Below are 70083 nucleotides of genomic sequence, written 5' to 3' on the forward strand. Positions count from 1 at the left end.
TGGCCAAGCACAAGCACATAAACTAGGAAACTAGGTGGAATACAAGAGAGAACAGTCAGGACAAAATGAACCTGAGACATAAGCAAAAAGGGGGAGGGATCAAGGAGCCCTGAAAGGGAAAGGGGAATAAGGAACGAAACATAGGTGAATATTAGCCAAACACAGGCACATAAACTAGCAAAGGATAGGTATTGGGTATTGGCCAAAGACAGGCACATAAACTAGGAAAGAAAAGGTGGAATAGAAGACAGCTCAGTGAGGACAAAAATAGCCTGAGGTACAGGCAAAAAAGGGAGGGATCAAGGACCTCTGAGAGGGAAAGGGGATCAAGGAATGAAAAGGTGGAATTGAAGAGAGCTCAGTGAGGACAAAATGAGCCTGAGGCACAGGCAAAAAGGGGGAGGGATCAAGAAGCTCTGAGAGGGAAATGGGAACAAGGAATGAGAAATAGGTGAGTATTGGCCAAATACAGGCACATAAACTGCAAAAGATGTCAGTGAGGAAAATTGAGCCTGAGGCACAGGAGAAAAGGAGAGAAGGATCAAGGAGCCCTGAAAGGGAAAGGGGAATAAACTGCAAAAGATCTCAGTGAGGAAAATTGAGCCTGAGGCACAGGAAAAAAGGGGAGAAGGATCAGGGTGCCCTGAAAGGGAATAAGGGAGCCCTGAAGGGGAATAAGGAATGAGACACAGGTGAGTATTGGCCAAACACAGGCACATAAACTAGGAAAGAAAAGGAGGACTGCAAAAGAGCTCATTGAAGACAAAATGAGCCTGTGGCATAGGCAAAAAGGGGGGAAGGATCAAGCAGCCCTTTAAGGGAAAGGGGAACAAGGAATGAGACACAGGTGTTTATTGGCCAAACACAGGCACATAATGTAGGGGAAAAAAGGTGGAATATCAGAGAGCTCAGTGAGGACAAAATGAGCCGGAGGCACAGACAAAAAGGGGGAGCAAACAAGGAGCACTGAGAGGGAAAGGGGAAAATGGAATGAGACACAGGTGAGTATTGCACACACACAGGCACATAATGTAGGAAAGAAAAGGTGGACTACAAGAGAGCTCAGTGAGGACAAAATGAGCCTGAGGAATATGCAAAAAGGGGGGAGGGATAAAGGATCCCTGAAAGGGAAAGGGGAATAAGGAATGAGACATAGGTGGGTATTGGCCAAACACAGGCACATAAACCAGGAAAGAAAAGGTGGAATACAAGACAGCTCAGTGAGGATAAAATGAGCCTGAGGCACAGGCAAAAATGGGGAGAAAGATCAAGGAGCTCTGAGAGGGAAAGGGGAACAAGGAATGAGACATAGGTGGGTATAAGCCAAGCACAGGCACATAAACTAGGAAAGAAAATGTGGAATACAAGAGAGCTCAGTGAAAACAAAATGAGCCTGAGGCACAGGCAGAAGGGGAGGGATCAAGGAGCCCTGAAAGGGAAAGGGGTATAAGGAATGAGAGATAGGTGGGTATTGGCCAAACAATGGCACATAAACTAGAAATGAAAAGTTGGACTGCAAAAGAACTCAGTGAGGACAAAATTAGCCTGAGGCATAGGCAAAAAGGGGGGAGGGATCAAGGAGTCCTTTAAGGGAAAAGGGAATGAGACACAGGTGAGTATTGGCCAAACACAGGCACATAAACTAGTAAAGAAAAGGTGGAATACAAGAGAGCTCAGTGAGGAAAAAATGAGACTGAGGCACAGGCTAAAAGGGGGAGGGATCAAGGAGCACTGAAAGGGAAAGGGGAACAAGGAAGGAGACGCAGGTGAGTATAGGCCAAGCACAGGCACATAAACTAGTAAAGAAAAGGTGGAATACAAGAGAGCTCAGTGAGGAAAAAATGAGATTGAGGCACAGGCTAAAAGGGGGAGGGATCAAGGAGCACTGAAAGGGAAAGGGGAACAAGGAATGAGACATAGGTGGGTATTGGCCAAACACAGGCACATAAACTAGGAAAGAAAAGGTGGAATACAAGAGAGCTCAGTGAGGATATAATGATCCTGAGACACAGGCAAATAGGTGGGAGGGATCAAGGAGCCCAGAAAGGGAAAGGGAAACAATGAATGACACACAGGTGAGTATTGCCCAAACACAGGAACATAAATTAGAAAAGAAAAGGTGGACTACAAGAGAGCTCAGTGAGGACAAAATGAGCCTGAGGAACAGGCAAAAAGGGGGAGGGATCAAGGAGCTCTGAAAGGGAAAGGGGAACAAGGAATGAGACGCAGGTGAGTATTGGAAAAACACAGGCATATAATGTATGAAAGAAAAGGAGGATTACAAGAGAGCTCAGTGAGGATATAATGATCCTGAGACACAGGCAAAAAGGTGGGAGGGATCAAGGAGCCCAGAAAGGACAACAATGAATGAGACTAAGGTGAGTATGGGCCAAACACATGCAGATAAATTAGGAAAGAATAGGTGGAATAAAAGAGAGCTCAGTGAGGACAAAATGAGCCTGAGGCATAGGCAAAGTGGGGGAGGGATCAAAGAACCCTGAAAGGGAAAGGGGAATAAGGAATGAGACATAGTTGGGTATTGGCCAAACACAGGCACAAAAACTAGGAACGTAAAGGTGGAATGCAAGAGAGCTCAGTGAGGTCAAAATGAGCCTGAGGCACAGGCAAAAAGGGGGAGGGATCAAGGAGCCCTGAAAGGTAAAGGGGAACAAGGAAGGAGACGCAGGTGAGTATTGGCCAAGCACAAGCACATAAACTAGGAAACTAGGTGGAATACAAGAGAGAACAGTCAGGACAAAATGAACCTGAGACATAAGCAAAAAGGGGGAGGGATCAAGGAGCCCTGAAAGGGAAAGGGGAATAAGGAACGAAACATAGGTGGATATTAGCCAAACACAGGCACATAAACTAGCAAAGGATAGGTATTGGGTATTGGCCAAAGACAGGCACATAAACTAGGAAAGAAAAGGTGGAATAGAAGACAGCTCAGTGAGGACAAAAATAGCCTGAGGTACAGGCAAAAAAGGGAGGGATCAAGGACCTCTGAGAGGGAAAGGGGATCAAGGAATGAAAAGGTGGAATTGAAGAGAGCTCAGTGAGGACAAAATGAGCCTGAGGCACAGGCAAAAAGGGGGAGGGATCCAGGAGCCCTGAAAGTGAAAGAGGAATAAGGAATGAGACACAGGTGAGTATTGCCCAAACACAGTTACATAATGTAGGAAAGAAAAGGTGGAATACAAGACAGTTCAGTGAGGAAAAAATGAGCCTGAGGCACAGGAAAAAAGGGGGGAAAGATCAAGGAGCCCGGAAAGGGAAAGGGAAATAAGGAATGAGACATATGTGTGTATTTCCCAAACACAGGCACATAAACTAGAAAAGGAAATTTGGACTGCAAAAGATCTCAGTGAGGAAAATTGAGCCTGAGGCACAGGAAAAAGGGGGGGAGGGATCAAGGAGCCCTTTAAGGGAAAGGGGAACAAGGAATGACACATAGGTGAGTATTGCCCAAACAAAGGCACATAATGTAGGAAAGAAAAAGTGGACTACAGGAGACCTCAGTGAGGAAAAAAATGAGCCTGAGGCAGACGCAAAAAGGGGGAGGAATCAAGGAGCTTTGAGAGGGAAAGAGGAACAAGAAATGAGAAATAGGTGAGTATTGGCCAAACACAGGCACATAAACTGGGAAAGAAAAGGTGGAATACAAGAGAGCTCAGTGAGGACAAAATGAGCCTGAGGCACAGGAATAAAGGGGGGAGGGATCAAGGAGCCCTGAAATGGAAAGGGGAATAAGGAATGAGACATAGGTGGGTATTGGCCAAACACAGGCACATAAACTAGGAATAAAAAGGTGGACTGCAAAACAGCTCAATGAGGACAAAATGAGCCTGTGGCATACGGAAAAAGGGGGAAGGGATCAAGGAGCCCTTTAAGGGAAAGGGGAACAAGGAATGACACATAGGTGAGTATTGCCCAAACACAGGCACATAATGTAGGAAAGAAAAAGTGGACTACAAGAGACCTCAGTGAGGGCAAAATAAGCCTGAGGCATAGGCAAAAAGGGGGGAGGGATCAAGGAGCCCTGAGAGGGAAAAGGGAATAAGGAATGAGACACAGGTTTGTATTGGCCAAACACAGGCAGATAATGTAGGAAAGCAAAGGTGTTTTACAAGACAGCTCAGTGAGGACAAAATGAGGCTGAGGCACTGGCAGAAAGAAGGGGGAGGGATCATGGAGCTCTGAGAGGGAAAGGGGAATAAAAAATGGGACACAGGTGAGTATTGGCCAAACTCAGGCACATAATGTAGGAAAGAAAAAGTGGACTGCAAAAGAACTCAGTGAGGACAAAATTAGCCTGAGGCATAGGCAAAAAGGGGGGAGGGATCAAGGAGCCCTTTAAGGGAAAAGGGAACGAGACACAGGTGAGTATTGGCCAAACACAGGCACATAAACTAGGAAAGAAAAGGTGGAATACAAGAGAGCTCAGTGAGGACAAAATGAGCCTGAGGCACAGGCAAAAAGGGGGAGGAATCAAGGAGCCCTTTTAGGGAAAGGGGAACAAGGAATGAGACACAAGTGAATATTGCCCAAACACAGTTACATAATGTAGGAAAGAAAAGGTGGAATACAAGAGAGCTCAGTGAGGACAAAATGTGCCTGAAGCACAGGTAGAAAGGGGAGAAGGATCAAGGAGCCCTTTTAGGGAAAGGGGAACAAGGAATGAGACACAAGTGAATATTGCCCAAACACAGTTACATAATGTAGGAAAGAAAAGGTGGAATACAAGAGAGCTCAGTGAGGACAAAATGTGCCTGAAGCACAGGTACAAAGGGGAGAAGGATCAAGGAGCCCTGAAAGGGAAAGGGGAACAAGGAATGAGACATAGCTGAGTATTGGCCAAACACAGGCACATACTGCAGGAAAGAAAAGGTGGAATACAAGAGAGCTCAGTGAGGACAAAATGAGCCTGAGGCACAGGCAAAAAGGGGGAGGGATCAAGAAGCTCTGAGAGGGAAATGGGAACAAGGAATGAGAAATAGGTGAGTATTGGCCAAATACAGGCACATAAACTGCAAAAGATGTCAGTGAGGAAAATTGAGCCTGAGGCACAGGAGAAAAGGAGAGAAGGATCAAGGAGCCCTGAAAGGGAAAGGGGAATAAACTGCAAAAGATCTCAGTGAGGAAAATTGAGCCTGAGGCACAGGAAAAAAGGGGAGAAGGATCAGGGAGCCCTGAAAGGGAATAAGGGAGCCCTGAAGGGGAATAAGGAATGAGACACAGGTGAGTATTGGCCAAACACAGGCACATAAACTAGGAAAGAAAAGGAGGACTGCAAAAGAGCTCATTGAAGACAAAATGAGCCTGTGGCATAGGCAAAAAGGGGGGAAGGATCAAGCAGCCCTTTAAGGGAAAGGGGAACAAGGAATGAGACACAGGTGTTTATTGGCCAAACACAGGCACATAATGTAGGGGAAAAAAGGTGGAATATCAGAGAGCTCAGTGAGGACAAAATGAGCCGGAGGCACAGACAAAAAGGGGGAGCAAACAAGGAGCACTGAGAGGGAAAGGGGAAAATGGAATGAGACACAGGTGAGTATTGCACACACACAGGCACATAATGTAGGAAAGAAAAGGTGGACTACAAGAGAGCTCAGTGAGGACAAAATGAGCCTGAGGAATATGCAAAAAGGGGGGAGGGATAAAGGATCCCTGAAAGGGAAAGGGGAATAAGGAATGAGACATAGGTGGGTATTGGCCAAACACAGGCACATAAACCAGGAAAGAAAAGGTGGAATACAAGACAGCTCAGTGAGGATAAAATGAGCCTGAGGCACAGGCAAAAATGGGGAGAAAGATCAAGGAGCTCTGAGAGGGAAAGGGGAACAAGGAATGAGACATAGGTGGGTATAAGCCAAGCACAGGCACATAAACTAGGAAAGAAAATGTGGAATACAAGAGAGCTCAGTGAAAACAAAATGAGCCTGAGGCACAGGCAGAAGGGGAGGGATCAAGGAGCCCTGAAAGGGAAAGGGGTATAAGGAATGAGACATAGGTGGGTATTGGCCAAACAATGGCACATAAACTAGAAATGAAAAGTTGGACTGCAAAAGAACTCAGTGAGGACAAAATTAGCCTGAGGCATAGGCAAAAAGGGGGGAGGGATCAAGGAGTCCTTTAAGGGAAAAGGGAATGAGACACAGGTGAGTATTGGCCAAACACAGGCACATAAACTAGTAAAGAAAAGGTGGAATACAAGAGAGCTCAGTGAGGAAAAAATGAGACTGAGGCACAGGCTAAAAGGGGGAGGGATCAAGGAGCACTGAAAGGGAAAGGGGAACAAGGAAGGAGACGCAGGTGAGTATAGGCCAAGCACAGGCACATAAACTAGTAAAGAAAAGGTGGAATACAAGAGAGCTCAGTGAGGAAAAAATGAGATTGAGGCACAGGCTAAAAGGGGGAGGGATCAAGGAGCACTGAAAGGGAAAGGGGAACAAGGAATGAGACATAGGTGGGTATTGGCCAAACACAGGCACATAAACTAGGAAAGAAAAGGTGGAATACAAGAGAGCTCAGTGAGGATATAATGATCCTGAGACACAGGCAAATAGGTGGGAGGGATCAAGGAGCCCAGAAAGGGAAAGGGAAACAATGAATGACACACAGGTGAGTATTGCCCAAACACAGGAACATAAATTAGAAAAGAAAAGGTGGACTACAAGAGAGCTCAGTGAGGACAAAATGAGCCTGAGGAACAGGCAAAAAGGGGGAGGGATCAAGGAGCTCTGAAAGGGAAAGGGGAACAAGGAATGAGACGCAGGTGAGTATTGGAAAAACACAGGCATATAATGTATGAAAGAAAAGGAGGATTACAAGAGAGCTCAGTGAGAATATAATGATCCTGAGACACAGGCAAAAAGGTGGGAGGGATCAAGGAGCCCAGAAAGGACAACAATGAATGAGACTAAGGTGAGTATGGGCCAAACACATGCAGATAAATTAGGAAAGAATAGGTGGAATAAAAGAGAGCTCAGTGAGGACAAAATGAGCCTGAGGCATAGGCAAAGTGGGGGAGGGATCAAAGAACCCTGAAAGGGAAAGGGGAATAAGGAATGAGACATAGTTGGGTATTGGCCAAACACAGGCACAAAAACTAGGAACGTAAAGGTGGAATGCAAGAGAGCTCAGTGAGGTCAAAATGAGCCTGAGGCACAGGCAAAAAGGGGGAGGGATCAAGGAGCCCTGAAAGGTAAAGGGGAACAAGGAAGGAGACGCAGGTGAGTATTGGCCAAGCACAAGCACATAAACTAGGAAACTAGGTGGAATACAAGAGAGAACAGTCAGGACAAAATGAACCTGAGACATAAGCAAAAAGGGGGAGGGATCAAGGAGCCCTGAAAGGGAAAGGGGAATAAGGAACGAAACATAGGTGGATATTAGCCAAACACAGGCACATAAACTAGCAAAGGATAGGTATTGGGTATTGGCCAAAGACAGGCACATAAACTAGGAAAGAAAAGGTGGAATAGAAGACAGCTCAGTGAGGACAAAAATAGCCTGAGGTACAGGCAAAAAAGGGAGGGATCAAGGACCTCTGAGAGGGAAAGGGGATCAAGGAATGAAAAGGTGGAATTGAAGAGAGCTCAGTGAGGACAAAATGAGCCTGAGGCACAGGCAAAAAGGGGGAGGGATCCAGGAGCCCTGAAAGTGAAAGAGGAATAAGGAATGAGACACAGGTGAGTATTGCCCAAACACAGTTACATAATGTAGGAAAGAAAAGGTGGAATACAAGACAGTTCAGTGAGGAAAAAATGAGCCTGAGGCACAGGAAAAAAGGGGGGAAAGATCAAGGAGCCCGGAAAGGGAAAGGGAAATAAGGAATGAGACATATGTGTGTATTTCCCAAACACAGGCACATAAACTAGAAAAGGAAATTTGGACTGCAAAAGATCTCAGTGAGGAAAATTGAGCCTGAGGCACAGGAAAAAGGGGGGGAGGGATCAAGGAGCCCTTTAAGGGAAAGGGGAACAAGGAATGACACATAGGTGAGTATTGCCCAAACAAAGGCACATAATGTAGGAAAGAAAAAGTGGACTACAAGAGACCTCAGTGAGGAAAAAAATGAGCCTGAGGCAGACGCAAAAAGGGGGAGGAATCAAGGAGCTTTGAGAGGGAAAGAGGAACAAGAAATGAGAAATAGGTGAGTATTGGCCAAACACAGGCACATAAACTGGGAAAGAAAAGGTGGAATACAAGAGAGCTCAGTGAGGACAAAATGAGCCTGAGGCACAGGAATAAAGGGGGGAGGGATCAAGGAGCCCTGAAATGGAAAGGGGAATAAGGAATGAGACATAGGTGGGTATTGGCCAAACACAGGCACATAAACTAGGAATAAAAAGGTGGACTGCAAAACAGCTCAATGAGGACAAAATGAGCCTGTGGCATACGGAAAAAGGGGGGAGGGATCAAGGAGCCCTTTAAGGGAAAGGGGAACAAGGAATGAGACACAGGTGAGTATTGCCCAAACACAGTTACATAATGTAGGAAAGAAAAGGTGGAATACAAGACAGCTCAGTGAGGAAAAAATGAGCCTGAGGCACAGGAAAAAAGGGGGGAAAGATCAAGGAGCCCTGAAAGGGAAAGGGAAATAAGGAATGAGACATATGTGTGTATTTCCCAAACACAGGCACATAAACTAGAAAAGGAAATTTGGACTGCAAAAGATCTCAGTGAGGAAAATCGAGCCTGAGGCACAGGAAAAAGGGGGGGAGGGATCAAGGAGCCCTTTAAGGGAAAGGGGAACAAGGAATGACACATAGGTGAGTATTGCCCAAACAAAGGCACATAATGTAGGAAAGAAAAAGTGGACTACAAGAGACCTCAGTGAGGAAAAAAATGAGCCTGAGGCAGACGCAAAAAGGGGGAGGAATCAAGGAGCTTTGAGAGGGAAAGAGGAACAAGAAATGAGAAATAGGTGAGTATTGGCCAAACACAGGCACATAAACTGGGAAAGAAAAGGTGGAATACAAGAGAGCTCAGTGAGGACAAAATGAGCCTGAGGCACAGGAATAAAGGGGGGAGGGAACAAGGAGCCCTGAAATGGAAAGGGGAATAAGGAATGAGACATAGGTGGGTATTGGCCAAACACAGGCACATAAACTAGGAATAAAAAGGTGGACTGCAAAACAGCTCAATGAGGACAAAATGAGCCTGTGGCATACGGAAAAAGGGGGAAGGGATCAAGGAGCCCTTTAAGGGAAAGGGGAACAAGGAATGACACATAGGTGAGTATTGCCCAAACACAGGCACATAATGTAGGAAAGAAAAAGTGGACTACAAGAGACCTCAGTGAGGGCAAAATAAGCCTGAGGCATAGGCAAAAAGGGGGGAGGGATCAAGGAGCCCTGAGAGGGAAAAGGGAATAAGGAATGAGACACAGGTTTGTATTGGCCAAACACAGGCAGATAATGTAGGAAAGCAAAGGTGTTTTACAAGACAGCTCAGTGAGGACAAAATGAGGCTGAGGCACTGGCAGAAAGAAGGGGGAGGGATCATGGAGCTCTGAGAGGGAAAGGGGAATAAAAAATGGGACACAGGTGAGTATTGGCCAAACTCAGGCACATAATGTAGGAAAGAAAAAGTGGACTGCAAAAGAACTCAGTGAGGACAAAATTAGCCTGAGGCATAGGCAAAAAGGGGGGAGGGATCAAGGAGCCCTTTAAGGGAAAAGGGAACGAGACACAGGTGAGTATTGGCCAAACACAGGCACATAAACTAGGAAAGAAAAGGTGGAATACAAGAGAGCTCAGTGAGGAAAAAATGAGCCTGAGGCACAGGCAAAAAGGGGGAGGAATCAAGGAGCTCTGAGAGGTAAAGGGGAACAAAGAATGAGATACAGGTGAGTATTGGCCAAGCACAGGCACATAAACTAGTAAAGAAAAGGTGGAATACAAGAGAGCTCAGTGAGGACAAAATGAGCCTGAGGCACAGGCAAAAAGGGCGGAGGGATCAAGGAGCCCTTTTAGGGAAAGGGGAACAAGGAATGAGACACAAGTGAATATTGCCCAAACACAGTTACATAATGTAGGAAAGAAAAGGTGGAATACAAGAGAGCTCAGTGAGGACAAAATGTGCCTGAAGCACAGGTACAAACGGGAGAAGGATCAAGGAGCCCTGAAAGGGAAAGGGGAACAAGGAATGAGACATAGCTGAGTATTGGCCAAACACAGGCACATACTGCAGGAAAGAAAAGGTGGAATACAAGAGAGCTCAGTGAGGACAAAATGAGCCTGAGGCACAGGCAAAAAGGGGGAGGGATCAAGAAGCTCTGAGAGGGAAATGGGAACAAGGAATGAGAAATAGGTGATTATTGGCCAAATACAGGCACATAAACTGCAAAAGATGTCAGTGAGGAAAATTGAGCCTGAGGCACAGGAGAAAAGGAGAGAAGGATCAAGGAGCCCTGAAAGGGAAAGGGGAATAAACTGCAAAAGATCTCAGTGAGGAAAATTGAGCCTGAGGCACAGGAAAAAAGGGGAGAAGGATCAGGGAGCCCTGAAAGGGAATAAGGGAGCCCTGAAGGGGAATAAGGAATGAGACACAGGTGAGTATTGGCCAAACACAGGCACATAAACTAGGAAAGAAAAGGAGGACTGCAAAAGAACTCATTGAAGACAAAATGAGCCTGTGGCATAGGCAAAAAGGGGGGAAGGATCAAGCAGCCCTTTAAGGGAAAGGGGAACAAGGAATGAGACACAGGTGTTTATTGGCCAAACACAGGCACATAATGTAGGGGAAAAAAGGTGGAATATCAGAGAGCTCAGTGAGGACAAAATGAGCCGGAGGCACAGACAAAAAGGGGGAGCAAACAAGGAGCACTGAGAGGGAAAGGGGAAAATGGAATGTGACACAGGTGAGTATTGCACACACACAGGCACATAATGTAGGAAAGAAAAGGTGGACTACAAGAGAGCTCAGTGAGGACAAAATGAGCCTGAGGAATATGCAAAAAGGGGGGAGGGATAAAGGATCCCTGAAAGGGAAAGGGGAATAAGGAATGAGACATAGGTGGGTATTGGCCAAACACAGGCACATAAACCAGGAAAGAAAAGGTGGAATACAAGACAGCTCAGTGAGGATAAAATGAGCCTGAGGCACAGGCAAAAATGGGGAGAAAGATCAAGGAGCTCTGAGAGGGAAAGGGGAACAAGGAATGAGACATAGGTGGGTATAAGCCAAGCACAGGCACATAAACTAGGAAAGAAAATGTGGAATACAAGAGAGCTCAGTGAAAACAAAATGAGCCTGAGGCACAGGCAGAAGGGGAGGGATCAAGGAGCCCTGAAAGGGAAAGGGGTATAAGGAATGAGACATAGGTTGGTATTGGCCAAACAATGGCACATAAACTAGAAATGAAAAGTTGGACTGCAAAAGAACTCAGTGAGGACAAAATTAGCCTGCGGCATAGGCAAAAAGGGGGGAGGGATCAAGGAGTCCTTTAAGGGAAAAGGGAATGAGACACAGGTGAGTATTGGCCAAACACAGGCACATAAACTAGTAAAGAAAAGGTGGAATACAAGAGAGCTCAGTGAGGAAAAAATGAGACTGAGGCACAGGCTAAAAGGGGGAGGGATCAAGGAGCACTGAAAGGGGAACAAGGAATGAGACATAGGTGGGTATTGGCCAAACACAGGCACATAAACTAGGAAAGAAAAGGTGGAATACAAGAGAGCTCAGTGAGGACAAAATGAATTTGAGGCACAGGCAAAAGGGGGGGAGGGATCAAGCAGCCCTGAAAGAGAAAGGGGAACAATGAATGAGACAAAGGTGAGTATTGGCCAAACACAGGAACATAATGTAGGAAAGAAAAGGAGGATTACAAGAGAGCTCAGTGAGGATATAATGATCCTGAGACACGGGCAAATAGGTGGGAGGGATCAAGGAGCCCAGAAAGGGAAAGGGAAACAATGAATGACACACAGGTGAGTATTGCCCAAACACAGGAACATAAATTAGAAAAGAAAAGGTGGACTACAAGAGAGCTCAGTGAGGACAAAATGAGCCTGAGGAACAGGCAAAAAGGGGGAGGGATCAAGGAGCTCTGAAAGGGAAAGGGGAACAAGGAATGAGACGCAGGTGAGTATTGGAAAAACACAGGCATATAATGTATGAAAGAAAAGGAGGATTACAAGAGATCTCAGTGAGGATAAAATGATCCTGAGACACAGGCAAAATGGTGGGAGGGATCAAGGAGCCCAGAAAGGACAACAATGAATGAGACTAAGGTGAGTATGGGCCAAACACATGCAGATAAATTAGGAAAGAATAGGTGGAATAAAAGAGAGCTCAGTGAGGACAAAATGAGCCTTAGGCATAGGCAAAGTGGGGGAGGGATCAAAGAACCCTGAAAGGGAAAGGGGAATAAGGAATGAGACATAGTTGGGTATTGGCCAAACACAGGCACAAAAACTAGGAAAGTAAAGGTGGAATACAAGAGAGCTCAGTGAGGTCAAAATGAGCCTGAGGCACAGGCAAAAAGGGGGAGGGATCAAGGAGCCCTGAAAGGTAAAGGGGAACAAGGAAGGAGACGCAGGTGAGTATTGGCCAAGCACAAGCACATAAACTAGGAAACTAGGTGGAATACAAGAGAGAACAGTCAGGACAAAATGAACCTGAGACATAAGCAAAAAGGGGGAGGGATCAAGGAGCCCTGAAAAGGAAAGGGGAATAAGGAACGAAACATAGGTGGATATTAGCCAAACACAGGCACATAAACTAGCAAAGGATAGGTATTGGGTATTGGCCAAAGACAGGCACATAAACTAGGAAAGAAAAGGTGGAATAGAAGACAGCTCAGTGAGGACAAAAATAGCCTGAGGTACAGGCAAAAAAGGGAGGGATCAAGGACCTCTGAGAGGGAAAGGGGATCAAGGAATGAAAAGGTGGAATTGAAGAGAGCTCAGTGAGGACAAAATGAGCCTGAGGCACAGGCAAAAAGTGGGAGGGATCCAGGAGCCCTGAAAGTGAAAGAGGAATAAGAAATGAGACACAGGTGGGTATTGCCCAAACACAGGCACATAATGTAGGAAAGAAAAAGTGGACTACAAGAGACCTCAGTGAGGGCAAAATAAGCCTGAGGCATAGGCAAAAAGGGGTGCAGGGATCAAGGAGCCCTGAGAGGGAAAAGGGAATAAGGAATGAGACACAGTTTTGTATTGGCCAAACACAGGCAGATAATGTAGGAAAGCAAAGGTGGAATACAAGACAGCTCAGTGAGGACAAAATGAGGCTGAGGCACAGGCAAAAAGGGGGAGGGATCAAGGAGCTCTCAGAGGGAAAGGGGAACAAGGAATGAGACATAGGTGAGTATTGGCCAAACACATGCACTTAATGTAGGAAAGCAAAGGTGGAATACAAGACAGCTCAGTGAGGAAAAAAATGAGCCTGAGGCACACGCAAAAAGGGGGAGGAATCAAGGAGCTTTGAGAGGGAAAGAGGAACAAGAAATGAGAAATAGGTGAGTATTGGCCAAACACAGGCACATAAACTGGGAAAGAAAAGGTGGAATACAAGAGAGCTCAGTGAGGACAAAATGAGCCTGAGGCACAGGAATAAAGGGGGGAGGGATCAAGGAGCCCTGAAATGGAAAGGGGAATAAGGAATGAGACATAGGTGGGTATTGGCCAAACACAGGCACATAAACTAGGAATAAAAAGGTGGACTGCAAAACAGCTCAATGAGGACAAAATGAGCCTGTGGCATACGGAAAAAGGGAGGAGGGATCAAGGAGCCCTTTAAGGGAAAGGGGAACAAGGAATGAGACACAGGTGAGTATTGCCCAAACACAGTTACATAATGTAGGAAAGAAAAGGTGAAATACAAGACAGCTCAGTGAGGAAAAAATGAGCCTGAGGCACAGGAAAAAAGGGGGGAAAGATCAAGGAGCCCTGAAAGGGAAAGGGAAATAAGGAATGACACATATGTGTGTATTTCCCAAACACAGGCACATAAACTAGAAAAGGAAATTTGGACTGCAAAAGATCTCAGTGAGGAAAATTGAGCCTGAGGCACAGGAAAAAGGGGGGAGGGATCAAGGAGCCCTTTAAGGGAAAGGGGAACAAGGAATGACACATAGGTGAGTATTGCCCAAACACAGGCACATAATGTAGGAAAGAAAAAGTGGACTACAAGAGACCTCAGTGAGGGCAAAATAAGCCTGAGGCATAGGCAAAAAGGGGGGAGGGATCAAGGAGCCCTGAGAGGGAAAAGGGAATAAGGAATGAGACACAGGTTTGTATTGGCCAAACACAGGCAGATAATGTAGGAAAGCAAAGGTGTTTTACAAGACAGCTCAGTGAGGACAAAATGAGGCTGAGGCACTGGCAGAAAGAAGGGGGAGGGATCATGGAGCTCTGAGAGGGAAAGGGGAATAAAAAATGGGTCACAGGTGAGTATTGGCCAATCTCAGGCACATAATGTAGGAAAGAAAAAGTGGACTGCAAAAGAACTCAGTGAGGACAAAATTAGCCTGAGGCATAGGCAAAAAGGGGGGAGGGATCAAGGAGCCCTTTAAGGGAAAAGGGAACGAGACACAGGTGAGTATTGGCCAAACACAGGCACATAAACTAGGAAAGAAAAGGTGGAATACAAGAGAGCTCAGTGAAGAAAAAATGAGCCTGAGGCACAGGCAAAAAGGGGTAGGAATCAAGGAGCTCTGAGAGGTAAAGGGGAACAAAGAATGAGATACAGGTGAGTATTGGCCAAGCACAGGCACATAAACTAGGAAAGAAAAGGTGGAATACAAGAGAGCTCAGTGAGGACAAAATGAGCCTGAGGCACAGGCAAAAAGGGCGGAGGGATCAAGGAGCCCTTTTAGGGAAAGGGGAACAAGGAATGAGACACAAGTGAATATTGCCCAAACACAGTTACATAATGTAGGAAAGAAAAGGTGGAATACAAGAGAGCTCAGTGAGGACAAAATGTGCCTGAAGCACAGGTACAAAGGGGAGAAGGATCAAGGAGCCCTGAAAGGGAAAGGGGAACAAGGAATGAGACATAGCTGAGTATTGGCCAAACACAGGCACATACTGCAGGAAAGAAAAGGTGGAATACAAGAGAGCTCAGTGAGGACAAAATGAGCCTGAGGAATATGCAAAAAGGGGGGAGGGATAAAGGATCCCTGAAAGGGAAAGGGGAATAAGGAATGAGACATAGGTGGGTATTGGCCAAACACAGGCACATAAACCAGGAAAGAAAAGGTGGAATACAAGACAGCTCAGTGAGGATAAAATGAGCCTGAGGCACAGGCAAAAATGGGGAGAAAGATCAAGGAGCTCTGAGAGGGAAAGGGGAACAAGGAATGAGACATAGGTGGGTATAAGCCAAGCACAGGCACATAAACTAGGAAAGAAAATGTGGAATACAAGAGAGCTCAGTGAAAACAAAATGAGCCTGAGGCACAGGCAAAAGGGGAGGGATCAAGGAGCCCTGAAAGGGAAAGGGGTATAAGGAATGAGAGATAGGTGGGTATTTGCCAAACAATGGCACATAAACTAGAAATGAAAAGTTGGACTGCAAAAGAACTCAGTGAGGACAAAATTAGCCTGAGGCATAGGCAAAAAGGGGGGAGGGATCAAGGAGTCCTTTAAGGGAAAAGGGAATGAGACACAGGTGAGTATTGGCCAAACACAGGCACATAAACTAGTAAAGAAAAGGTGGAATACAAGAGAGCTCAGTGAGGAAAAAATGAGACTGAGGCACAGGCTAAAAGGGGGAGGGATCAAGGAGCACTGAAAGGGAAAGGGGAACAAAGAATGAGATACAGGTGAGTATTGGCCAAGCACAGGCACATAAACTAGAAAAGAAAAGGTGGAATACAAGAGAGCTCAGTGAGGACAAAATGAGCCTGAGGCACAGGAAAAAAGGGGGAGGGATCAAGAAGCTCTGAGAGGGAAAGGGGAACAAGGAATGAGAAATAGGTGAGTATTGGCCAAATACAGGCACATAAACAAGGAAAGAAGAGGTGGAATACAAGAGAGCTCAGTGAGGACAAAATGAGCCTGAGGCACAGGAATAAAGGGGGGAGGGATCAAGGAGCCCTGAAATGGAAAGGGGAATAAGGAATGAGACATAGGTGGGTATTGGCCAAACACAGGCACATAAACTAGGAAAGAAAAGGTGGAATAAAAGAGAGCTTAGTGAGGACAAATTGAACCTGAGGCACAGGAATAAAGGGGGGAGGGATCAAGGAGCCCTGAAATGGAAAGGGGAATAAGGAATGAGACATATGTGTGTATTTCCCAAACACAGGCACATAAACTATGAATAAAAAGGTGGACTGCAAAACAGCTCAATGAGGACAAAATGAGCTTGTGGCATAGGGAAAAAGTGGGGAGGGATCAAGGAGCCCTTTAAGGGAAAGGGGAACAAGGAATGAGACACAGGTGAGTATTGCCCAAACACAGTTACATAATGTAGGAAAGAAAAGGTGGAATACAAGACAGCTGAGTCAGGAAAAAATGAGCCTGAGGCACAGGAAAAAAGGGGGGAAAGATCAAGGAGCCCTGAAAGGGAAAGGGAAATAAGGAATGAGACATATGTGTGTATTTCCCAAACACAGGCACATAAACTAGAAAAGGAAATTTGGACTGCAAAAGATCTCAGTGAGGAAAATCGAGCCTGAGGCACAGGAAAAAGGGGGGAGGGATCAAGGAGCCCTTTAAGGGAAAGGGGAACAAGGAATGACACATAGGTGAGTATTGCCCAAACACAGGCACATAATGTAGGAAAGAAAAAGTGGACTACAAGAGACCTCAGTGAGGGGAAAATAAGCCTGAGGCTTAGGCAAAAAGGGGGGAGGGATCAAGGAGCCCTGAGAGGGAAAAGCGAATAAGGAATGAGACACAGGTTTGTATTGGCCAAACACAGGCAGATAATGTAGGAAAGCAAAGGTGGAATACAAGACAGCTCAGTGAGGACAAAATGAAGCTGAGGTACAGGCAAAAAGGGGGAGGGATTAAGGAGCTCTGAGAGGGATAGTAGAACAAGGAATGGGACACAGGTGGGTATTGGCCAAACACAGGCACATGAACTAGGAAAGAAAAGGTGGAATACAAGTGAGCACAGTGAGGACAAAATGAGCCTGAGACATAAGCAAAATGGGGGAGGGATCAAGGAGCCCTTTTAGGGAAAGGGGAACAAGGAATGAGACACAAGTGAATATTGCCCAAACACAGTTACATAATGTAGGAAAGAAAAGGTGGAATACAAGAGAGCTCAGTGAGGACAAAATGTGCCTGAAGCACAGGTACAAAGGGGAGAAGGATCAAGGAGCCCTGAAAGGGAAAGGGGAACAAGGAATGAGACATAGGTGGGTTTTGGCCAAGCACAGGCACATGAACTAGTAAAGAAAAGGTGGAATACAAGAGAGCTCAGTGAGGACAAGATGATCCTGAGGCATAGGCAAAAAGGAGGGAGGGAACAAGGAGCCCGTTAAGGGCAATAAGGAATGAGACACAGGTGTGTATTGGAAAAACACAGGCACATAATTTATGAAAGAAAAGGAGGATTACAAGAGAGCTCAGTGAGGATATAATGAGCCTGAGGCACAGGCAAAAAGGCTGGAGGGATGAAGGATCCCAGAAAGGGAAAGGGGAATAAGGAATGAGACACAGGTGAGTATGGGCCAAACACAGGCCGATAAACTAGGAAAGAAAAGGTGGAATAGAAGAGAGCTCAGTGAGGACAAAATGAGCCTGAGGAACAGGCAAAAAGGGGGAGGGATCAAGGAGCCCTTTAAGGGAAAGGGGAACAAGGAAGGAGACACAGGTGAGTATTGGACAAGCACAGGCACATAAACTAGGAAAGAAAAGGTGGAATACAAGAGAGCTCAGTGAGGACAAAATGAGCCTGAGGCACAGGCAAAAATGGGGGAGGGATCAAGGAGCCCTTTAAGGGGAAGGGGAATAAGGAATGAGATATAGGTGGGTATTGGTCAAACACAGGCACATAAACTAGGAAAGAAAAGGTGGAATACAAGAGATCTCAGTGAGGACAAAATGAGGTTGAGGCACAGGCAAAAAGGGGGAGGGATCAAGGAGCTCTGAGAGGGAAAGGGGAACATGGATTGGGACACAGGTGGGTATTGGCCAAACACAGGTACATAATGTAGGAAAGAAAAGGTGGACTACAAGAGAGCTCATTGAGGACAAAATGAGCCTGATGAAAAGGCACAAAGGGGAGAAGGATCAAGGAGCCCATTATGGGAAAGTGGAATAAGGAATGAGACACAGGTGGGTATTGGCCAAACACAGGCACATAATGTAGGAAATAAAAGGTGGACTGCAGGAGAGCTCAGTGAGGACTATATCAGCCTGAGGCATAAGCAAAGGATCAAGCAGCCCTTTTAGGGAAATGGGAATAAGGAATGAGACACAGGTGAGTATTGGCCAAACACAGGCACATAAACTAGGAAAGAAAAGGTGGCATACAAGAAAGCTCAGTGAGGACAAAATGAGCCTGAGGCATAAGCAAAAAGGGGGAAGGGATCTAGGACCCCTGAAAGGGAAAGGGGAATAAGGAATGAGACACAGGTGAGTATGGGATAAAGGAGTCCTGAATGGGAAAGAGCAACAAGGTATAACATGCAGGTGAGCCTTGAGCAAGCACAGCCTGATAATTTAAGAAAGAAAAGATGTAATATAAGAGAGCTCAGTGAGGACAAAATAGGCCTGAAACATGGGGGAAATGAATAATGAAGCTCTCAATTTGAGAGAGCAACAATGAATAAGACACAAGTATGTAGTGGACAAATACTGTCTGATAATATATAACAGAAAGAATTGTTCAGCGCTGTGTTTCCAGATTGAGCCTGATCTTATTAAAATGAAATGTCAGAATAAAAAGGCACTTAGCGTGGCCACTTGATTCCAGTAATATAGGAAAAATCATGGAAGGACAGAAAAGGAGAATATGGCACAGGAAACTTGTTACCCTCTTGGGCCTCATAAGGTAAGGATAAAAAGTTAGTTACAAAAGACAGCGAGGTGTGGCCAAATTGACATCGTGACACTTTGACACTTCTAAGAAATTGACACTTCTAAGAAAGTGAAGAAAGAGTTATAGGGGCTTAATGTGGGTTCATGTAAGGCCAACCCGTAGATTTGGGACCCACTGATGTTATGAAATGGAGCCTCGTAACTTACGATAGAAATGAATAAAATTGAGCTGCTTGAGACCAAAATGAGACTGATAAGAAAGAAGATAATATAAAAAATAGAGCTAGGTATAGCCAAACCGATTCTGATAATTTGGATAGGGGAGGATTAGGAATGTAGAGAGTTTAGTGAGAAAGAAAAAGAAGAAATAAGACACAGGTAAGTGGTTGCCAATAGGGTTTAATAAAATGACAGAAAGGAAGGAATAAAAGAGACCTACATGTCACCAAATTGAAACTGATCACAAAGGAATAACAGAGAGCTCAAGAAAAAACAAGGAGGATGGTTGATCTCATAAGGAAGGGAAAAAAAATGAATAAGGCCCAGGTAAGTAGTAGATGCCACATCTGGTCTGATAATATATGAAAGAAAAGTAGATACAAGAGAGAGCTAGGTGTGGCCAAACTGAGTCTGATAAAGGAGGAAAGGGAGAATAAGAGCGAACTAAGGGCCCAATCCTATCCAATTTTCCAGGGCTGGTGCAGCCATGCCAATGGGGTGTGCACTGCATCCTGTGGTAGGGAGGCAGTCTTGGAGGCCTCATCAAGTTATGGGAACATTTGCTCCCTTACCTTGGGGTTGCATTGCAGTTGCACCAGTGCTGGAAAGTTGGTTAGGATTGTGCCCACAAAAAAGTGTCAAGTGACAATATAAGTAAGAAAAGAAGCTATCAAAGAGAGCTGTGTGTGGCCAACTTGAGTTTTATAGAATAAAGGGGAGGAAATGTTATCAAAGAAACTATACATGGACTATGTTAGCCTGATAAAAATAAGGAAAGAACTGATAAAGTCAGTTACTGATAAAGTAAGAAGGAATAAGAGAGAGCTCAGTGGGACAAAAAAGGGAATAAGACACAGGGAAGTAATAGTCAAATAGACCCTGATAATATAAGGAAGAAAACAAGGAATACAAGAGAGCAGGCAGCCCAATCCTATGGTTCCCAGTGCCCACAACGGCGACTGCCTGATCCTGTGGGCACCAGGACACTGCCAAGGGTCTCCTCAGGGGAGTATTTATTCCCATACCCTGGTAGACAGCAGCTGGTAGCAATGGGTCTCCCTACTCTGCACCCACATTAGAGTGGCCACAGAGCTGAGGAACCCCATGACAGGCTGCAGAGGCCAGGAGGGAGGACAGAATATGGCAACAGAGCCTACCGTCATCTCCGCCCCCCTTCCAGGCCAGTTCCTCCCTCCATCCCTTACTTTCATCTGCAGCTCTTGCCTTGCTCCAGGCGCTGTGGGGGGCCAGCACTTCCTACTCAGAGGGTGCCACAAACATGCTTTACAGTGTGTTTACAACACGCAGCGCTGGTGCCAGAGCTCAGTGCTATTAGGATTGGGCCCTAAGTGTGCTCTGATTGAGCCAGGATAACATGGGGTAGAATGGAAAGTGAAAAAGAAATGTAAGACACCGGTATGTAGTGACCAAAAGGAGCCTGTGAATGCAATGAAGAAAAGAAAGTTGTGTAGCCAAATTAAGGCTGATAAATTAGGGAGAGAACGGAAGAATGAGAGTGTAGGAAAGAAGGCAGATGAATAAGTAGTGTTGAAATTATACCTGACAATGTTGAAAGAAAAGGAGAAATAAAAGCTACATGGTGGCCAAATTGAATATAATGTAACAATAAAAAGAATAAAAGAGAGAAGTGTGGCCAAAATGAGCATGAAAACTCAGTGGAAGAAAGAGGAATGAGGGAGAGCTCAGTGTGAAAGAAAGAAATGAAATAAGATGCAGGAAAGTAGTGGCCAAGAAAGAAGGCAAACAAAAGAGCTATGTTTGGCCATACAGAGTCCAATAATGTAAAAAGTAAAATAAGGAATGCTAGGGAGCTCAGTATGTCCAAATTGAGCCTGATGATGTGGGGCAATTGAGGGCAGCAAGGCAAGGAAAGGAAAAATGGAATAGGACACAGGTAAGAAGTGGTTAAATTTAGGATGATAAGTGAGGGGAGAGGTGAAATGAGGGAGAGCTCATTGGGAAGTAGAAAAAAAGGGAATAGGACACCGGTAAGTAGTGGCCAAATAGAGTCTGAAAATGTAAGAAAGAAAATGAAGAATACAGTAGCACTCAGTGTGGTCAACTTGAGCCTGATAACATAAAAAAGAGAAAGAATAAGGGAGAGATTGGTGGGAAAGGAATAAGACACAGGTATACAGTGGCCAAGTTAAGCCTGATAATGAAAGATAGAAAAGAAGGAAGAAAATAGAGCCATGTGGCACCAGATTGAGCCTGATACTGTAAGAAAGAAGAAAATAATAAGAGAGCTATGTGAATAGCATGCACCTGATAATGTGGGGGGGGGGGAGAGAAGGGGAAAGCTTTGTGGTATAGAAAAAAAGGAATAAAACACAGATATGTAGGGCATATTGCACCTATCCTAGTCCTTTCGCACCCAGTCCTACCACCAGCAGCACCTGGGGCTCTAGCATCGCCAAAATGGTGACCAGTGGATCCAGTGGACACCAGGCTAGCGCCAGGAATCTCCTTGGGGTTTGCTTCCTTATCCCAGGTAACACAGCCACAGCGCTTATGGGTCTCCTTGGATCTGCACCCACTTTTGAGCGGGCACAAACATAAGAATGTTTGGGCTACCTGGGCCAGGAGGAAGGTTTAGGATATGGTGACAGTCTGGCACCATCTCCAGCCCTGGGCCTGATCCTCCCCTCTTTCCACCCTCCCTCTGCCCAATTTCACCCCACTCCCCACCTTGCCCCACCCTAAAAATACTCACTGCCAGCCATTGCTGGAGGAGCGCTGGCCAGCTGTCCATGTGGCACAAAGTCCAGCACTGACTGGCGCTGGCACAGCACCAGCGGCCCCACCTCTCTGTGCCATGGACATGCTTAGCAACACATTTGTGATACCTAGCACTGGCACTGGAGCTCAGCACCAGCATTAGGTCCCCCTAGGACTGGGCTCTAAGTTCACCTAAGGGAGAAAGAGGAACAAAAGAGAATGATGGTGGTGAATATAGGGAGGATGTTGGAAAGGAGGGGAGAAAGGGAATAAAAGCCAATTGGTAGAAAAGTATGATCATGGAAGGTGGAAGGAATAAGAAAGAGATGGTGGGACATGGAAAGGAAGGAATAAAAGTAAGGTAGATGGTCAGAATGTGCAAGGGAGTATGAGAGCAGAAGGAAGGAAGGAATGTTGGGGGAAACTGAAGCAGAGGTCAGAAGAATGATTTTAAAAACTCAGATCTGTTTGTAATCTGAGACAGAGACAGGAGAGTTAAATTGGGAGGAAAAGAAAGTCAGAACACTTTCATATGTAGAGAAACTTTAACACAACTTCACATCAACATTTTTACCTCTTTCCAAACAAAAATTAAGGTGGAAAAGAAAAATAATAAACGAATACCATACGAGAACAGAGCACTATCATACTATCTTATGTCTTCAAGGAGTCCTTGATGCAGTTGTGGGGAGGGGTTTGTGTCTACTTAGACTCTGACACTTTTCTTGGACAGAGGCAACAACAGCCAGGCTGGCAAGCCCTCCTAATTCTTGCCTTATGTGCCCCAACTGTCGCTTGCCTGTGGCACAATATTCTAATAGGTTGGCCAGCATGGCTCCAGTTGAATGACATCAAGAATGGCAGTCCAAGCAGTCTCTGGCTGCTTCCACCCTCACCTCTTTCTTGAAAAGGTCCACATGCAGAAGACCAATGAGAGAAAATGTAGAGCATGTCCATCTGACCAACGTCCATACAGTTACATTGACACACCTGGTCCTATTCAAGAAAGGCACTGAGGGATTATAGAAGATCATTCATTCCAATTTGAAAAGACACTTTCAACATTGTATTCCTCCAGAGTCTTTACTCCTGCAAGGACAACAGTTGTGATGACATCACACAATCTAGTTGCTTCTCAAGTTGACCTTCTATCAAAGTTAGCAAATGGACAAATGTGCTTTGGATAAAAATGGAAATTATTTTATTAAATCTTAATAAAAATAGTGATTTTTAAAAAATTGCTTGCTGTTTTATTAGATGGTTCCTACCTTTGCATCACAGAACACTTAATAACTTCTCCAGTACAATAATAATGGATTATTCAAAGGAGGAAAATGTTTTTATCTGGTATATTAAGGTCCATTCAAAATCTCCCTGCCCAGGCAAATGACAAATTGTCATGGGAATTGACTTACTCCAGCTGCAGGGAGGAGAGCTGTGTGGACTTGCTTTGCTTGGATGATGTGATTGACTCTTCCTACCTTTTCCCATGGGGCTATTAATCCCCCCAAAAGTTTGGCAATAGTGATATGGAGTAAGATCCAGAGCAAATGATAGTAAACTCTGCTTTCTGCTTTGATTAAAGAAAGGATTCTTGAAGCATGGAGTACACTGTCAGGGAGGACATTGAGAGGATTTTTATTGGGGGTACAAAGTTTCTTTTGGGTCCCTTCACAAAGGGGAGTGAGGTAAACAGAGTGGGGGAGGGTGATGACAGCTGGAAAACTCTTTAGAGTTCAGGTCTCTGTGCTTCCCAATGTGGATCCCAGGTCTACCTTCCCATGCAGTTGGCAGCTAGGTACAGAAATACAGAAAACCAAGCACACTCTTAAGTCTCTCTAAAATCTTTTAAATATAGACAATAATTGCAGAAATTTGCATCATTGTATTTAGGCTCACACTGGTATGGAAAGTGTCCTATGCATAACAAAACTTAATTCTGCAGCAGCTGTAGTCCTGCAGCTGTGTTCCTGAGCTCCTATGCACTCCTTCATGGCCAGCGGATCCAAAAGCCACTGTAGCAGGCCAGTTTCCTTCCAGATTTGACATTGTGTTAAGGAGTGTCATGTATGCATTCCTCGACCCAGCATATATGGCTTGTGGCAGCAGCCACTGCCACAAACTCATAGTAGCTCCTCCAGCATCCTGAGCAGTCAGCGAATCCAGATGAGATAGGAAAATGTGAAATCATAGGAAATTTCTGAGCCCCCTCCTTTGGCCCCCTTTTTGAATCTGGGCCCAGGTACAAGTTACCCCCTGCAACCCCTCTCATGGGCCCTGCCTGGAACCCTGGCTCCTAGATTTGTTTGAGGTGGGAAGGTTCGAGAATAAATTGCCCACATTCTTACAACCTCGGAGATACCTTCAAAAGTGAGCAGGGGAACTTCCACCACAGGATTCCTGTCAATGGTAGCTGAGTTCAAGGCTGATCTGCAGGTGTTGCCTCCATCACAGTATCCCCAATTTTAGAGTGACTTCCCAATAAGAATGAATGATGGCTATTCTTTGATGTAGCAAAAGGGGTGGCTTTGTGGACACCATTGTGGTGGGAGCTAAAACTATCGCTAACCCTCATCATTAAAAAGCATACCTGCTCCCTATTTGCATAATCCCATTCCAGGCTTGCAGACTCAGGGCCCAATCTGATCCATCTTTTCAGTTCCAGTGCAGCAGTCATGCAAATGGGGCATGCACTGTACCTTGTAGTGGGGCAGACATGGAGGCCTCCTCAAAGTAAGGGAGCATTTGTTTCCTTACCACAGAGCAGTATTGCAACTGCATTGGCACTGGAAAGTTGGATAGGATTGGGCCTTCCGTCTACACAACACAGATCAACTGGGGTGGTGGATTTCTGGACTGTTCCACTTCAGACTGTATTTGTTTAATCCTCCCCTACCCAAAACTAATAATATAATAAATGAGCACATTGAGGTTTAGGGAAGACATCTCTCGGGTGTTTATTTGTTGGGGTCTGGCACATTTAAAAATACAACCAACACATCTGGAGTCTGAAGTAGAGCAGTCCAGAATTTGGTCACCTTTGCTCACCACTCCCTTTGCAGAATGTCTAGACTGGAATGTGGGGAATGTGATGGAGTGTTGAGAACTACACCTTAGAGATATGTCAGTTATTATACACAAAAGTAAATGCTGCTCTATGATTACACCAAAGGTCAGGTGGAGCATTTAGTTAGAACTGGGCCCTGTGTGCCAGTGTCAGTAGAGGAACAACAGTGGAGAAAAGCACAACAAAAAATCCTTCACCTGCTCTTGGGGTTATTTCTAGCTTCACCCTTGTAGGTCTTTATTGACCCTGTGTCTGCAGCTTAACACAGTACAATATATTCAGATAGTGAGTGCTAATGTTGGGGAGGAGTCAAAGCAGTAGGTCTGTGATCAGTTACTGTTCATAGGACAGTAGCCACCATCTTTTCCCCTACAGTTGATGAAATTGTTCGCTGTTGAACAGAACACAGCACGAACAGTTAGTAGATCTGAGCAGAAAGAACTTGGAATGTCAGCAACAGTAACCTCGATGGTGCACAACTTTTTTTGATGCATTTCAGATTTTAGCTACAACCAAAAATGGGCAATTCCTATTTTACCACTTTACCTATTACAGATACATCTCCCAAAAGTTAAGGTGATCTTTTTGAATTTATGTGATACTGGAACCTGGGCCAGGTGGAAAAGAATTGGATGTTTTTTCAGGTGTGCATATGACTACAGTAGTTATAGCACAACTGTGAGGTCCTGCAACTGAATTCATTGCTGTATAATTCATGGATATCTAGGAATGTAGGAGAAACAAAGAGGATTTTGTGGGTTCATCTTTCCAGGGGTCTGTCAGCCACATACCTGAAGAATTCCCTATCCTGTCTTGCCAAATAATTCTGTAGGAAGGGGAGAGCAACAGATTATGCATACCAGACCACACAATGAGGAGTTGCAGCTCACATCAGGTTGATCTCCCTTTTTTCTAGAGACCTCAGGAGGGAAAACTAATGGGGATCTGAGAAGACTGGGCATGCTGGACAGGAGATGTTTGTAGAATCCATGGACATTGTCATTCCAATTATGACCCAAAATGTTCCACAATGGGCACTTGTGGCTCTTAAGGCTGCAATCCTGTGCAAACCTACACTGAAATCTGTGGGGCTTACTTCTGAATGAACTCAGATAGGAACAGACTACATGAGATATCTTAATTTTGTACAGCTAGGTGTATAAGAATTGATGTGCATTTAGGCCTTTGCTAAATTCTCCCAACTAATGAACTGGGTCCATGAACTCCAGGGCTTTAAACAAAGAAACAGACACTGTTAATTATAATGAAAGAACAAGAATAAAATGGCTAGTCAGCAACTGTATGGGAGAAATATGTTATCGGTCACACTTTATTTACAAAACCAAGTGATTCATACACTGCAATCTACGGGGCAGCGTAGGGCTGGTATTAGGAAACACGCGCAGCAGGTAGTAAATGGTGTCAGCAGGGAATCATTTCCATTCCAGGGCAATGGTTCTGAAAGATGTGGGAGCCCTTGAAACAAGCAGTGGGCAATACAGGCTGATGTTGCAACTTTGGTTTTGCTCAGGCGAGGGAACGGAATTCATGTTTGAAGAGGGAAAGGAGACCAGCAATGTTTAGCCATGCCACCGCTGAGGAGTCTGCCTGCAGGCGCCTTCTGGATCTTTACTTCCAGCGTCCTCCAACTTTGCCCTTTGCTCCGGCCTTCTTGCTACTGTAATAGGGAAAGGAGGAACAGACATCAGTGCACTTGCTGCAGCTTTGTCCTTACCAACTATTGTCCATTCCAATTTACTGAGATGCTTTGCACGCTCATGTCATCAGAACAGGCTGACCAGGCATCCCTTCAACTGGGAGGGCGTTAATTTGGGAGGCGATCAAAGAAATTCTCAAGCGATATTCCTGTTTCTGAAGCTTTCACTTAATCCAGAAGTGGCCAACTGGTAGCCTACAGGTTAGATCAGGCCCCTGAAACAATTTTATCTCATTCATGTGGCAGTCAATACGAGATAAAAATTTTGTTCACAGTTTCACAAGTTTATGAGATGCACAGCTGGGAGAAAAGATTCTATATCAAATGTCATTTTTCTCTGAGTTCTGTATTCAGTGCCTTAACTGTGCCCAAACACATGGACTCCATAAATGCAAAGCCCTTATGTCTGAGTAATGCCACTTTTACATCGGATCACCCATAAAGGGATTTTATGCAGCAACATCTATTGCCAGAATCTATACCACAGTGTGGAAACCAGTGGGCCCCAAGAATACAGAAGCTGTGCATTCTTGACTTGGGCTGCAATCCTAACCTCGCTTTCCTGGGAGTAAGTCCCATTGAATACAATAGGACTTTCTTCTCAGTAGACCTGCTTAGGATTGTGCCCTTAGTTACTAAGTCACTAACGGCAATAACTGATCTATGGCTACAATCATATAATACTTCCTTTTGACTAAGCCAAACTGAACACAGTGGGACTTACTTCTGAGTAAACATGCATAGGCTTACACCTTACATTATATAATACTCCGACTGGCACATATCTAATGAACTGGGATTGTTCACAAATTAGTTCTCCGCTTTGCCCAATGACTTTACAGTGTAAAGTTCACATTTTACTGTAATAGGGCCAATAATCTCTTTTCCTAAAGACAACGGAAACAAGGACACAGTCCTCCAACAGTTCTGAAGCTATAGTTCAAATGATTTCCAAACTGCTTCATTTTGCATGCAGAGTAAGCAATGCCCGAAACATGCAGGACACTTACCTTCCTGCTCAGTACTAGATGCATAGGTGAATTCCAGGTGAGTAAGTTAGTCTAGTGTTAGAGTCTCTGCAATATGATGTGTCCCACCGGCAACATTTGTGCATCATTCACTCCCAACCTCCCCATTTCAAGCACCCACTGACAAGGCTTCTTCTTGAAGTTACTGAAGTATATGAACACTGTTTAACCCTTGATGGTAATAAACATTGCCCAGCAAGCCAAACTGGATTAATATCCAGAGGCTTTGTGGTTTAAAGCTTGGAATATATGCTCCCTTTGGACACTTCCATTGAAAGCCAAGAAAGAGGAGAGGTATTCAGATGTAACTGCAATAAGGAAGCACCTTAAGGCTTACTTGGTTGCCAACACCAGTGAAATTGTTCAGCAGTAATTTCATCTATGAAACAATCTGAAACAGTGACACACACAGAGTGCATACTTTACCTGTCAGATAACTTAGGAAAGCCTTCTGAAAACGAACCTTATACATTCAAGACAAGTAGCTGCCAACTCTTTTGTCAGAGAATAGATCGTTGGCACCCTCATTCTATTCTGTGATTCTATTCCCACAGAGCCCATGTAAGAAGCACAGTTCATTGTGACATTGCACTGGTGCACTGGATGGCTTTGGTATGCTCCCTGAAAGTTGCTTAGCTTCTGGCACAGCATAAGTTTAGGATCATGGTAATAAGATGTCATTAAGGCTTCATCTGGGTTCCTGGTTATACTTGAACACAGTATAAAGCCCTTAGCACATCGGAATAGAACATTTTATAAAAAGGGGTTCTGTCTTATGATAAAGGGCTATCTTTCATTCCAGAATGCCACAGCTTTTAAAACCATAACTTTTAAAATTTGCGGTGCCTCTTTATCTTTGTAGTTTGAGCTGTGCAGATCTATTTTGGTTGTGTATTTCACTATAGTATTCCTTATCTTACCTGGGTGAGGAATGGCACGCTCTGGATTTTCTTTTTAAAACCTTATATGAATTCCCCAACTATACACATCATTTTGATAACTCAAAATATTGTGTTTATATGGACTGCCAGAAACTATATATGATAAAATCCTTACTCCCTTGGAAAAGGGTATCCTTATTGGAAAATATGGTGTCAGGCTAAACAGTGTCTTAGGGTGCAATCCTAACCAGCTTTCCAGCATTGACATAGCTGTGCCAATGTGGTGTGCACTGCATCAGGCAGTCAAGTGGGCCTCCTCAAGCTAAGGGCATGTTTGTTGCCTTACCTTGGGGGCTGCATTGTGGCTAAGTCAGTGCTGGAAAGTTGGCTAGGACTGCGCCTTTAATGTTCTAGTGTGCAGGAAAATAAGAGTAGGCAAGATTTGCTGCTGTCTTTCTGTTCATAGTTCCAGCCCAATCCCCTGCATGATTTAGTAGAGACTTATGCATGAAGAATATGTATCTGAAAGTTCCTCCCTACATCTATTCATTCACTATGTTTTCCTTTCATTTGACTACTACTTCTCCTGCTAACTTTTATCTCTGATGTATTAGGTTTCTCAATAAACACATGCAACAACAAAGACACAGAACAGAACAAGCAGGGAAAAACTGGAATTAGGGGAGGGAAATAAAAGGTTATAAAACCAATTCAAAAGAACCCATTGGCCCTGGCCACATGTTGTGCATGTGGTGGGGGCAAACCTGGGTATTAGTGTTATTACATCCTGTTCCTTACAATCTCAGAAACTACCTGGAAGGGACACAAAGGAAATTCTTGTGTCTGAAAACACAAGCCACCCCCAGTAGCAGAGTATCCACTGAGCATCTTTGCAGAGATTGCAGGAAACAGGTGGGTTCTTTTGCATTATGGTTATATAGACTCACTTCAGTTTCACCAACATTTTCTACAGGGAAGGGAGTGGGGTGGAATGTTATCCTGCCTTTCACCTCTCCCTCTTCCAAGAAGAAAACTAGGACAAGAAGACTGAAGCAATGGCTGCAAACACCTGAATGGGTGTTCCAGATCACAGGCTAGGAAAGGGATAGAGGTACTCACTGTTTCTGGGCCTGATCAATCCGGTTCCTGAGGGTGGTGATCTGTAAACAATATACATGACTAGGGTTTTTAAAACAGTCTAACTTCCCGTGGCAGGGGAAGGTTTTTACCTGGTAGAAGGGCTGCTGCATAGGGTCCTAAAGTGTGCCTTCTTGGAGACAAAGACATTGCTAACTGGCAGTAACATTATCCACAAACAGATTCTTTTCAGGACATAAACAGTCAAGAAACCAGGCCAGTGAGTTAGAAATTCTGTCTCTTTTATGCTTTTTTTTTTTTAATCTTGGGATATTTCGTAGTACCTGTGTTTATATTACATATCTGTAATCAAATAGTGACCTAAAACAAGAATGGGAACTCAGAATGGACCTAATTCACTGCTCTGTGATTTTAAACTGGTTCCAATAAAAGCATTGTGTTACTGTTCCTGAAATGAGTTGTCTACCTCTTCATAGTCTAGTTGTTCTCCCATCTATAAACTTTTATGGAGATTTACTGGCCAGTTAGCAAACATTGATTTGAAAGACAGAGATTGACCTGTATTGAGGAAAAACTGGAAATAGAAAGATTCAGAAGCTGAAAGGTTAGACAGTTAAAGTTTAACCTCAGTTAAACTACTGAGGTTTGCTCAGTAGTATTTGCCACTACAGCTGCTTTTGGCAAATGCCATCTTGGAACTATCACGGCTGCATCAGCCTTCACGCAACAGAACTCAGATATTTCCAAAAGGGTGGGGAAGCACTGAATTAGGAGAAACTGGAATTGATGGCTATTAATGAATTACAGTGTTTTAGGAAGGCTGGATTCCAAAGAGCAATGGAAAGGCGTCTACAGGTGGGGCCGTAGTATGCACGGGGCATCTGTTCTTGGACCACCCCCCCCCCCCCCGCGGATACTGAAAATCATGGATAATCAAATCCGTGATTTTTGGCCCCACAAGCCCTCCAGAGGCAACCGGAGCTGTGCTGCAGTCCCCTCCAGAGGACTTTCTGAAGCCCGCAAAGGCAGCATGCATCCTCTGAGAGGTTCTATTTTCAATCATGGTGACAATTGATCAAACCAACACTAAATCTCATGCTCAAGGAACTTAAGAACAGCAGAAATAAAAGAACTGTTGTGGCAATTATGCCATGGCTAATTATATCACACATACGATTCCAGTTTCTGTGGCTGCTCTGAGGTGCATGTTCCCCAGCCCTTAAGAAATATATTGAGAAAGCAGACTTTTGTCCTGACAAATACAGTGTAGTTCAAACTCTTCATTAGTCCTGTTCATGTCCTACTGAACAAACTTGCAGTCCTAGAAGTGAACGACCAACAAGATAGTTCCTCACACTTTGGAACACACAGTATTTAGACCAAAAGGAGTCCTCATTGTGTCCTTGTCCACCATTTTGGATTTTCAGGACCAAGGTTCTTCCATGGCAAGCAAAAACAAAAGAGACTCTGACACTAGAAGCAACAGGACAACATGAAAAGGAAAGCTCGACCACCTGATATACTTACTCATGGATATTTAAAATCTGCCTTGTGGAAGTGAGTTCACTAATGACTCTTGGGTATTTGTTAAGGAACCAGTTGAACTTTGCTCATCAGTTTAACCTCAGTGCTTGGCCACTTACCTTCACTGCTAGACTGCAGGCATGGCACTCAATCTCATGGCTGGCAAAAATAGGTTAGAAAGAGGCGAGAACTGAATGGCAACTGAGTGTGCTAATGTTCTATTGCTATCCTTTTATTCTATTATTCCTCACTTTCTTGCTCATTTTGTCTTCCCCCCTTTTTCATTATATTAACTATTGTCCCACTGCTGTGCTCATTTCCCTTCTATGATATACTTACCTCCCTCCACAGGCCTTTTGCCTCAGATCAGGCCAAGATACAACATTTGGGCTTGGATCCTAAGAACCGCAAGCAGTGCTCTGCTCATGGAACAAGACTTTTAGGCAGAGGCTGCAGCCTCCAAAAGCTGCTTTGGAGGGCCAGGGGAACATTCTGAACAGTATTTGATATGGCATAAAGGATTGCAGTTGTGTTGGGTAGAATCAACAGGCATCCAATTCCTTTCCCTTTAGTGTCTGACTTCCAATAGTAGCGAGAAAATAGCACAGTAGTTTCCAACCTGGGGGTTGCGATCACCCAGGGCAGCGAGAACCACCATTTTCCCCCTTAAGGGGAGTGGTAAGTCCGTAGTGCTTCCGGGTTCGCGCTGCTGCCGACTAAGATAAAAAGGGGTTACCCGTCTGCAGTGTACATTAATCCAGGCCATCACTCAAGTCACTATTCTGGATTGTCTGTAAGACTATGACATAAGTAAATGAAAGAGTCTTACCAACTAATCATTGCTTCTCACCAGTCTCAGTTCCCAGGTCTGTTGAATATGTTCATGGATAATTTGAGAACAGTAGCCAGGGTCCTACAGTCACAATTCTGTTGAAAGGGATTATTTTTCCCATGGCAGGCAGTCCACTGCTAGTTGGATGGACCATACCCAACAGTTCCGATCCTGCCTTCCTTTCCCAGGTTCCCTGTTTTTCTGCCACTAGCCATGTAGCCTACCAGATGTATGTAAGTTAGAAGCACAATCCTCAAACCACAGGCCAGAAGCATAGTAGGTATATTCTACAGTGTCTACCACGGCATTTCTGTTCCACCTCCTCAGCCTGCTCTGAACGAATGAAAGTGAAAGACGGGGGGGGGGGGGAACACAGCCAAGACTCAGTTTCTTGAGCTCTCTGTGGGACTTGAGTGCCAGCCTGCTGTCCATCTGCGTGAACCTGGAGCACCTGGAGTCTCAACATGCAGGAGGCTCATGCATGTAAACAACCTTTGCTGCTTTTGTCATGTGGGAGAACTCTTTGTACTTACAACTTGGACAGTGCCTCCACCCTGCAACGTAGTGATAAAATCTAAGAGAGATCAAGATAATTATATTGGCTTTGGGGTACTTCTTAAATCCAGATGTTTGCAGTGAGATAAACAGCTCAACACAACAACAAGCTAAGCCCCAATTGATCATGTCTTGTGGACATATTTCAAAGGATTCAATTCACATTCTAGTCCCAGGCAAATAAGTGGGAAGGAATTCATTAATAAATACCCTCTTCTCACGTGTCTTCAAAGCACAGATTCCACACATGGGGTGGTACTGGGATTTTGCACACAATCCAGCTCTGTTCTTATCTGCAGGCCCTGTTTACTATATGTATTGGATATAGTATGCATACTGTCTGTGTATGTGCATACATCCAGTGCTAATCTGTGATCAGATTACAGATCAGATCAGATTGAGTCTAAGCTAACTGAACTCCATGCATGTAAACAGTAGCTCTTCTCTTATCATATGATAGGAACCAGGAACTTTCTATGAAATTCATTGTCTATGAGAAATTTAGAATACTCTATCCCTGCCTAACATGAACTGAAGACCAACTACACCCACTTTATCATGGGAGATACTAGGGGGGATAAGCAGGAAAACAGAAGAGATGGTGCTGGCCTCACTGTCTGTGGGAAAGCAGATGAAGGAAAGAGCATAAAACATGAGTAAGAGAAACACAGGACATCAGAATAGGGTTCAGCATTAGACTCCCAGTTAATTGAGTCCAGTGCTGATCAGAGGTATAAATCCATAGAGGTTCTTGACTCCCTCTCTTGGTTTCTGTGATGGGAAATAAAGCCATGAAATTAGACAACATGTTTGTGAAGGCAGTTTACAACTGAGACAGGCAAATCAATGGTTCTGTCTAAAATCTTTTTCATCCTCCTGGAACATTGTGAAATAACATCTCTTCAGCTGTTACAAAGCCAAAATCCATTCTAGTTACACAATCTTATCAGTATCAGTGTTGCATGCAGCTACGGACCTCCCATTGTATTCTATGGAGCAAATGCCCCGGGCGCAAGCCTTTAGGACCCCGCAGAACCCTTGCTGAGGCTCCCAACGGGGTTGGAAACTGTGCTTCCGGTTTTCCAGAAGCATGGTTTATAGTGTCGGGGAAGCTTTAGGAAGTTTCCCTGACACAGCCTTGGGTTGCGTGAGGCTCCGTGAACCTCAGGTGAGTGGGGGGGGGGTGCAGATTTGCACATGGGAAGGTGGCAACAGCCCAGAGGGGGGCACCATTGTGGGCCTTTGTCCCAGGGTACAGGACTGGGGAGGTCTGCCACCGGTCAGATGAACATTTAAATCCTGCTGATAAGTTTTTAACATGGCATCTGGTCCTTAGAACATGCCTCCCTCAGAAAGAACACAACCAATTTCATTGTGAACTTGAGGATAAACAGAATCTCAACTAAGATCTCCTTTTCTACTCACATCATATTTTTTTCTCTTGATCGTCTCTAAATACTCATACTTCTCAGTTTCCAGACTATATAACCAATCCCACATCTCCTTGGCTTTCTCCCTGTGTATTGGGGAAGAAGCAGAAAGACAGGGGGAAACATTTGAGGTTGCTTGCATCATGTATTCTGTAGACCTCAAAGCACTCATAGCAATAAAGACTTTATATACTAGACTGCTAGCACATTTACACAAATATCTCTGTGGCCACCTAGAGAATCTTGTTTAACTAGCCACATATGAACCAGAAGTATAATTAGAACAATAAAGATATGGAAGTAGTTTGAGAAAAACCATGAATACCAAAATTCCAACAATAGGGGATCCTACAACACTTATGGCTTCATTTTCCTAACTTACAGCCCAATGCTAAGCCCCAGGGCCACTGCAAGGACCAGCAGTGCTGAAATGGCAGCTACTGTATCAAATGGGGCTGGAGCAGCTGCCAGAGTCTCCTCGGGGTAAGGGAACAAATGCTCCCTTATCCCTTGTCCAGTCCAGGCAGCCCCAGTGGGTCTCCTTGGAGCTGAGCTAGCTCTTGAACTGAGGAGGCCCGTGTAAGGCTCTGCAGCTCAGAAGGAGGCATAGGATATGGCAGCAGCCTCAGCTGCTGTCCCCAACCCCCTCCCAGGTCTGTTATTATTAACAGTATTTATATACCACTTTTCAACGAAAAGTTCACAAAGCGGTTTATGAAGAAAATCAAATGTTTAATGGCTCCATGTCCCAAAGGGGCTCACAATCTAAAAAGATGCAAAAGAACATCAGCAGACCGCCACTAGAAAAGACATCGCTGTGGTGAGGTGGGCCAGTTACTCTCCTCCTGCTAAAAAGAGGGGCACCCACTTGAAAAAGTGCCTCTTACCCAGATAGCAGGGGTAACTGCCTCTTACCCAGTTAGTTAGCTGTTCCTCTGCGTGGTCCACCCTCCCCCTGCCCAGTTCTGCTCCCCCCACCTTCCCTCCCTCCCCCACTCCGAAAAGCGTTTCTGCTAGCCAGCAGTAGCACTTTCCTCTGGTCACTCCCCACCATTGCCTTCCTGGTGCTGAGGCCCAGCACTGATCAGCGCTGGCCTCAGTGCAGGTGCCTGTCCTCGCCTCCAGCACAGGAGTACCGTACAGCACTTTTGTGACAGTGGTTGCTGGGGTAGCGCGCCAGCCACTGCACTTCCCAGCATAGGATCAGGGCCCAGGGTACCTGGTCAGTCCTTTCGGACCCTGCATTATACGGTATCCCAACTCCACAGACTGTATATGCTTCAATTAAGAAAGGCTGGAAATCTTCTCTGCATCCCAATCAATGGCAAAATGCTATCTTGGAAGAAAGGACTTCCAAGAAATCCACCACCACCACTTTGGCTGGAGAAAGCACTCAAACCAACTTGATTTCTTCTATTCCATCTAACCCCCAGCACATAGTGGACAGGAAAACAGCATTTACCTCAGTTTGTCTTCACTCAGGTGGTCAATGTTTAGGGGTTTGCGTCTCTCTGCCAGGACCTTCTTCTTCAGTTCCCTAGCAGTTTGCTTCTTTCCTCTCTTCTGATCAGCCTGTGAAGAAACAGCGTTTACAGTATGTCATCGGATTCATCTTTGTGTATGCTCTGGTCCGTTAACGGAAGTATTGCTGCCCTTTAAAAGAAAAAGCAGATACTTGGCATGCCCCAGAATAGTTTTCAACCAGTGAGGCAGGTCCCTCTAGTCTACCATTTCTAAAACGGTGGTTGGGGACCACTAGGTTGGTTGCAAGCCAATTTCAGGTGGGTCCCCATTCATTTCAATGTGAATTTTATTTTTAATGTATTAGACATATTATGGTATGTGACTGCATTCGGGAAAATGTTTCAGATCTCAGCTTTTAACAGGCTACGATGTATAAGCTACAATGTATAAGCTTTTAACAATGATCGTCAATGGGGCTTTCTCCCAAGTAAGTGTGTAGCCTTTGGGATGTTTGGGAAATTTTTTAAAACAGATCAGCAACTGCTTGAGAGGGTTAGGAGGATTCTTTATTTTCAATAAATTCTTAAACATATACTTATTATAAACTTAATTTACTTAATTGATTGATTTGACTTAGTCATATGGAGGTGTTAAAAAATTTTCTGCTTGATGATGTCACTTCTAGCCATGACATCACTTCCAGGTTAATGACATCACTTCCAGTGGATCCCAACAGACTGTCATTCTAAAATGTGAGCCCAGGTGCTAAAAAGTTAGAGAACCACTAGTCTAAGGGAAGTGGTAGGAGAAAATGGGCTCGTTCCTGATATCTCTCATTGCATTTTGTGAATGGACCATGACACACTGACAAACCCACCCACCTTTTTCTGTTTCTAATTCAAGATAGGAAACACAGTGCTCAGCTTCTAGAATTGTTTATCAATGCCATTGCAGCAAGGTCTTGGAAACCTTTTTCAGAGATGCTTTGCTTCTCCAGGATTTCTACCAGGGTACTCTTTCTTTTTCCCTTTGAACCCCCTACCCCAAGCAGAGCAGTGCTTCTAGATCAACAATCTGAATTTGTTAAGGAGGCTGGAATGGTTGTTTCCATCACTTCACAAGGTTCACAGCGACACAGCTTAAGAATCTCTGTATTAGCACATTGAAAGAGAATACATAAGAATGTGCTGGAAAACACAAGGAAATTCTCTGCAAAAACATTTCTACAGAGGTAAAACAAAGTCATAATAACTCTGCACTGATACTGAAGTTTCATTGACCTTTTCTTGAGCACCAATCTGGAATTAAAGAGCTCCTAGCAGCTGATGGAATGCTTGTGAGATTTTGGGGGATTTCTGTCTATGGCAGAGGTTTTCAGACTGGGCGTCGCAATGCCCCAGCCTGAGGGCCCTGGCCTCTTTCCCTTTAAGGGGCGGAGGCAGGGGGGAGGCAGAGGCAGCAACATGATCCCCAGGATTGCGCCACTCAGCAGGGCTGCAGGGACTGAGACGCACTCACCATTCCCTGCAGCAGCCGTCCTGGGGTGCAGGGAGCCCTGCGCGAGCATCTGCAGGAGTCCCCGGGTCAGCAGAAGTGAAAGTGGAGTGATCGCACTCCACTTCCGCAAAACTGGAAGTGGAGCGCGATCGCTTCACTTTCACTTCTAACAAGCTGGGAAGCTCTGCAGGTGCTTGCACAGGGCTCCCCGCACCCCCGACAAGCTGCTGCAGGGACTGGTGAATGCTTCCCAGTGCCTGCAGCCCTCCTGAGTGGCATGTTCTTGGGGATCACGTCACTGCCTCCCCCCACCGTCGCTGCCTCTCCCCGCCTCCGCCAGGACTTACTGCGGGTTTCAAACTCCCTGAGAGTTTGAAAACTGCAGGTCTATGGGATTGTTCTGACCAGTAGCATTCCTGGAGAGGGGGCCAAACACTAAGTTTTTTAGTGTTTTGCCCCCTGTCCAGGAACACCACTGGTTCTGACAAGCAGTGCTAGTTTCCATTTGCTACATTCCCATTTCCTCCTCAAGCTGTATATTTACCTTAGCCAAATAGCTGCTGTAGGTGGCACCCATGGAGGACAGAGCCTTCTTCTTCTTCAGGTCATCATCAGCCTTTCTCTTGGCATCTTCCTCCTCTCTTCTTGCCTTCTCCTCCTGTGAAATGTGAAAAAGGAAATGCCCAGGGTCACATTTGGGAATAACCAGTATAGAACAAACAATCCGAGACTGTAGGATAGACTAAAAAGTATTACAATAATTCTAATTGATTAAGATCCTATATCAACTGATTAATGCTATCCCCCACCATAGGTACCAATGCAGATGCACCGGTAGAGCACTACATCCAATGGTGTGTGTGTGGAGTAGGTGATTGGACAGCCAACAGGAGGTAAGTAAAAATATTTTTTATTCATACCCCCTGGTACACTGCCCAATCACCTATGGGTCTCTTCGGACTTATGCCAACCATTTTGCTAGCATAGGTCCGAGGAGAGAAAAGGTGGGGGGCGGATTGGAAAAGAGGGGATAAAATGTAGCACCAAGATCCACCCACCCTCCACCTCCCAGTGCCCTCCCCTGACCCTTCCTGTCCTCCACCTCCCTGTCCATAACATGCCTTCACCATCAAATTTATCAGCACTGATGGAGGCCTCTGGACCCCCTGCTGCACACACCATGTTGCTGCCTTTTTGCAACAGTGGCCCAAAAGCATGGAACAGGAGCCCAGCTTTCATGCCACCATAAAGGACCTTGCGCAGCTGGAATGCTAATACACCAATAGGGCTGGGGCCTAAGTGATACAGACTGCTCTTATAGTGCAATGAGTGTCAAGAAAAATAAGAAGTGGTGAGACTTACAAGAAGTCTGGCCTGACGCTCCTTTTCCTTCTCAGCCCGGATTCTTTGCTGTTCAGCCCGTTCGGCTCTACGCTTCTCCTGTCAATTGCACATAAAAAAGGAAAAGGCAGTTAGCAGTGCATCTTGGTCCAGTCAGAAAAAGCAATGGGAGATATTGAAAATATTCATGCTGTTGGCTAGGTATTATTATATAAGGTAATAAATCCAGTCTGATCATTTGAGAGAAGAAACTGCCTTGGGAAACAGTGAGCCCAATTGGTAAAGTATCCTGAGGTAAGGTTTAGTGATCCTGTCTTGCTAAGAAGAATTGCACCACACATCATGGTCTTCATGTTGTCCTCATTTGTCCAAAAACATTTAAACTAAAACTGATAAAATGTGAGACCATCACCTGCCTCTGAGGTCAGATGAAACGAAACAGCTCATTTGCCTTTGTGAGTTTTAGTTTCATTTTTGAGCACTCTGATTAGTCACAGAAAAAGTCACTTAAATAAATACAGCAAGTAGCTGTCATAAAAAACACAGCTGCATGGTATCCCTTCTACCTGCACAAAAAAAATGGTATACTCACAGATGAAGATGCAACCACTCATAAGAATTCTTTCATCATCCCTTTTACATTGTGACACTCTTAAGAAACTGCATATTAACCTCTTGAAGAAGATACTATTGTGAAGAACACCTAACCAAAACTTACAATTCTGTCTTTGAGGGCCAGAAGTTCCTCCTCTTCCTTCTTCCGTCCTTCAAAATGATTATCAATCAAGGCTTGAAGCTCAATCAAATCTTTGTTCTGCCTCTTCTTTTGAATGTCCTGGAGGAAGAAGAGAAAGATGTGACCATGAGGATGGCAGAGACAATCATAATATTACTTCTTTGATTATATAGATCCTTTCACTTGACATTCCATTTATATCCCCATTTAGTAAAACACCAAACATTTCCTCTTATGGTTTTTAATTAGGGAAGATATTATGAAACTTGTTTAGATCCAAGATGGAAGTTCTTTTTACTTCCAAAAAGTAAAAGTTTTACTTTTACCAGTTCTCTTGGTTAAACTGTATTGAATTTTTAGAGGGGCCAATAACAGAACAGAGTTAATAGTATATGAACAGTAGGGGTCAGCTGTACTTACATCAAAGTCTACTTTCTCACCCTCTGGGATTTTAGGAGCAGTCAGTCTATGAGGGTGGGGAAAGAGAAAAAAAGATTTTTAGCTCCAGAGGTAAACATTCTCAGAACCTGGAGTAGTGATGCTGTTGGTAAGAACCATTCACAGTAAAACAACAACAACAACAACAAAACCCCGATAATCAAGATTGACTGAACATTATGTACGAAAACAATAAGAGTTGTGATAATATATTGCTGAGGTGTCAAACTCAAGTGAGTTGAAAAGTCAAATTCCCCTTCTCAGGTTCCCAGGAACAATATGCATAACTTTGTTTCTACTGAAAAAGGCCAATTCCACATGAACTCCTGACAGAATTATTGTCAGGACAAAAAGGAGGGGAGGACGATGTACAGCAATATGTAAATAAATGCAGATATTAATAGCAGCAAGCTATTAATTCAATTTCAATTTAATATTAAATTGAAAGCAAAAACAACAAACATTGCAGACCTAGGAATATATACATTTACTGCTGGGGTATCCAAACATTTTGGTAGGAGGGCCACATCATCTCTCTGACACTGAGTTGGGAGCCAGGATAAAAAAGAATTAATTTACATTTAAAATTTGAATAAATTTACATAAATGAATTTATTAGAGATGGAACTTATATGAATGAATGAAGGTCTTGCAGCAGCTCAAGGCCTATAAAAGGCCTTGCACAAAGCAAGGCTGACCTTTCCTTTGCTGCCGCTGCTGCATCACAGACGTGAAACAGCAAGCAGTGGAGGGAACCCTCGTCCCACAGCTCATGCAAGCAGTCAGACAGTCGCCCTCATGCTGAGAGCAGCTGTGTCTGGCCAGCATGGGCTCCAGCAAGTCTCCAGAGGGCCAGAGTCTCATTGGAGACTGGGGACTCCCCGCGGGCCAGATTGGGAGCCCTGGAGAGCCACAAGTGGCCTCAGGGCCGGGGTTTGGGCACCCGATTTGCAGCATAAATACAATAAGGAGAAGTAAGTGAGCCTGCAATCCTATACAGTTGCTTGAGAGTAATCCCCAGTGAACCCAGTGGGACTCTGAATACACATGCATGGGATTGCACTTTTTACTAAGAGCATTGACCTCCTGGTTCTGAAGATGGATCAGCTTGACAAAGGTAGTAACTTTGGCCTTTGGCAATTCACAACCTCACTCCCTCATTTTCTGTGTCCCATGTGCAGTCAAATTGACACCATCATTAGGGTTCTATCTTTTCACTCTTATGAGTGTGTGCACACACATAAGTGTGAGTCTAGGACTCCTTAATTTTGACACCCCCCCCATTGCTTTATTTTTTATCCCCACAATAAAAGCTATTTATTGTTGTACATTTAACCTCACCTCCCTCCTCTTTTCATACCATTCCACTGAGCTGTGCCATCAGCCATTGCTCCCTGCACAAGCAACAGGTATCCTTTGCGTGCACATTACATGTCAAAAACATGCCTGGCAACTGTGGTTTCAGACATTCTAATCAAATGTCATAAGTCACTTGATTGTGCTTCTGTGGAATGTCCAAAGGGAGGGATACAAAAGCTTCACTTTGGACGTGGCAGAGTGGCACAACCAGTTGAATGTGAAAGCTTCTGTTCCTCTGGCTGGTACTGCTTTTTTACAACATCTGAAACCATCTTAAATAAAGACTAAACAAGACTTATCACAACATCTGCTTGTACACACTTACGTTGGTATTCTGGGCTTCTTCTCTAAATATAGACATTCAGGGAAAGAGAAAATAAGGGAAGGAAAGATGCAGAAAAACAATATTAGAAAAACAGGGAAATAAACTCTAGTCTGGTTTGCTAAAACAAAGAACCAGATAGGATGTCCAGTCTTATGCAAACATCCCAAAGGCACATGGTTACACTCCAACACTTCATAGAGACACACTCCTTAACAGACCAGTTTTACTCCAGCGTAAAACAGTACAGGAAAAATTAAACAAGAGTTCCCATGAAAGTTCCGACATAGCATCTGGAAGGCAACAATTTCCTGCGCTGTACGGAGTCCTGGTTCTCAAATCCTGAATGTCTTTGATGACCACATGCTATGTATGAACTCAAAGAATTCTGCCACACTTGCTCTTTCCCTTTTGGCTTTATGATGAGGTTTCAGCAAGAAAAAGCTCAGAGCTATTGGACACAGTATTGTGAACACAGCCTCACTGAAGGAACAATGAACATTCTGCCTCTGAATTTACAAGGATTCACTTGATGAGTTGATAGAAGAATAATTATGCTCCTTTCCGTCCAGGGCTATCTACATTCACAAGAATGATATTAAGGGATAATGTTAAGATATGTTCTTCCTTTCCTTACTCTCCAACCCCAAGCAACATTTCTCAGTCTTATAAAAGAAAAAAGAGAACTATCTTCCTGGTTGAGAAGGTAACCTCAAAGTAAAATCTCAGAGGTATCAAATTTGTCTAAAGTTTGTCTAAATTTTATGGATATGATTTGTTTAAAAATGTTCTTTTAAAAAAGTAAAACAAACTTGGGAACAACTTGAGTTCAACACTGAAATCATTCTAATCAATGCCAGCATAAGGGTTATTCAAAAAGAATGGCACATGCTGAAGTGGGGGTGGGGAGAGAAATTGTGGGGAGAGAAAAAAGTTGTCATATACGTGTGCTCCCTCCACAGTTAATACTAGATGCCAACAAATATGCGTCCTTGCTTGATTTTCAGTTTTTAGATCATAAACTCCCATGTGTATTCATCTTTCCTGATTCTAGTCCATCTAAGGTCAGTTAGCCACAAAAATATATACACACACAACTTTTTACTTTTTGTTCTCTTCAACTCTTCCCTTTAGGAGTACATAAATCTGGCAGAATTTGAGGAGCTAATGCATGACTGCAGTGGTCATAGATACATATTGCTTTGTATTGTTTTGTATTGCTATATAAAACATAAGCTACTGTTCTTAATAAAACTGGGCATATTCGCTTAGCCTATGCTCCTTGATGTATTGTAAAGAGCATATATACTTTGTAGGCCTTTATTTTTCTTATCCATTAAGCATGGAGCTTTTCATCTGAAACATGATGAAATACAGGGGTATGAAAACAGAAATCACACCAAACAGTCTTTCATGGATGTTATTTGGTAACACACAAGGATCCCTTCCCATAACCCTTTATATCAATGTATCACTGTTATATTCCTACTGAAGCATAAAACTAAATGTTAGTAGACTATGCCACTAAAGAGAAAATGGTTTTTTTTTTAAAAAAAAAACTCTGTTCTTTATGAGTTTTTTCTGTGTATATTTCACACGTGTGTCTGTAAGATTTAAAAAACATGTACCATTGGCCAAGGCAACCACAAGTCTAGGCATCTGTTGGTTCTTCAGCAATACATAATTCCATGAACATGTGGTTAAAAAAAAGGTTAGTTTTCTCATCCTGGAATAAAAAGTTATGTTTTTGTACTTCCAGGATACCAGAAAGGGTAAACCAAAGATAATCTGTTCTACGTTTTTTTATTAATACCTTCAAGTGCATGACAACAAATGATGCAGTGTATGCACAGAGACCTGTCCCAAGGTTAGGGTTCATTTTAAAGACAGTCTCTTTTTTTCCCCAAGGAATTGGGTGAAAAAACTTGGAAATCATCATGGCAAAATCTTTTATTTGGATGCTATTTATTTTATCCCAGGTTCTGTTTGTTTAGGCTCTTATATATCACAGTTGTGAAACATAATCCCCATCAGGATCCTGCCAAAAGGGTCTTCCAATGTTTTGCTCCCAAATAATGAAACAGCTGTAAAGTAAGCTTGAGATTTGAAGGGAAAGGGAGTTGATCTCATGTACAAAAAGCTTGGAATTCTTCCCTTCAGAATCTGAAATGTAGAAAGGATCAAAACATACAAGTCAGGGAAGTTTGTTATTTTGTCCCAGTATCTGTATTGGCCTCCACTAGAAAACCCAAAGTTTCTACTAGCAAATCCCACTAATGACATTAATGAATAATATTCCACATCTGCAGGAAATTAATACAGATATTTGAGGAGAGGCATCTGGTGAACTGATAACCAGGCTTCAGACAAAGCAAAGGGGCTAGAGGCTACTCCTAACAATACAGAAGCCTAAAATGTTTGTAGATTTGCAACTGTGATGATTTTGCCCAGCTTCTGGTTTCACACTGGGTGAGGATTAGAAGCAGAGGGAAAAAAGTGTTAGAAAAAGAGGGTGTGTTATCTCCAAGCGACACCAAGATACCATCACAGGATTCTCCTTCTTCTCCAGCTGCAGACAAAAGGCAAAAAGAACAATCCAGTCAAAGTGCTACCAGTAAGTTTCCCTACTTTTCCTCCCTACTTTCTTATCCACCTTCCCAACTTCTAGTTGTTAGAATCCTCCATTTCCATACTCTCTGCATAAGAGGGAAAATATATCCAGTGGTTGAACTGGGAGATAAGAATTTGCCTATAAGAAACGCCAGTCTCTGAGGGTCAATTTTTTTCCCCACCTAAGCAGTGAAGATCTTCCTTGAACACTTAAGGACAAATTTAACATTTAACACATGTTTAGACAGCAAGCTATTTGGGTGTCAAAGAACTGGCTATTTTTGCTTATGTTACTATATAAAGCACTTGTTTTCAATCACCATAATCAAGGGAACTAATGTAGGCCATATCTATGATAACCCAGTTCCCACTTTATGCTCGTCCCAGCTATATGCTCGTTAACAGCTATAATTACGTATATGGGGTAAAACCTCAAAATGTGTTAACTTCTCCAGGGTCATTTTTCTAGTGGCTATTTTCTAATAGCCACTAATTTTCTAATAGCCACTAATTTTCTAGTGAAAATTCCATTTTCATAGAATATGGGGGAATATTGGCTTCCACGTAAGACCCTGGATAGTTATTAGTCATAGAACCAAACCATATTAAAGCAGTTTAAGTATCTCCTGGTGAATTGCACCCCTTTGCAATTTGAAACCCACCAAGTTGAATGCAGCCAACCAGTAATGTATGGTGACCAGTAATGTATGGAGACCTATTGGGAGTTTAATTAACCGGTGGTTTCTCCTTACCTTGGACAACCAAAAAAGAAGATTTATCAAGCACCTGGCAAGTGGTTTATTTTGCCATGTACTTTATTTTATCAAGTACATGGCAAGTGGTTTCCATTCAACCATATGGATTACAAACAGCTTAATCCTATCCAAGCCCCCCCCCCCGTACCACTGATGCAACTGCACCACTGCACACTGCATCCTGCAGGGGGGAGCAGTCCTAGAGGTCTCCTTCAGATAAGAGAACATTTGTTCCCTTGCCCATGGTAAGACGCTAAGGGCGCAATCCTACTCTCTGCTGGAACAGGCAAGCCAAGAGGCTTGAGTTGTATCCAGCGCAGGATAGGGACCTAAGGTGGCTCAGCCAGAGGCAAGGGGAAACTTTTCCCCTTACCTCCAGGTAAGGCACCCTTGCTCCTATGGGTCTCCTCGGACTTGTGCCACCTCCTGAGGTGGCACAAGTCTGAGGAGAGCGGAGCAACTTCAAGCCACTCTGAACTTCCCAGGAATGGGGGTTGGGATCCAGCATAAGCGCCGGATCCCAGCCCCGACGCCCGCTCCCCACCTGCCCACCCCTGGGGCTGCCTCCTTCCTGCCTCCTCCCCGCCCACCTCAGAGGCTTGCATTGGCCCAGCCAAGCCAACGCAAGCCTCGCCAAGGAAGCCGGCGCAGAGACTTGCGTCAGCCTCTACAGGCCAGCGCACCTTCGATTGCCAGCCTGGCTTCCTCCCGAGAAGGCGCAAACGTGCCATGGCACATTTGCGACCCTCCTGGGCCGACACAAGGCACTTGTGCCAGCCCAAGGGCGCCTCTGGATTGCGCCCTTAATGGATCTACTCAGACCTGCATTAATGACTGCTGGTGCAAGTCTGAGTTGGCCCAGGAGGGTAAATTGAAGCTGGGATGGGGGATAGGATACTGGCAGCACCACTGCCACCAATACTGCACCCTTCCCAGTCTCAACACATAACCCTCCTTGCCCTGGTCTCGTTCCTCCTCTTCCCCTTTCCACCTCACCTGCCCCTCACACTAGCTTATCAGCATGGCCACACAGCCGTGGCCACTTGCTGCTTGTGCTGGCAGCTGCCCAGAAGTGCTCTATGGTGCGTCGCCTTTGTAACAGCACACTGCAACACTGAAATGCTAGTTCCAGGGGTGCAGAAGTCCCATAGGATTGAGCCAAAAGTTATTTAGGTATACCTGAATGGTATTCTAGTTAGCTTGCTACAGACTAGGGAGAGACCAAATGAGGCATCCTGCCAAGTGGGACATCCTGTTTTCAGCACCCTCTTGTTTTTACCTAAGTAGAGGTCCAGATCCTGTGGCCTTGGGGAAGACACAGATGTCAGCTATAATAAATCCGCACAGTTTGACTGACTTAAGTTCTACTTTAAGCAATAAATATCACCTGAGAATTTGAAAGGCTGTTTTGGGGTTGCTTTGCTTCCTCACAATGTAATTTTCTATTACATTCAGTTTGGATAAACTACTAGGCTGGAATCAACAGAGCTGAAATGCCCAAGGGCTTTGACTTGGATATGGACAGTGCTGCCTTTTCTCCCTGTAAACAAGAGGGCATTGTGCTATATTATAACAAAAATAAGTAGAAAGTAAGTCTCAAGCCAACATTCTGGCTATACGTTCGTTACCACCAACCAAAAAGACACAAGCAAGTGGATCACAAAAGCTTGCTTAAGATTTGATGCCTTTTTGGTTGATCCTAATAAAGGTACCACCCAAACATGATTTTTTAAATAGTCCTTTCAGTTTCAAAATCTGACTACCACGTGGCATAGTGGGGTGCCACCTGAGAAATAAAAGCCTAAAGCCCCTGGGGGCACACAAATCTAACTGTATGGCTTTCTGGATGCCAGCCATCACACTTGAGGTTTCCTAGTATAAATCTGAAATAAAAACTATCAGTATTCAGCAAGTAACTGATTACTGGGAACTTTCACAAGCTGACATACTCTCTCCTGCCTTTCTCTTTGAACTTCATTATCCTCGTGGCCCTTTGAAACATCATTATCCAGTAATGTAGCATCAGAATAATATTCATCATCTGAAAACAAAGGCACCTTCGAAGTCTCCTTGTTGTATTGTGAAGATTTCACCTGATCTATCCATGCAATCTTTCCTTGTGCTCATCAAGAAACTCCTAAGAAAACCTGCTAAGAACAACAGCATCTCCCATTCTCATGTTGCCCAATTCTTCTTCTCTACATGCAAACAAAAATATTTTTGAACACTGTTTCCAGTGCCTGGAAGAGAAGATAAATGAAACATTTCCTTGGTCAAAATTCACATACCTTCTTCATGGACTTCTTCAAGAAGGGTCATGATGGAAGCAAGCAATGATGGGAAGCGGAAGATAAAGGAAAAAGAATATGTATGTGAACACTTTTGAGTGTAGTGGGTTGTACAAGGAAGGAATGCATGAAGGGGAATAGAGAAATACTAGTTAAAAGAGGATTGTGCAGCACGGGTGCCTGGAGAAGCTATGAGGATGTAAATAAAATAACCAGCATAAGATTAAGGTAGCTGTTAAATTGAGAGCATTCAGTGAAGGACACATTATAAGTGATAGTTCGTTAATAGTACTTGTTGATCTTGTTTCTTCTCTTCCAATATCCCAACACACGCACACGCACACACATATATATACTCTGTGCACACATCAGAGCTAATATGAGAATTTGGAAGTCATGTCACATACCTGGCTCATGAACTTCATCAGGTGAGAAGTATCATGGAACAAGATGTAACAAACAACACGAGAATGAAAACAAGAGGAACATGTTATTACTGGGTCTTTGAACTCATCTTTGAGAGTCCAGAGGATGGGAGAAAAGAAAGCAGTGGGGCATATTGATATCAGCTGGAAAGAAAATAAATAGCATTTAGAGAGACATTTAAAGGCAGCCAAGTAGGTAAGCAATGAAGATGAATGGCAATAAACAGGTAAATGGGCAAGTAGATGTATGATATATGATTTGTGAATTACTTATCAACATGGCAAAAACCAAGAAGAATTCACCATCATATTTTGCAAAAGGTAATCTTGGTTGTACGTAACCACATGATAACCATCATGGTTTAAATAACATGATCCTGAAGAAATGCAAGGATGATTATATTCATGTGGAGTGCAGTTATAGTAAGAACCTTGCCAAGGACCATCTTCAAGGAACCAAGAACCTCAGAAATGAGTACACTTCTTTCTGTTTCTTTTTCCCCGGGTTGATTGTCTAGTCCATACTTCATATGTAGTATGAAACACGCAACAATATGTTGAAATTTTTCAACATATTCCTTTTTAACAATATGTTGAAAAAAGGTTGAAATTCTGTTGTTGATCATCATAAGGTGCACAAAGTTTTCATACTTCAAATAAGGAGGAGAAAAAGTGCTCACAGACCTGCATGGTTAATTTCAGGGTAGCTATGGCCTTAAATTTAATACGCATGCAAAATAGGCATGCAAAAGTATGAGTAAGCTGAACACTGTGATAATTATCGAACAAATATTTCACTTATTCATTCTAGTAGCAAGAATAAATATGGTTTGTAATGTTGGAGTACTCTTTGCACATCAGTGGCTCAAATTCTACCCCAAAAGATGGAAACCTGGCTTCAATCGGTAAAAAAAAAAAAGACCTGTCATGGATTCATCTGGGTGTAGGCAGAACAAAGCCTTAAGCCAGAAAGTTCATTTAGCTATCCTATTCTTTTCCAATTGCTTGCATTTTCACTTATGGATTTGGAAACTTTTTAAGGTATCATAATATTACTAAAAATAATTTAAAATCACTTTGTCTTTGTCAAGGATCTATTCTTCTTTCACATGTTGCAAAGAACATGTGTTGTAGAAGGTGTGGGATTGTGTTCACTGCCTTGGCACTCATCTCAAATTTACATTCAGCGTAGCCTGTAGAAGAGCCTACATGTGATGTTAAAAGCACACAGAAAGGGGCAAGGACAAGCAAGGTAAAAGGTGCAATCCCGTTCTCTATTCTATATGTTTTCATGGCGATATGCGAAGACAACTTTCATCTTTCCTGACTCTGTGGTTCCCCCACTAGCTGCCAATTCTGTGAGTATTCCAGATACTTCTCCATTGCAGATGTTTGTATCCCCCAGAGGTAAAGGATGTTAAATTTCAAAACAATAATATCATCTAGTATATTAAAACTAGTTAATAGAGTTATTTATTGTTATCTCTTGTTTCCTTACTCCACCTTTGAATTCCTGTGCACACTCCCCCTTAAGACAACCAGAGGAATTCAGAAGTCATGGCACATACCTGGTTCATGAACTTCATGAGGTGGGAAGGGTCAACAGGGGGAAAGGAAAACAAGACAAATGAGAAATACAGGACGGTTACAACCTTAACCTCTCACAAGTAAAGGTTGAAAGAAATACAGGTATATAGTTTATGAATAGGTTAAAAGGATGAGAAAAAGAGAGCAAGCATACATGAAAAAAGGGAAGGATAGAAACATGCAAATGAATGTGGTAAATCAGGAGTAGGTTTTATGAAACAGTTAGATATAAAAACATCATCACTACCAATTAATACTGATTATATATAAAAGTGCTAGGCATTGTACATGACTAAAAGTAAGCTGTTCCCTGCCTGCAGGCTTACAATCTAATAACAGTTACATATGCTTCCAATTATAAAAATTAATGCATTTCTCATGTAGCACAGAAGATTCATATCTGTTATAAACTTCAACCAAGGGAAAAGAAGAACATTGTAAATGTCAAATACATAGGACAGCAGTTCCCAAATGTTTTAGCATTGGAATCCACCTTAAAAAAAACTTCATTTTACCAGCTGCTTAAGCCTCTGTGGATCTTAAGGTGACTGGGCAGCAGTGCTCCCCCCACCCAAGTATCAGGTTGTTTAACCCTTGATGTACATGGTCTAATCGGATTGTCAGTTTCATAACCAACCAAAAATTGGGTCATGACCCACTGGTGGTCCACGAACCCACAGTCTGAGAACTGCTGACATAGGAAACCCTACACTTTAAAGAACTATACTTTCCTATGTAGTCAAAAGATTGGTTATGGGAAGTCCAATCCTACTTAACTCCCCGCGTGGCGAAGCAGCCGTGCCAATGGGGCGCCTGCTGCATCCTGCACGGGAGTTTCTGGCTGTGAAGGCCTCTTTGATGTAGGGGAACAGATGTAAACCCTTGCTGCCCCAGTGGGTCTACTCAGACCTGCAGCAACTGTATAGCTGGCGTAAGTCTAAGTAGGTCCAAGTGCACCCAGGAAAGCAGTTCAAGGTTGGGAAGAGGAATATCACCAGTGCTACTGTCACCATTTCCCCCTTCTCTGCCTCAATCCACCTTACTCCCCATCCCATCTCCACCCTGTATTTGCCCCTCCCCACTCCATTCTACCACCCAACCTCCCACCCCCACACTGTTTTGCCAGCTCCGGCAAGGGCTGTTCTGCTGTCATAAGACGTCCCTTGTGCCAATAGGGCCTTTAATCTAAACTGGACTTGTCCTAATTTGGTTCTCATTCTTCCTTTAAAGAGGCAAGTTTGAACAGGAGCAAGCTGTGGCTGTAAGAGAAAATGAAAAAGAAGCCTGCCCCTTTGTCCTTCTAAGAACCTTCAACAACTGCTGCACTGCTACTCTTCACCATCTCCATTGTCATGTGTCATATGACAGGTGCCATGTGATGGAAGTTTTAAGTTTTCCAGTCTTGGATGCATGGATGGGACTGGACAGGGGATAATTCTATAGATGATTAATAAATAAAGGTGATCATAGAGATGCACTAACTAGGCTAGAATGTTGGGGAATGGAATGGGAGAAGGATTCCTCTCTAAAACAAAAGATTTGGAGTGGGTGGCAAGGTCTTTAGAGCTCAAGCCTATGCATGTCTACTCAGAAGTAAGTCTCATTATAGTCAATTAAGTTTACTCCCAGGTAAGTGTAGAAAGGCTTACAGCCTCGATGGGTGCTTTGGGGAAATGTTTAAGTTTTATGCTTTCTTCCTTCTTCCTCATATTCTTTATAAGTTAGCCTAAGAGTAATTTACAGATACGTATTTAGTTATTTCTGTATATGTTTGTCATCTCTGGGTAACCTACCTAGGGCTAGGGCAGAATATGTTGAAATGGGGGGAAAAAAATCCAATATCCTTGTAACTTTCTATGAAGAAAATACAGGGTATGATACATTCCCACACCCTTGGGGCTTGATCCAAAATCCAACAAAATGTTTTTTGTTAGCAGTAGTGGGTTTGGGATCACACTAGCCTGAACTATAGACTTCTCCATTCAGTCAGGTTTGAGAATCTGACAGAACCCATCTCCCTTCAACAAAAGCTATAGATGATAGGTAGCATATTCTACCATTCCAATTGATGGAGCCTTAACAAATCTAGATCTGTATTTATATTCAAAATTACTATGTAGCCTACAAAGTATGGGCCAAAACAAAGTCAAAGAGATCATGCATTTGGAACAGACATTTCCTTAGGAAAGTCAGAACTAAGGAGCCTATTCTTGTCAAAATCCCAGCAGATTCTCCACTAGCTTATGTTCAAAAGGGCTCTTTAGTCAATAGAGAATCCTCGGTTCACAAATGCTGAGCACATCATCTAGCATTCAACGTTTTACTGTTTTCATGCACAAAAAGGATCACCAGATAAAAATAAGGATTATATCAGTGAGAACATCTGTTACATGTTAAGATAATGTGTTGCTCTCCTGTTCTCTTCCATCACCTCTGAATTATTGCACACACACACTACTATGGGATGGAAAGAGAATGATTTAGAAGTCAAGTCACATACCTGGCTCAACATGAACTTCACCAGGTGGGAAGTGTCATGGAACAACATCAACCGAAAACAAGAATATTAGAGAAAAAAATGTGATTATGATAGACTTAAAGTATTCAAGGCAATGTTAAGAAGAAATCAACTTATTATAGGAAAGCAAATTAGGGTAGTTAGTAAGAAGTTGAAAAGTGTCTGAGGAATGCAAAATGCTGGGTAATCGAGAGGGATGCAAAGCATGCAAATGCAGAGGCTGAAATGCAAAGATTTCAGGAGGTGCAAATGACTTGCAAGCCCAGAAGTGCTGCCAGCTTAAGCTCTGTTTACAAAGCTGTTCCATTCCTTTTAGGATACATCCGCATATTTCAGGGACAAGGTGAACTCATGATGGAGTAAAGCCTGCCCCACAATCAAAGTGTGCTAGATGTAGCCTGTGTTGTCTATACAACTGGTTTCCCAGTGTTAGCACATGTGTTCCCAGGGAAGGAACCTACCTGCCCCTTCCAGGAGTACTTCCTATGCTTCTGATTGCATGCTAGAGCCCCCAACTGGAACCTGGTCCGTGTGCATATGCCTGCTAGATGAGCCCTTGAGAATTAACTTATTTGCACCATATTTTAATCACTGGCAGTTTATAGATGAGGTACACACAGGTATCCCTCACTAAAAGTTAATTTTAAGAGCCAATGACAGTTCCTATTCCTTGCTCAACCCTCCACCTCAATCCCATGAAGCATCTGTTTTTCATGAGTTCTGAATGGTTACACAGGCCATCGAAGTACAAAGTTTTAGGTTGCATTTGAGTCTTTTACTTGTGTTACCCCAACGAGGCGAGATGAAGTAGTAATGAAAAAGACAGTACAAAAAAACCAAGCCTATGTTGCTCCTAGCAGGCTTGCAGAGATTGGGAATCGTCCTTCCTATCTGTCACTGGGATCCTCTAGCACAGAGCTGCAGGGAAGATCATGAAGTGGGTGGGAGAACACATCAGTGTGAAGAACCAATGCAAAGTCAGCCCAGAACAAAGCAGGAGTGCAGGTACAATTTTACTCCCAATGCCATTCAGTCCTCAATCAAATCATGGCTGCAGACACTAGGCCTTAAGAGCACATTAAAGCAGATACCCCTTCTGTTTTTAATATCCATTCCAAAAGGGGAAATAAAGGCAGATTGGCAAGCAGGTCACCTTTTACATGAGCACAGAATAAGATCTGGCACCATAGTAAAAATTTGGGGTATAATTTTTAGATCTGCAATCCTATACAGTTTACTCCTTATCTGGGAGTAAACCCCACTGGATACAGTGGAACAAACTTCTGAGTAAACATGTTTAGGATTGCGCTGTTAAGTGCCTGATACTTTCAGTGAGTTCAGAAGAACTAGGCTGGATACAATGTCCATTGAACAGTATGCAGCTTACCTCATATCTGTGCTGCATGGTGTGGTACAGTCTTCCTTCAAACTTGTCATGATGATCAAGCTACCCCTGGCAAGAAAGATCTCCCCAGGATAGTTTGGTCATCTGTATGGGTCATATTCATGTGCTCAGATTTTGCAGTGCAGTTTGCTGAAAGTTAATGCAGAGTTCCTTCCAACAGATAAAACTAAATCTTATCTGTATTCACATCTGCAAGAGGTGATTCTAACAATATTTTTTTTAATCTACAAATGCAAGTGGAAGCTGTCATGCTGGGAAAAAAACACTGGTGTGAATTTGTATTCCAATATAATGTTTTCCACATAACCTTCAGCACAGTTTTCTTCACAGAGGGGCAAAAAGCTCATTATATTGGAATTCTCCCTCATACAAACCAATGGAAAGTTATTTGTTCAAAGACAGCACCGTGAAATGGAAATTTGAGCAACACACAAACACATCCAATCAATTCTAATTGTATGGTGCAATCCTATAAAGGTTTATTCAGAAGTTAATTCCATGAACCCTCAGGTAAGTGTTTATACCAGGGGTGGCCAAACTTGCTTAATGCAATAAGCCACATATGATAAACTTCAATGTTTGAGAACTGCAATAGTTAAGAAGCATTTAAATTCTGAAATATATTTACTTACTATAATATTAAACTTACATTTTAATCCAGTGGACTCTCAGTCCATGTCCAGTAAATAATTATAAAGCTTGAAAACTTATTTACTTTTTATATTAATTGTGATGCAAAAAGGAGCTCAGCCAACATATTTCTGAGAGCCGCACTTTATGTCAAAAAGAGCCACAAGTAGCTTGCAAGCCACGGCTTGACAACCTCTGGTTTATAGGATTGCAGCCATAAGTAATTCAACTGAATTAAATAAATAGTGCAAATTGTTTAAGACACTTTGCCCTTAGAATTTGCAAGGGGTTTATCTGCTTTCTCTATCATCAGTGTCTTTCTGCATTCAGTTATTAGAAAAGGTAGATCTGTGGTGACACATCTCCTTCCACAGCTTTAAGGGATGCAGTGCGCCATTAGCTGCTGAACTGAGACACCTTAACACATACCTTCCTCTTGAGCTTCTTCAGGTGGAAAGTATTGTAAAAAGAGAAGGAAACAGTGGAAAAGGATTAAAACAGGAAACATAAAGTTAGACTTCCTCTGTAAGGTGAATGGGGTTGAACGGAGAGAGTTAGGGAATATAAGTTTTCCCTATAAGTTTAAAATACAGCATATCAAATCAACAACAGACACATGGAATGGACACAACACACTTAGTAATGATAGGAAATGTTACTTGGATGGAAAGAACATGGCCAGGTGAAAAAGCATGCACACTCATCCGCAGAAACTTTGGTGAAATTTCCTAAAATCCCATGTTACAATTCAGCTGCTTTGGCCAATATGCCACATTTCAAATCCTGACATCTTAAGAGAAAATTACTATAATTTACGACGTGTTCCTGAAATATCAAAATTTCAAAAATTGCAAACAAATTCATTTGACGTTTTTGTTTTTTTTTTAATTTAAAAGTTGCCCACACCAACTTCTAACACTTCTTTTGGAGTACATGGGATTCATAACTGAGGGGACATTGTCTACACAGCATCAACTCAGTCCCATCACTGGAAATTTTTCCTTCCACACTAACGCCACTCAATCAAGACTTTGGAGTTAATTTTTTATTTTCTCATATTCCTTTTCTTTGGCCACCTCCAGATTCCTTACACAAAGCACGCTTCTGAAAAGGAAGACAGTGAACTCCAAAGGCAACACCACATACCTTCTTCTTGTGCTTCTTCTGGAAAATAAAATGGGAACAAGAGGCAAAGACAAAGACAATATGAAAATATTAGTTAAAACCTAAGAAAACTCACAAGCTAAGACGGGAGAAATAAGTGGTTAAAGACAGAGAATATATAGAAGATGAATCAACCACCTTAGAAGATACAGAAACAAGTCAGGCAAAGATATGAATAAAAAAACCAGAAAGATATAAAAGGAAACACTCTCAGTGGAAAGAAGCATGCAGATTAAAGAGGTGAAGAGAAACTCCTCAGCTAGTAACCTCACATTGAAATTAAGGGTTCCATCCAAGAGAAAGGAAAGGAGTAAGTTAAATAAGGGATGCAGAAAGGGAAAGAATATTCCTTTACTGGAAGAAATTGCCTGTGATCGGTTAGCACCCTTAGAGATCTCTTTGTGAATTTGACAAGTGGTTGAAGATGGAGTTTCAAAAATGCCCTTACTCACAACAGTGCTAACACAACATCACATCTTTTGTGATTGTAATTGAAAAAACAACACTGCCTCAACCCCAGTTGTCAGAATAAGGACAGGCACTGGATCTCAGCACAGATGAAAAGTTTGCACACATAGTAGTAGAAGTTTGCTGGTATGGGTGTTTCTGTACTGGGATGACTTGTCTATGTTTCTCAAATAATGGTAATCTTTCGTTCCAACAGAAGCCATGCTAGTATACCCAGAGCCTCAAGGGCTGCACTGTATTTTTCACACCATGACACTTCTGCTCCACTCCCAGCATTCTCTTCTGTAACTACTAAGAGTAGTGACAACCAGATTAGCACTGCAAAGCTAAAAGGTGCCACATAAAGCCTCTATGAGTGGCATGTGGAAAGAATAGTGCCGTTCTTGAATAGTCTAGAAGACCTGACAAGCCAAAATCAGTGTGCACATTATTTTCTGTGGTCTACAGTACATGGAAAGGTATCCAACATGTATCCTCAGTGCAATGGAACAAATCCCTATTTCTGTTTGGGGTGGATGAAAGAGAAAGGTGGTCATAAGAACATAAGAGCACTGCTGGATCAGGCCAAAGGCCTATCTGGTCCAGCATCTTGTTTCACACAGTGACCACCCTAATTTGTGTTGGGGTAGATTACAAGCAGGGAATAGTCATCCATTATGGGAAAATACATGAGCCCAGGAAAGATACGAGGACACGATATAGGCACTTTGCTGCAGCTAAGCAGGTCTAGGTCTGTTTAGTCCCTAGAGAGGAGACCACCTAGTGGAGGAGACCACTCTGAGCTCCATGATGGAAGAAAGGTGGAATATAAGTATAATCACATAATTGGATCTCCAAATATGAGACTGGTCTTAGGTTATACATTGCTAAAACAAAACAAAAACAACATTCCTCCAAATGCATTTCTTTCTCTCCCTTTGTAAATTGAATGCAAAGATGCATTATCAAACACCAAAGGATTATATGTGACCTGCAGTTACCACTCTCTTCAAAATCTGTAGCTACCATTCCAAAATATCTGGGAACCTTCCCACTTATTCTATTTCAGGTTTTTTCTTTTTAGAGCACAGCAAAAAAGGCTTGGAGGAAATCTGCTTTATTGTAGATTGTACTTGATTGTACTGGGGAAACACATTAACACCTCCATTACCACAGAGTATTGGTAGCTAATAAGTAATATAATATGAGGTCTTCTTCAACACCCTGGTTCTATAAACTATTGAAATCTTTGTCACAGACAAAATTTTACAAACAATAAACTCAGCAGTGTTAAAGCTGCGTGAGAGGGAACCTCTAAACTCCATCTTCTCAATACTCCCGTACTGCTGTACAGTAACTTGTCAAATCATTAGTCAGCTAAAGATGATATGTATTCCCAAACTTGTATTATCAATTTGTACATTATATTATGGTGCAGTTCGCAGTCTGTTTAGGGCTGGAACATATACTGGGAGCTTTAAATCTAATTCTGCCACCATGAGTGTAAGAAATGAATACAGCTGGATGTACTTGCAGCAATCAGATACCAACTTGGTCACCTGGTTACTTATAATGTACATTTAATCAGCTGCAGAGAAGATCTAAGTTCTAGCCATGTGAAATGGCCTTGGGCTTTAATCCTGCAGTAACTGTATTTAACCTAACATTTCAGATCATCATTAGCAGACAATAACAAAGGCATGGGTGAATGACAGGCAGTGAAGGAGTTGAAGATCAAGGGATCAGAGAAAGAGAAGGTACATTCCAGGTAGGTTTTGGTTACCTTCTTCTTCGTATTCCTCTGCATTGAGATGGAAAAAAGCAAAACAAGAAAAGCAGCAGAATCAACAACAATGCCTAGCAATTGCAACACAAGGACCACAAGAACAGACACAAAAGAACTCACTGACAGTTGCAAAACTTTCCCTTTATAAAGAGTAAAAAAAAAGGATCTTCTAAGGAATTCCATTCAAGTGTCTGAAGGCAAGCAGGTACAAAAACAGATTGGATGTTTTCTCCCGCAAAAATAAGAGACGTTGAGTTTGTATGGGAAAATTATGTAATTCTAATACAGATCCGACATACCTTGATGTTAGTACTCAACCTGAGAGTCCATTGAAATAAGTGAGGTTTCACATCTGTCCAATCAAGGTACCTTGGATCAAAGAACTCTCCACAGAGGATCTCTGCCCACCAAATGTTGCTCATCATATAGTCTTATACAATCAGTCACAGGCAGTTCACTGTCTACACTGTTATATTGGAATAACCACATATATATGTGGGATAGTGACTTTAAAATTCATTAAGCCCTAGATACCAAACAAGTAAATGAAGATGAGAGTTATGTTTAACATTGATCTGATGATTGCCTGTGTATTGGATTGTAATCTGGTGTAAAACAGAAACTAACAGCCCAATCCTATGCATGTCTACTCAGAAGTAAGTCCCATAGAGTCAAAGGGGCTTACTCCCAGGAAAGTGTGGATAGTATTGGGCTGTACTATTTGTAAGGGATCTCTACTAGTAGTTAATTAAATAACAATGCAATTTCCTTCATGGAATGTTTTGCCTTAAATTATGTAAAAGCTGGGATTATTATAATCAATGGAAGATTATCTGTACTGTTTTGCTGTCCCCCCTGGAAAAAGCAATTTATTTTCATTGTTTGAACAGTCTGGATTTATTTTACTAAGGCCACAATCCTAAACAATTTTTCAGTGCTGACATAAGGGCAATGCAACTCCGAGGTAAGGAAACAAACATTGCCTTACCTTGAGGAGGCTTCCTTGACTGCCCCCCAACTGCAGGATGCAGCACATGCCCCACTGGCACAGCTATGCCAGTGCTGGAAAGTTGGTTAGGATTGCGCCCTAACCCTACTTCACATTTGATGTGCACCTCTAGTATGGAATGTCTTTGCCTTTCCTGCCACTGTTTGTATATGGAGGAATGCAAGTGTATAAGCACTTAAGGGTTAGGATTGCGCCCTAAGACGCAATCCTGACATAAGGGCACTATGTCAGTGCTGGAATAAGTGTATATTGCCCTTATTTCCAGCACTGACATAAGGGCAATGCAGCTCTGATGCAAGGAAACAAACATTCCCTTACTTTGAGGAGGCCTTCATGAGTGACACCCAACTGCAGGATGCAGCACACGTCCCATTGGCACCACTATGCTAGTGCTGGAAAGCACTGACATAAGGGGTTAGGACTGTACCCTTAGAGGCTCTTCTTATACTGCAACTACCACATGAAGAGGCCTTGAAACTACTTCCACATTGGGAGGGCTCTGGGCAGTGATCCATTTTGTATATTTCCTCTTACCATGTAGATTAGCCCCTACCAAATACTCCTAATGTCTTACAGCATCATCTTACAACACCATAGAATACAAGCCGTATGATGGGAGGCAGTCAATCCACTGTACGCAGTGAGCTGGTACACTCAGAGTAACACGTTTTGTAGAGTACTGGCCATGTCAAGTCAGCTTAAAGGGGCCTCTATGGGATGGAGGTAGCTGGTGATACAGCCAAAGCCATCTCGTGAGGAGTTTGAAACCATTTCTGGACTTATGTCCAATGTAAGTGCAAACTAGACTGGCTCTTCAGCTGAAATCTTTGGATGGCACATCTTTGGATCCCGCTTCTAGAAGGGATGCGAGGACAAACCTTGAGACCCTGAGATAGATGAGCGTAGGTTGCAGACTTTTACTACATGGGCTGATCTCTCAAGAGTTCAACTATGGAAAATCCCGCTTCACTACAGAGGGCTGTGCGATGTGGTCTTCAGTTTTATTCCAGCTTTACAGTTCCGTGATTCAGATTTCTCATAAATGAGATCGGATCGAGGGAAATGCATTCAAAAATGTATGTTATTCAACAGTCCATAGCACAGGTGAATTCCATTCACATAAGCAAAACACCTGGTGCAGGCAATAGATACATTTACTTTCACATTTGATCACAATGCAGCATCATGTTGCTTTTTAACCATGTAGTGAACACGAACAAACATAGAATGAAGTAATAGACATACAGTGTGCAAGGTCATATATTTTTGAAACAGTCAGAGTTTTGCACAGTGGAAATGGACCAAGAATAGAAAGCAACTTCGCATAATTGTTTCCCCATATATTATAATAAAATATAATAAAAATTTTAAGAAGGTAAAATATTTAAAAATGAAATGCTGGATACAGTCTGTATTTTAAAAGACTATTTTAAGCATTTGTCCATTTAGACCAGTGGTTCCCAACCTAGGGTATGTGTACGCCCCCAGGGGTACTTGCTAGGACCGTTAGGGGTACTTGGAAAAGAATAATGGCAGGAAAAGGCAGGTCTGTGTTGGAATAACTTGCAGAGTTGGCAAGATAGACAGGAAAGCAGCTACCTGTCTGCAAAAGCCCCACCAACTACTAGTTTTTGGTCACCAATTTGTATAGTATTAGATATGGCTCAGTAGTTAGAAACAGGCACATTAAAAACCTGAAGCATAATGTGGAAAGTGATCCATCTCTAAGAATTTCTCAGGACATGTCTAACTCTTTGGTGCAAAACGGTGAAAAGGCATAGTCATTTTATGGGCTCCATGGTTGTAAAATGTGTCACCAGCAGGTGGCAGCAGCGCTACAAGAGCAAAGCAAAAGGGGAAAGACCAAGCTATGATTTGGGTGAGCTACAGAGAGAGAGAGAGAGAGAGAGAGCTCAAGCCATAGGAAACCAGGCATTGACCTCATGGGAAGGTCAATGCAAGCCAGAATGAAATAGACAGAAGAAAATAGCTTAAAAAGAATTTTCTACAGACTGCATATTTAGACCCTGATCCTATGTACTGCTGTGTAGTTCGCGCTGCATACGGCATCAGGATCAAAGCTCCAAGTGCCTGAACATTGCTGACTGGAACATGAACACCAGGCACAGTGCTTTTCAAGGAGTGAATCAATGGAGAGAGAAATAGAATTTTGGCTATTTTAAAGCCCTCATATTAGGCTAACTGCTCCTAATGCTGCCCAAGCAGCATTGTGCCAACGTGGGAATTTCCACTTGCTTTCAGAGGTGATTTTAGAGGCAGAAGGTGTCTGCCTTCACAGGAAGGGAATGCATTGTGTTGCCTGTTCTCTTACATCTGCTGAGTAGCTGCTTATTCCACAGCCATCTCTTCAAACTCACAGATGGAATACAGAGATATTCAGTGTGAGGATATGACTGAAATATTTCAGGTGAGCTCTTCATGATGTGGATCATCACAACTTAACCAGTGAATGACAAAGCTGGACATCAGCTTAAGATCTTACCTTCTTAATGCATACATTTTTAAAAAATCTGCTATTAAAAAGTGAATAGGCATCAGAAAAGTAAACCGAAAAAAGAGGCAGTTAAATGCACTGCTATATACTGTATTTAGAAAAAGTTGTTCATACTCACCCTCTACTTGCTCCCTGTTGGAAAAGAAAAGAAAACATGAAGCAGATAAGATCATGCCTCAGATTGGTTAAATTTTTTTTACATTTTAGTTGCTGACTGATTGATTTGCTATTTGTAAATCTGGCCCATATATCCTGCCTTATTTGAACTACTATCTCTCAGCTCTCAGTTATTGTCAGAATCTATCCTGGGAGTACAGTACTAGTCAGGTCCAGAGATTGCAGGCTTCCTGCACTAGAAGGTCACTCCTCATGCCTGACACAGCATCTCCCCTCTGACTATGAAGGCATCCCCTAACAAAGCTTCACTTTACTGATACCTCCTCCACTATGATTGACTCTCCTCCAAGCCATGTCAGTTCTTCTGGAAATCCCTCACTTTTCTATATTTTTACCAGAGTGGAGGCACTGATATACTGGATCCTTTTATAAACTGCTGCTCTGTGCTCTTTTTACACTTTTATCTGACTGCTGTTTTTAAGATGTGTTTTTGCAAATATGTTTTATCATGTTTTTAAATTATGTTTTTAATCTATATTTTTAACCATTGTTGTAAGCCATCTTGAGTCCCTGCGGGGAGAAAGGCAGCATATAAATAAAGTTGTTAATAATAATAATAATAATAATAATAATAATAATAATAATATCATCTATGGCATTGTTCCCACTTGGACAAAGTGGCAAACTTGTTTCTCATGGTGTACCCTTACAGTGAGGGGCTCACATGACTGAATGTTCCTCCATAAAAAAACAAATCTTCCACATATGAAAACTACAAGTCAGGGAGAAAGCTAAGCTAGAAGCTTAGCTAAGCTTCATGTCACTTTTCACTGTAGAGGGAATCTTTGTGTGTGGCGGAGCATTCATTCATGTGAGCGCTACCTATAGTCTGAAGCAGGGCAAACTATGGTCAAGTGAAATTCTCTCACCCCAGTAGGAGCTGCCATTTTTCCCAAAGTTTGATGGTACATTCCAAAATTCCCTTCTACCAATCCCAGTCTCAAGAAGAAATTAATGGTAAAAACAGTTTGGTGGTGGAACAAATTACTAAAGGCGGTGGTGGATTCTCCCTCACTGGATATCCTCAAGCAGAGACTCCACAAGCACCTGCTGGAGGTGCTCTAGGACAGTGATTCCCCAACGTTTTAGCACCAGGACCCACTTTTTCTAATGACACTCCTAGATTTATACGCCTTAAAAAAGTGCTTCATTTTACCAGCGGTTCAAGCCTCTGATTTTATCCTGTTTTTTTAAAGGTGGCAATGTCATGGTGTGTGGCTATTATGGTGATTGGGAGCAGTGCTCCCCCCAATTAGCAACTTGTTTTACCCTTGATGCACATAGCCTAATCTGCCTTGTCAGTTTTTCTGCCTCTCTAATGAGCCAGCTTTGCTACCTCTATAATGAATCATACTAACTCTGTAATGGAAGCAAGCAAGAGGGCCTTGGGCATTTGCTTTGGCTTGGGAAAGGTGGGACACAAATTTTTCAAATAAATAAATCTCTCCTCCTATCTGGACACAAATCTGAATTGTTCAAGAGTTCCCGTATTTCTTCTCTTTACAGATAGCATTTCCGATGACTAGCCATTAGACTGCTGCCTGATTTCTGAATCCCAAGGGGTGGGCTATGATGGTGATTGGGCAGCAGTGCTCCGCTCCCAACTTATTGATGTACCTTGATGCACAAAGTACAACCTTTGATGCACATAGGGCACAATCCTAACCAGGTCTACTCAGAAGTAAGTCCTATTTTGTTCAATGGGGCTAATGCTCAGGAAAGTGTGGTTAGGATTGCAGCCATAGCCTACTCTGCCTTGTCAGTTGTGCAACCCAGCAGAAACTGGGTTGTGATCCATTGGTGGATAGCTTCAGGATGGCTGTGGATGCCACATATAGCCGAAAAGAGGAAATGGATGGTACAACATGAGTAACATATTCCCCACAGATAAGCAAATCAGCAGGAATGGAGTATGAGGATAGTAAGAATTGACTGTACAGGTTGAGACTAATTATTCACTTGGGTTCCCTTCCAAGCACTCACATGGATTAAAAAAAACGAACTATAGCAAATCAATTTAAAAAACAAAGTTTCTTTGCTCCAGTGATTGAAAAACAGCCTTGCTGACCTTTTGACTCTAAGAGTCATTAAGAAGACAATCCATCAGCACTTCACTCAGCCCCTCCTTTCACCAATGCAAAATGATCAGTTTCTTTCACATGCTGGGGGAAGGGAGAGGTCGAAGGAGAGAGAAGGATTGATGGATTTTTAGCTTGCTGCCCTCTCTCTCTCTCATTAAGGAGGCTGTTATTAAAGGACTGTTCAGTTTTTAAAACTGGTTTTAAAGGGATGCATTTTTTCCCCTTCTCCAGGGATCAGCACATTCTTTCTCATTTGCAGGGGCCATTCGTGGAGTCAAATCCGTGTATAAAAAATCCGTGTATAAATAGGCTGGACCTGTATATACAATGAAGAGATTATGCCCTCCATATGCATCTATGAAAATATAGATTGAATAACCCTGGGTCACATTAAGAACCCATTGGTGGGTTTCTTCATCAATTTTGGTGCTTGCACCCGTAAGCTCCAATAGTCTGACTCTTCAGTGAGGCACCATGAAAATGGTTATACATTGGCTATACATCCAGATTGTTTCTACTTACACTTCTTCGGTGTCAGACATGTTGGCAGCGGGGTTCTAGGTGAAAGAACAGCAGAAGGGCAGAATAAGTAATTGTCACACACAACACTTGGACTGAAATTTAACACTAAAAAGAATGACATATGATTCTACTGTAGATGTACAAAAATCCCTGAAAAGTTTATATGTAGAGCAATGGCAATTTAATTTGTTGAAAAGATTATTTTAACAACAAAGCTCTCAACCTTTTTGCAAAAGTTAATCACAGAAAAGGATGCTAGCTTTCCACCTGCCAGAACGGGGCCCAATTCCATTGCCCTCCACTATACTTAATACGTAATAGCCACTCAATTTCAGTTTAGATTAGATGCTTCAGACCGTGGTTCTCAAGCCCCACAAAAATATCTCAATAGCAATCCTAAAACCCAAACCTGAGTTGCACTGTGCCACATGTATGTCACTGAGTACTTAAGGCCTGTCAAGCAACAAGTAACTTCTTGCTAGTCCTTCAATGCAATTACCCAATTTTAGTCAACAACCCAATTACCATATTTCTGCATTACCATTCTCATTTATGATTAATAATAAATACCATATTTATATACTTTTAAAATGCAGGGTGCTAATCATTCTTGCACTCTTGCCCTCAGAATATATTTGTGGGGGTTTACAGGCTGGGAAAACCTGACTGAGAAATTGGGGGGAGGGGGTTGACATGGGATTTATATCCATTTAAAATACATCAACATCCAAAACATCATTGATCCACTTTGTTGTAAGAGTAGCATATACATCTGTGTGTGTCTGTCTATAAATAGGGCACACATGCACACACTGGTAGTTGCTAAGGTCACAGAGCTTATATGAATACCAAACACAAGAGAAAATCTGCTCAGCTCAACTGCCCAACCACTTATAAGGGGCAGGTGGAAAAATGCCAGTATTCACAGGATTATTTGGATAATCTTATCTGACTCGCTCCTGTATTTAATATAGCCACAGTTCATGCCACAGGATAAGCTCTGGAAAATGCAGGGATCATGAGGGATTGTTGTTCTCACTTGAAAGCATAAAAACTGGCACCAGTCCACTGAAGACAATACAGAGTTATCAGTTTTGCTCAGGCACTTAAGTACCTGGCCTCGTGGTCCTACGTATTCCCCACAGAGCAAAATTTCCTACACATGTTGCAGAATTCAGGTCTGCAAGAGTGGAGCAGAAGACTCTGATGAGGATAAAATTAAAAAAAAGACGAGCAATACCTTTGCTGATAATGACCAATTATTCATTGCAGAATTTTTTTTAAGGGACATATAAACTTCAGGGAGGTCAGGGATAAACTTTGCAGGAGAGATTTAATCCAACCACTATCTAAATCCATGATGGATGAAGCTTAAATTAGAAAACAAGGCTCCTCCCCAGGAAACTCAAGCCTTGGCTTGACCTCATTACTCAGCTGATATATGAGAGGAGTCTTGAAGGAAGAGGCAGGTGGATATGTGTCCTAAAGGAACGTCTGCAGCTCACAAGATTTCTATTTCAGAAGGTCTAATAATCCTGGAGGCAGCAGTCCTGCCATATAAGGGTTCCTACCAAGCTCCCAGTAATACTTAATGATATGGTACCATTGCAAACACCCAAAAGGGTGTGTGCTTACACTGACACAAGCGCTATGATTTGAGGCTCTACGTGTTCCAGTCATAAACTTGAACAACAGGCAGCAGACAATATTTTTAGTGTCTGGAATAGAGTGGCACACAGACACAGTGAAAACGAAAGGGCAGAAGTTCCATCAAAGGCTCCCTCTCACAGAGGTCCCTATAGGATCTTTGGTCAATACATCTCTTTTAATCTTTCTCTATTGCAGTGATTCCCAAACTGTGGGTCACAACTCACCAGTGGGTCATGAGCCAATTTTTGGTGGATTGCAAAAAAGTTGCAGGCTGGCACTAACTGTGGCACCGCAAAGCATTCTGGAGCACCACCCTGCTGATATGGCCCATGAAGTGGACTGTGGTGCTAAAATGATTGAGGGTGCAATCCATAGTCCGGCTTCAACCAGCACAAGTCCCTTGCACTGGCCCAGGAGTGTTGCAAACATGCCATAAAGCATGTTCGTGACTACTCCAGAAGAGGCTGGGCTGGTGCAAGAAAGCAAGCTGACCCACGGAGGTAAATCTGGCTTCCATGGCACCAAAAGCAGATAGGTTTGTGCCAGCCAAGGGTGGCTGGGGAGGCAGGTTAGAGAGGATGGTAAGAGGGAGTAACAGTGGTGTTTTGGGGTAGGGGAGAGTGGGAGAGGGCAGACCAGTGGGCCTGGCAGGGAGGCTGGGACCGGCCTAGGCACCTTAGGCTGGATCTTAACCCGCTGCCAGCCAGCCCGGCGTTACACCGGGCTGCTCAGATTTGGGTCAGCGATTTGCTGGCACAGATCCAAGTTCCCGATGGGGTGGTTGGCATGCAACACGAGATAAGGGGATGAATATCCCCTCATGTTGACTTGCGCCTCAGCCACCTCCTCACCTATGCTGGATACAGCACAGGCCAGTTGGCCTGTCTGCTCCAGCACTAGGCTAGGATTGGGCTGCCCAGGACACTGCTTTAGTGCACACACCTGAGATAAATATGCCTTTAGCAATAAAGGCATTAAAAAGATACCTATGCTCTCACAGGTGTAATTTAAAAAAAAAAGGACCTTTTTGGGTGCATCCTGCAGCAGTGGGATGGTTGTTCTGGTTCACTGGTAGAAACTGATCAAGGACCCCTGAAATGGGGTCTCACTTGACATGCCATCCATTTTTAAACAATCAAACAATTGAAATGGTAACTGCATTCCTGAAAAACACTTGCCTGAGAGGAAACCCAACTGAACACAATGGGACGCCTAGGATTGTACTCTGTCAGTATATGTGAAGCGTTTATTTTCCTCAAAGTTCCTGATGCTCATTTAGATAACTCAGGGTGCAATTCTAACTTGTGCTGGAAGCAGGCAGGCCAGCGGGCCAAAAGCAGCACACCCCGAGGCAAGGGAAAGCCTTTCCCATTACCCCGTACCATGCTGCAGCAGCCCCAGTGGGTCTACCAAGATCTGTACCATCTGACAAGGTAGTGCAAATTCAAGCAGCCCGGGACTGCCCTGGGCCGCCTGGGAACGGGGTCGGGATCCAGCATAACCACTGGATCCTGGCCCTGCCTCCTGCTCCCCTCTTGCCCACCCCTGGGAACACCTGCTGCCTGCCCTCCCCCCACCCCCCAGACCCCTGCATCAACCGACGAGCTCAGCCAACGTAATTCACCCGTCCTCCAGAGCCCACATCAGTGTGGGCAGGCCAACGCAAGTCTAGGTGCCGGCCTATCTCCCCAGAAAGTGGCACAAAAGTGCCTTATGGCACTTTTGCAACACTTTCGGGTCAGTACAAGGGACTTGCATCGGCCCAAATTAAGGGCAAGATTGCGCCCTTAGAGTCCAATCCTTTGCACATCTACTAAGACATAAGTCCTATCATAGTCAATAGGGCTTACTCCCAGGTCAGTGCAGATAGGATTACAGCCTTAATAAGGTAAATTCTAACTCATCATTATTATTTGATTAAAGCAGACTGCATTTTAATAGGAAGGGCAATAACAGTTCTACGCAGCTGATATAAACCTTTCAAAGTACATCCATTTTTAAGTGAGTGAACACAGGGTTCCAAGAGTGAGTTCATTCTTTAAGATTGCTCTCCTCTGTTGTCTCCTCATAGAAAGGTTCACACTGAATAGTGCTTCTGAAATGGTGAATCATGAGAGTTTATGGGTGGGCTGCCAGCAGTGGATGTTGGGGAAAGAGTTGAACAAGGCAGGTTCCATTTAGAAGTTGAAAATACCAGGTGATCCAAGGCAGTGACAAAAATGGATCAGCATAGGAAAAGTTTAGGAATCAAGAAAGTGATTTTTACCTGAACAATCTACTGTCTACTGGTGTGTGTGTGTGTGTGTGTGTGTGTGTGTGTGTATGTGCCAATCCACACATATGCATACATTGTTTTGTATCAAGGATACTTCTAAGAGGGTTATGGAAATGTGCATTTGGCAAAAGCTCAAAGAAACCAATATCCAGTGTACACTTCAACCAGCATCATGGAAGTTCTTGTTTTCTCTCTTCAAGAAGCTAAAGTCGGTATGATTTAAGAGTTTAGAAGTGACATATGGGGGAGAACACTCACCAATCCTAAATTGCACCCCCAATTCCTGAAATGGGGCTTGAGCATGCCTGGACTAGGTTTGACCTGGGCATCTAAACTGAAGGTACCTTTAATTGGTCACACGAAACAAACATAAGCACTAGTGGAACACTGTGAAAGAACTGGGAGAATTGTTTTAAAGGCCAATAAGCCAGACACAAACAATCTTAATGATTCATCGTGATATGAATTTGGAATAAATTTGGACAAACTGGACAGGTGAGGCAAATACGTATATACCTGGAGCTCATTACTCAGAGCTAGAGATCTAAATTTGCATCATTGTCATTATTCTAACTTCTGTTGTTAGTGATATAGTTTTTCCAGTGCAAAGAGAAATACAGCTTATTGAAAGAACTCCATTAAGGCCAAAACTACTGATTATACAAAATGCCCCATCACTGCTCAAAACAGCAAATACATATTTAATTCCTTCTTCCCGTTTATACTGTCTAGGAAATCTTACCTGAGTCCTGTCATTGTGGCATTGTGTGTTTCCTTGCCCTTTGTCACTGACTGCCCTTTGTCACTGGCAGTGGGTAGGGAAATGCATAATGCTGTGATGTCAAGATGTGGAAAAAACTGTGCTAGGTGTTATGGAGAGGCAGTGAGAATTCAATATGGGGTGATCATTTTTGGTAGTAGCTGCAAGTTTAATGGAACAAAATTTCCACTTAAGAGTAACATTCAGATAAACATTCAGTATTAAACACACACACTCACTGATTTAATTCTTTTTTGACCCTCCCAGGCTGCTTCCCTTATTATAATATTTATATTCAGAAGCCACTTTCTTGTAAGAACTAGTGTGATTTCTGAATGTGAAATGTAACAAGCAATGATCCCTTCATTCACAGAAATGGCACAGTTGGCTGTAGTCCCCCCTCCCTCCTGTGTGTGTGTGTGTGAGCACACGAACACAGACAGCAAAATACTTTTGTAGGATTGCCACACTTAGGAATTCCATGTGAGAATTCTGAGATGTCATACACAGAAATGACTCAAACAGATTGGCTGGATGGCAACATCACAGTTCCTAGGAAAAGAAGGGATAGTTTTTAAGGATAACATGGAAGCAAACCAGGGTGGCACCAGAGCTTGGCTAGAATAGCCACTGGCTGAAGGTCCATGGTAATAAAAAGGCCCCCCTCTGGCCTGGCCAACCTAAAAGCCCGTAGTACTGGCAGCAGTGGCAGTACCCAATCCACCATCAGAGAAGGATGGTGAGTGCCAGAAGGGGGTCTACTGCAGGGCTTCAGTCAAGAGCCCCCTCAAACTGGTGCCAGCACTGGAGGCAAAACTGTAATTGATCTGAACTGCATTTCAGGCCCTAAGAAAACCTCTTTGGTGTGATGCTCCCACGCACATTTGGCTCAGCTCTGATCTGGCACTTTTTCCAGGAAAACTTCTTTTCCATTACCTTCACAACTTTTTTCCCTGATAAAAATAAAGGAAAAGTTCATCTACCTAGGCTCCACTTGAGTCCTCCTATGAGACTGTCATTTATGAAAACAATTATTTCACTTGTACCCAGGCAGGAGTTTAAAAAGCATATGTCATGTTTTCTGCAGGCAGTGGAAACTGCAATTCAGACCTCAGCCTTCAAAAAAACGTCCGACAGATTTGGAATACATATCCTTAGGATATAGATTGGCTTGCATTCGGCAAATGAACGTGCCCTACGAGGTGCTGGAAACCATGCACAATAATATCATATTAAAACTCAGATGACAGAAATGTAGCAAGACCATCTCTATCCAAATGACTTGGAGATATTCAAATATATGGATCATTACAAGCTCAGATAAAACCGGTTAACAGAGGGCTGTGCTAACACAGACAGAAAAATGCAGAGCGCTCAAAAGTTTCATATAGTCCATGTTTGAATAGAAAATTATATGGGGTTGGGGGAATGGCTGCAGAAACATTTTAAGCCTGTTATATCAAGAGAGTAATAGCTTTCTATTCTAAGTTGTTTCTAAGCTGATCTGTTCCATATTTTCAAAACTTTCCTAGCATTCTTTCCTCTAGGCCTGTCAAGTTCGGGACCTGTTTGCCTTAGAGACAATCCCCTAAACAGCATCCTAGAATTAGGATCAGCTGCTCCATCCCCTAATATCCACTGGTAGATTGCTAAAATGGGAACCACCAGAGTTAAGATTTGCCTGAAAGTTTTAGCCCCTCAGCCTATATATCTAATAGTGGTACAGATTTCATGAGTACTGACAGAAGTGTGTGTGGGGGATGTGAGAGAGAGAGTGTGTGTTATTCACTCCTTTATTATTATTTCACAACCACCACAGGTGATTGTGACATTGAAAAGTGGTTCTAAGGGCATGTGTACATATGCTATATGCTGGTCTTTTCAGGTCTTTTAAATGTATAGCATTTATGTATAGCATAAATCTATAGTATTCAGGTCTTTTAAATGTATAGCATATATGTACATATGCTATACATTTAAATCAGTTTCAAACCTGTTCAAATTCCTAACCAGGGAACTCTGAGAAATGTAGTTTTGTCAAAGGAATATCTAGTAAAGAATCCCCACATCAAGGCTGATGCAACTGACAAACAACCCAATTGGATGCTGGGGGGGGGGGGCGCAGTATGTTTAATGAAGTCTGTATTAAATTGAAGAGAAGCATTTGAGGATATAGTTCTTTGATCCGCTGGGGTACAGTTCTTTGAGCCTCAGTAACATACACAACCAGAAAATGGCACTCTCTGTGAGATTGCAGTGGTTTCTGGGATGTCCTGTGATAA

General features: G+C 43.2%; 1 protein-coding gene across 2 annotated transcripts; it reads right to left on the bottom strand.

Moving 5' to 3' along the window:
* Positions 1–26284: 26284 nt before the first annotated feature.
* Positions 26285–60532, bottom strand: TNNT3 (troponin T3, fast skeletal type). Of its 2 annotated transcripts, XM_066626912.1 has the most exons (14): positions 60455–60532; positions 56810–56827; positions 54562–54579; positions 53845–53859; positions 46851–46865; positions 41201–41222; positions 39499–39544; positions 39061–39177; positions 38364–38441; positions 37546–37659; positions 35503–35612; positions 34036–34126; positions 29721–29761; positions 26285–26653 (listed from the first exon to the last, which is right to left on the bottom strand). In XM_066626912.1, the coding sequence occupies exons 1-14, from the start codon at positions 60507–60509 to the stop codon at positions 26605–26607; spliced, it is 789 nt and encodes a 262-aa protein (XP_066483009.1). In that variant the 5' UTR covers positions 60510–60532; the 3' UTR covers positions 26285–26604. The 2 variants fall into 2 exon arrangements, with proteins under 2 accessions (XP_066483009.1, XP_066483016.1); XM_066626919.1 differs by lacking the exon at positions 46851–46865.
* Between the last annotated feature and the right edge of the window lie 9551 nt (positions 60533–70083).

Source organism: Tiliqua scincoides, chromosome 1, assembly GCF_035046505.1.
Source record: "Tiliqua scincoides isolate rTilSci1 chromosome 1, rTilSci1.hap2, whole genome shotgun sequence".
NCBI lineage: Eukaryota > Metazoa > Chordata > Lepidosauria > Squamata > Scincidae > Tiliqua > Tiliqua scincoides.

What these genes read in the sequence shown, in the direction of transcription:
- TNNT3 (XM_066626912.1), bottom strand. Translation starts at nt 60,509, where the DNA reads ATGATCTTATCTGCTTCATGTTTTCTTTTCTTTTCCAACAGGGAGCAA. An exon ending in AAGAAGCCCAGAATACCAAC is followed by an intron (nt 39,545 to 41,200) that starts GTAAGTGTGTAC and finishes CCACCCTCATAG; the next exon opens with ACTGACTGCTCCTAAAATCC. An exon ending in TGGCCCTCAAAGACAGAATT is followed by an intron (nt 38,442 to 39,060) that starts GTAAGTTTTGGT and finishes TGCAATTGACAG; the next exon opens with GAGAAGCGTAGAGCCGAACG.